Source organism: Crocodylus siamensis, chromosome 12 (assembly GCF_052110815.1).
Source record: "Crocodylus siamensis isolate JL-2025a chromosome 12, ASM5211081v1, whole genome shotgun sequence".
NCBI lineage: Eukaryota > Metazoa > Chordata > Crocodylia > Crocodylidae > Crocodylus > Crocodylus siamensis.
This window is the reverse complement of record NC_143406.1, coordinates 41,391,532-41,462,285: the sequence shown is the minus strand read 5'-3', so window position 1 is coordinate 41,462,285 and position 70,754 is coordinate 41,391,532. Positions and strand designations below refer to the sequence as shown.

General features: G+C 49.0%; 1 protein-coding gene across 1 annotated transcript; it reads left to right on the top strand.

Moving 5' to 3' along the window:
• The first annotated feature begins 12,163 nt into the window (after positions 1–12,163).
• Positions 12,164–49,994, top strand: MICALL2 (MICAL like 2). Its single transcript, XM_090024208.1, has 17 exons — positions 12,164–12,359; positions 23,237–23,285; positions 28,641–28,782; positions 32,725–32,915; positions 33,613–33,734; positions 34,350–34,997; positions 35,258–35,484; positions 36,625–36,700; positions 37,105–37,232; positions 41,705–41,854; positions 44,832–44,887; positions 45,530–45,653; positions 46,260–46,350; positions 46,800–46,873; positions 47,292–47,406; positions 48,247–48,293; positions 48,382–49,994. Exons 1-17 carry the CDS (start codon positions 12,217–12,219, stop codon positions 48,477–48,479), a joined length of 2,481 nt encoding a protein of 826 aa, XP_089880334.1. The 5' UTR covers positions 12,164–12,216; the 3' UTR covers positions 48,480–49,994.
• Positions 49,995–70,754: the final 20,760 nt, after the last annotated feature.

Here is a 70,754-nt window from a genome sequence, read left to right as displayed (position 1 = left end):
CCAACTTTCATGAATTTGTTGTGAGGTTTATAATATTGTATGCCTTGCTTAAAGTTCCCACTCCCAGAGTTGTGTAATAATATCAGAATTGTCATCTCTTTGTTTGCAAATCTTGGGATGTTTGATGTTCTTTGGAAATCCTCAGTTCCTGGAATCATGATTCTCATGAAGCAACTTGCATTAAAAAAGTAAGTTGCTAGCCCTCAGGGTTATGGGGAAAAGCCTGAAAACAAACCCTACAGGCAGATAAAATGCTCTCAAATAGATTTTGCCTCCCAAAGCATGTGATTTTTCTTGTCTGGTAGCAGTGCAAGGAAATACCATAGTATCATAGTGCTTAGGGTTGGAAGGGACCTAAACAGCTCATCAAGTCTGACCTCCTGCCCCAGGCAGGAATGGGTGCTGGGGTCATATCACCCCAGCCACATATCTGTCCAGCCTCCTCTTGAAGACCCCCAAGGTAGGAGAGAGCACCACCTCCCTTGGGAGCCCAATCCAGAGCCTGGCAGCCCTGACTGTAAAGTAGTGTCTCCTGATATCCAGCCTGAATCTGCTCTCTAGCAATTTAAGGCCGTTATCCCTAGTAACCCCGGGTGGTGTCTGGGGGAACAGAGCCTCCCCCAATTCCCACTGGTCCCCCCGGTGAGTTGGTAAACCACCACCAGACCCCCTCTCAGCCTTCTCTTGTGGAGCTCAATAGGTTCAGGCCCTTCAGCCTGTCTTCATAGGGCCTGCCCTGCTGCCCCTTGACCATGCGAGTAGCCCTCCTCTGCACCCTCTCCGTGCTAGCCACATCCCTCTCAAAGTGCGGCGCCCAGAACTGGGCGCAGTCCTCCAGCTGCGGCCTGACCAGTGCCGCACAGAGGGGGAGGATCGCCTCCCTGGACCTGCTCGTGATGCATCTGTAGATGTGCAACAATACCCCACCTACCAAACAGCCCTTTGGGACTGGCAGTTCTGGCACGGTGTACACTGTAGGATAGCTGTACTGCTTGTGTTTCTTGGCTTTGTGCAGTGTGATTTTTTTTTTTCTTTTCTTTTTTTTTGGGTGTGTCTTTGAGCGCTGTGTGCGAGCATGACTTCTGTGTGCGCTTGTGTACTGTGTGTGTTCTCCCTTGTGTTTGCACACTGCGTATGTAGTAGGTAGATAGATGTTGGATCAAGTGGCTCTTGCACACATCCATGTTTCTCCCTGTGGTGAAGTTTGGCTGTTTCACATGGTTCTGAAGCTCTTGGACTTTGGCCTTGGCCTGACTGCTCAGGGGAATGGCTGCCTGAGGTGCCAAAGCTTTTGCAGCGCCTTGGAGAGGCTTCAGTGTGTGAGCTACAGGGGAAGCAATGGTGTTGAACCCATGGCCAAGGAGTGACTAACTCACCAGCTCTGACTGTGCACTCATGACTCAGTAGCAGCTGCCTCGGTGGCATATGGGGAACAAGAACAGAGGAGACCTTCCCTGTCTCATCGACGTGCTGTCCATGATGCATGCGGCATCCTCTGTGGAAATGTGAGGAGGGAGAAGATCAACACTGCTCTTGAAAAGGGAGTCAGTGTTTGAAGGCAACAGTGTTCTCATGCTAACCCTATGGAAGAGACTCCTGGTTTCCACGTGCCAAATTAAGGGGTGGGTGAACCCCTTTTTCACTTCCTTCCCCTCCTTCTTCTGGGCATGTGCATATCTACATCAAGAAATCTGTTTCCAGTGTTTCCATGCAACAAGGCTACAGTATTACTTCCCTGGACTTCAGCTGCTGCTAATGTAATCTGAGTCCTGTCCGACTGGGTTTAACTCCTATGTAAGGATATCCCAGTTTAACAAGGGGTGGCTAGTGCTTTAGCAGCCATCTCTTTACTGTTGGCTAGAATTGTACAGCTTCTTGATAGTACTGAGTATATCAAAACCAGCCCAAGACGCCTCCATAGTTCCTGAGCCTTCAGACAGTAACATTTTCCTACGAGCACTGTGTCTGAAAGTGCAAACATGAGGATGGATGGGAAAAAAGAATTAATTTGGCTGTAAAGAGGCTAAATACAAAGGTTTATTTTTTTCCCCTTTTGCTTAAAAGATCATTAAAAAACTCATTCTGCTTCTTCTCTCCCGCTGCTTTTGTCTCCCCTTTATTCTCACCCTGCTCCCGTGAATGACTTCTCTAATGGAAAAGGAGATTGGGCAAAAGAACCTCAAGACCCCCAGCAACAATTAAAAATTTCATTAAAATACAATAGGCCAGTTATTGCTGGGTAATTATTAAGCCATAGTAATTGCTAATTGTCTTATTAGCATTGAGCAATTATGCAAATAATGGAAAACGTACCATAAAAGTAATAAAATTACCATTTTTTACACCAATAAAGAGATTTTAAATCTAAAGTGATGAAGATTTTGTTCTCCAGGGTTTATTGGAAATGCCTTTGGAGTGGAGAGAGAACCTTGAATGATGCTATCCACAAAGTGAAACATGGGAAAGGGAGCAAAATGAATTTGTGCTCTTGTAACCAACCACAGAACCCCGACTGGCATCTGGACTGCTCCCTCTTCTCGTTGCAATGGGACTACCAGGTGAATGGCAAGCTCCTTGTAGTCTTTAGGTGCTGTCTTTCACTTTGGAAGATCCAGCAGTTAGACTGCTTGCCTAAGACTGGAAAGACCAAGCCTCGCATCACTGCGCTATCATAGATTTCCTGTAACCTCACTATGAAAAACGACTCATATTCTTAATCCAGCATTTCTAACTTGAGGCAGTCTGTAGTTTTCACAGAAGTTAACAACTAATATTAAAAATCTCATCCTCAATCCTTATAGGTATCTAGGATTTTAGACTTACCCTGGCAGGGGAAGTACCATGACCACCAAGGTGCTTTTCCTGCTGGCGGAGGAAAACCACTGTTTTGGCAGTGGGGTAGTACCCTGACCGAGGTAATGCATAGGTAGTCTCCCACTTTCACTTCCAGTGGAAGATCTTGGCTATACACTGACTTTATGGAAATGGGAGATTCCTCCCTAGCTTGCTTCTGCATCCATACAGCTGAGGGTAAGTGAAATTTTAGTGCATCTGAACCCCAAGCCTCCAGGCTTGGGCCTGCACATAGGATGCCTGCCAAAGGGTTTGAAAGCATCTGAAGCCCCAGGCAGGGGTGGAGGATTTTTGCCGGTAGTAGGGCTGCATATGGTTCTTGAATTACTCATGGATTTGGAAACAATTTGGTTTGACTTGAGATGTGAAACATTTTCCTTAAAAAAAAAAAATAAATAAATCCTAGATTTTTTTTTTTTTGAGTCCTGCGTTAGGAACACACCAAAAAAGGCCTAGCTTCTAATTATAGCACCACTTCTGCCATGCTATAGCAGTTCAAATGGTCTTTGTTTTCCCAAGGTAGAAAAGGAAGAGAGTAGAAAACTCCATCCCCAACATCATCGGGACGGTGAGACTTAATGTGTTAGTGCTCCATAAGCTTTGGCAACTCTGAATCCTATGCGGCAGCTGAGTATTATTGCTAATCACTAACAAGCATTAGCAGTTTCTCAGGCTTATAAGCTCTGCTCTGTTGATAACAAGGCAGGAAAATTCAGGGAAAGGTAAACCGGTGTCAGGGCAAACATAAAGCAGGGAAGGGCCTGCTTCCATGGAGATGCCGCGATAAACAGAGGTCAACTCACCCCACCTAAGGGAAGCAGAAAGCAGCCTGGGCTGTCTGGCAAACCCTAGCTTCACTTTCACTTTTAGGGATCAGCAGCAGAGATACCATCTTCTGAGCCTTGAACGCACTCAGCTGGAGTTAGACTAGAGCAGGGGTCAGCAACGTTTTAGGGCCAAAAACACCCACGACCTCGACTTGCAAGATGTTGGTGTGCCAGGGGCAGACAGTAGGGGAGCCATGAGCGGCCCAATTCTCGCTATGGCAGTACAGCCCCGACCCCTTCCCTGCCATCCAGCCCAAGGCACAAGTGTCAAGCAAAACGCCTTCGAGTGCCACACTCTGGGACCCGTGCCAGGGGTTGCCTTCCCCTGGGCTAGAGGATGAAGGCTTGTCCTTGCACTGCGGGCAGGCACCCCTGCAAGAGTCTACAAATGCCTCCAACTGTGAGGCTCTTGGCTACACAATTGATGGCGATGGGGGATTGCTTTCAGACTTTCCCTCTAACTTGCTCCTTCGGCCTTTTGGCTAGGGCAGGGGTGGGCAATTATTTTGGGCAGAGGGCCACTTACAGAGTTTTGGCGAACCATCGAGGGCCGCATGACAGGCAGCCCAGGGGAGATTTAATATTAATTTTCTAAAATTTTTAGGGGCCCCGCAGGCCGGACAGAATGGCTTGGCGGGCTGCATCTGGCCCCCAGGCCACATTCTGCCCACCCCTGGGCTAGAGGCAAGTGAGACTAGGGGTCATCTAAACTCCAGGACCTCTGGACTTGGGGCTTGCATGTAGGATGCCTGAGATGGATTTGGGAGTATCTGAAGCCCCAGGCTGCTGAATCGGGGAGGTAGGATACTTGCTGGTGGTAGTGCCACACAGGCTTGAACAACTGAGTTCTGCTCAGTCGAATATTTGGAATTTAAACTTGGAACTGATTTGGCCCTGGAAACTGAATTTAGTCATAATTAAAAAAAGATCCTGAATGCTAATGCCTAAGATATTATTATTATTATTACTATTTTTTTACAACAGTGCAAAGTTCCCCACCTATTTATTCCAGTCAAAGAGGTGCCCTCTGCCCTGAGCTTCCACTGGGTCTTGTCACCTTTTAAAATAAATTGTCTTCCTGGCAGGCCATTGCACTGAATCATAATCCTGTATAATCCAGTGACAACTCTTGGATCCTTTAGTGCCTTGCTTTCCTGCCTTGCAGGACACAGGGTATTTGGGGCTCTCCTAGCCTTTGAGAATGAGGATGGTCTTACCCTGTCCTGACCTTGCTACAACAGTCTGCAATCTCTTCCATTTCTGAGGAAAGGAGGCATGCACTGTAAGGAATGGGGATAGATCAAGCTCATTTCCCCATAGGGAAGATCTAAGGGAGATCTGAGTTGAGGAGAAGAGAGACACCCACCCATTTTGAGATGCATTTCTTTCCTCCTGGCAGGGTTGGTGAAACCATTAGGCAAACAAGGCGGGCGCCAAAATTTGGGGGGGTGCCAAAATTACACGCAAAACAAAATAACAGGAGCATCATTCTAAATAACAGCCCTGGCCGGCTACGGTTCAACCTAGGTCTAAGACCTTTGGTTTTGTAAGGGGAGAAAGACCTCTGAAAAGATCTTGGAGGAAAGATCCCGAGAATCGCGACTCCTACCTTTTCCTCTATATTGGAAGTGGTGGGGGTGCCGAGGTACATGGTTCACCAGGGGGTGCCAATTACCCTTGGACTGGCCCTGCCTCCTGGTTATCACTTTGTTCACTAGGCGGACATCGCATCAGTGATGTTTGATGGTCACAAGTCCATGGCTGGGCAGAAATGAATGTGTATTGTCAAGCCTCCCTGATGCACCCAGTATGAGTATTGCAAGCCTACTCTGTCTCTGCCACTTTGTATTTCGCTTTCAGCTTCTTCAACAGCAGTTCATGTTTGAACTTGAATTTTATTTTAACTTTCAATACTTTGCAGGTAAAACTGCCAACAGGCTCAACATATGTCCGTAGGGACTAACTGGATAGTATATTTGCAAGCGTTGACATGGGGTATATGTGTCTATGGAAGTCTTCTGCCTTTGCTGTCTCTGACTCATGCCTTGACACTTCTGCGGAGTCAGCCTGTGAGGCAGAACTGACGCAGCATGACACAGAGAAGACCTGTACAAACATTTTTTTTTCTTTCTCGGTTTGCTTCCTTTAATCTAAATCATGTAATTTAAATGGAAAGTAATGTTCTATGTGCAGGAAAACTCTCCCCAAGTTAGCAGATGCAAGCTGCACATACCAGTTGTGGGTCTATAATAAAACTTCCCTACTTTACATTCCAAGTCATTTTGCAGCACAAGTACCAAAAGAGTTCTCTGTCTAGGAGGTAACATCTCTTACCTGTTTGTTGCATTATGCACTTCAAAGTTCACTGCTCTTGAGGGGTAGCCAGACAATACAATCACTAACTCCAAGTGTCCAAACAACAGGGAGTCATCCCCTGCCTCCCCTACAAGCCAGATCACTAGATTAACCAAAAAAGTTTTGCTTTATTTGCCTTGCACTTTAAATCTTTCAGATGCTCTCAGGTCACATGTCCGAGCATTCCTCTGACAGTGAGGGCTGAAAGTTTTGGATCTGTCTCTAGTGAAGCAGGAGCAGCGGCTGCAGGGCAATGCAGACACACCCACAGTAACTTTGAATTCGCTTTGAAGAGCTAATCCCTGGGCATTGGGTGAGACATGTAGCCAAAGAGCAGGCTGCCAAACCCATCTGACTAGCAGGGCATACTCGGGCAGCTATTTCAAACTGAGCACTTTGGTGCAGAAGTGTACCTGCTTCTGGTACTTGCCTGGTGTAGCGTCTACACTGCAGTCGCAGGGTGGCTCAGAGGGACTCTTGCTTTGTCCCCCACCAATGAAAGCCGAGATTCCCATGTAATCAGCAGATCCCAGAGCCAGAGTTTTAAATAAAGCCCCACCAGACACTACAAGACTTATGATAAATGCAGGAGACCTGTCAACACTAGAGATGCAGTGTATGGAAGTGCAGGATGCGTGTAAGTAGTAGCAGAGCTGACCCCTGTAGCAGCGGTGTCCAGGCAAGGCTTGTTTGGGACATGCTCACTATGCTCTTGCCATCTACAATGCTAATCAAAAAAGATGAGGAATATTTTAGGGAAAATCCAAGCTAGAAATGCTTCCAAGTCCTCCAAGCTGCTTACATGCAGGCATTGGGAGAAGTTGAACACAGGCAGGCTTTTACTGTGCTCATATAATGTCCTTTTCTATGTGTGCATGTATGAAAACTCTTGTATGTGTGCTTGCCTGACACCACAGACCTTTGTAGCAAGAAGCAGCTAAGTTTACAAGGGCATGAAGCAAAGAACATCCATACTCCATAAGGAGTGGAAGAGGATTTAGAGCAAGGCAGTCCTAAGGACATAACTGAGATAGCAAGCTAATAATGGCATTACTCTTGGTTCAGTAACATCTACCATTTAAAAAGAAAAAGATCAGTATGGGATGTGAACCCAATGCCTGCGATGTACCAGTGGATGTGTTCTGAGGCTAAATTTTGCTCAGTGTGACCAGCAAGGAGACAAGTAGTGGAGTCTCCATCTCTTGATGTCCTCTGTATTAGACGATTTCTGGTAGGTATGGTTTAGTCGAAAACAAGTTAACTGGTCTCAGTGCAGTGAGAGCTGTAATGCAATGGCTTGTCATCAACAGAAAGCCAGGCTATATAATCTGGCAGTCCTATCTGATCTCTGAAGCTAGTGAATCTATGCCCCTTGCCATACAGCAGTATTCCTGCTCACAAGTCCCCGAGATAGATAAGGGATGAGACATGTTGATTCACTTGGGTATGGGTAGGCAGCTACCTTAAAGGACAAACTATCAGGTTAAAAATAATGTATTTTTTATAAATCAAATGTCCTTCCCAGGGCTACTAATAATGTCCCATTTGAGTCATTACATTTTAAAGGTCAACTAAAGAAAATGTGTAGAATTTAAACGAAGCCGCTCTTTCTCACCATTTGTACTGCTTACATTTTGCATAAATTCTACCCAGCATCAGGTTTTGTTCATAGTACAGTAGTATTTAGATTGCAAATGCTCCATGGGCATGCTTATCTCCAAACAGAGACTCTTTCCACTGAATTTAAAATACAAATCCTGTGAGTACAGTTGTTGCCTGATTATTTCCTCATTTTTCCAGAACCTAGCATTGTAATCTACCTGCAGATAGAGAATTGAGTGTGCACCCTTTGGTCCTGAGTAATTAGACTGTGGTCTCTAACAAAGTCTGCAAGATATAAAGATGTCATGAAAGTTTGATCTGAGAATGGATGGGCTAATCAAGATTTGATATAGACTCTGCTCTTTGTTTTGGAAGTTTCTAACACTAGCCCAGAAACTTCATTTTTTGCCATGTACCTTTTCAATGGGGTGAAACCATCCTCACTTCATACAACATTTCTTTTGCTTGACCTCATCACCAGCCAATTCATTACCAGGGTAATCTGAACAGAAACAGATTTTTATATTCTCCTTTCCTGAGTGCACCCAGCACTAAAAAGCTGTCTGATATAGTATAATATTTCTTATCTGCACCACCCTTCTATTTATTGCTATAGTTGTACACCAACATATGCTAAGGCCTTATTACAAGGGATTCCTATAAATGGCATAAAGGATTAATAATGTATTTATAACACAACTTTGTTTTAGTATAATATGATCTATAAATGTGTAATAAATGTTTTATGATGTTTTTGTAGCCCATTATAAATGATAGATGGGAGACTATAGATGCCACATCAAATATTTATACTGCATTGTGTGCATCATTATGCTGTTACGGTTCATGAAACCATTAATAATAAAGTGAATGGAGATGTAAAAGTTGCCGACATGCCCAGCAAGCCATTTATAATGAAATGTATAATCCTTACCATAAAGTAAATACATTGGCCCGTGATTGTTGATGAAATGAAAATACGTTGTGAATTATTTGTAAGGTATTTATATATTAATGTATATTATCCATATCATGTCACAGCAATGTCATTAATATATTATATTATATGTATTATTAATTCTTTAGACCTAATTTATAGGCAGCTCTTAAAAAAAAACAAAAATCCCTAGCATTACCTTGTGTCCTTTGCTGCTTTGTCAGCTCTACAAGTACATTTATGGTGAGTTGTTTGTCTAAATTGATAGTGTAGAACATCATTAATGGTCTCTGTCCCTTCTGTTTACCCTATTGCTGCTCACCGGGGTAGATCCTCAGCTGACAATGTGCTTCACTGCACCTGACCCAGTCAGTAAGTGCTGCTCCCATGGGGAAAAAACAGCCTAAAATTCATATGTAAGTAGCCCATAGTGAAATTCATTTTCTTGCTGGACTTGACACTGGGGAGCTCAGACCTGTGGGCTGGCTTCTTTCAGCAGCAGCTTTGCTCTGATTTACTGGCATCTGTACTTCAGTGCAGCAGTGTCTGGGAAGCAGTCTGCCCACTTGAGCTACCATTTTAACCTTTTCATTTCTTTTAAGCTCCCTCACCCAGATCCAGACTGTGTATATGAATTTAACTAGTGCTTATTCCACTGAGTGAAAGTGTGAGAGGAGCAATGCTTTAAGTGTGGCTGGAGCCCTGCCTTGCTGTTGGACTGCTCCCTGTTTATCTGCACCAGCGCAAAGCCGCTTTTAAGAGTCACTTTCTATCCACTTTGCATTGGTGTAGATGCCACACAAAATCCAGGGTAACTGTTTTGGGCCCTGTAGCTGCACATTGCTATTGCAGTCAAGCCACCGAGTCCATATCCCCTAAGTCAGTGGTTCTCCACTTCTTTAGGCTCAAGCAGCCCTCAAGAAATGCCAGCTTTTAGTTTTAATTTGTTTTTTGACTACAGAAAAATAATAAAGCATGTTTTCTGCTGCAAAGAACTCACAAAGACCACAGCAGGGCAGAATGTTTTTGACACTGTGGATTCCTCTGACATGTCTGGGTTTATCTTGTGAACCATGTTTATGTACCTAACAGTGCTAACATTGTGTGGCACCCTGCAGCACCCTTGAAAGGATCTCAAGGCACCCTATGGATCTGCAACCTCCTGGTTGAGAATCACTGTCCTAAGTCCAATTGTTCAGTACACTGGAAGCCAGGAACTTCCCAGCTGTAATCAAAATCACTTTTGTGTCCTACTGCCTCTTCCAATTTTTCACGGAAATCCTGCATCTGCTAGCACTGCCTACAGCTCTGGCTTTATGGGGCTGAGTATCCAACCTGCAGGCTGGGTTTGGGTTGGGTATCCAAACTGCAGGTTGGGTCCCTTCCAGCCCCGCTTCTCCATGACGCTACGATTTCAAGTTAGGAGCTGATCTGGGGCCGAGCAGTTCCCAAGCTAGGGGCCATCTGCTTGAGGCTCCTCTTTAACACACCACTGGCCACTTCTTGCATTGGGGCTGAGTAGAGTTAAATAAAATACAGGGCAGGAAAGTCAGGGCTGGAAGTATCACACCTAGGGTGTCTCTGGGGACATTTATTTTATTTGGAGAAGCATGAGAAAAGCCAAAGTAAGCTCTTCCAAAGGATACACTGTTTTTGGGGGGATATTATCAACCAGGCAACAGGACCAGGAGCAGCTACACAAGCAGGGAATACAGAGACATGCTCACTACGGGGTGGTCAGGTCTCCGGGCTCTCAGAATCCTCCTGGTCGGAGGCTAACTCCAGACTTTGCCTCCACAAAGCCCCCCTGCCTTTGTGCGGGGGCATTTTATACAGTTCAGGCTCAACCCTCTGCTCCTGCCCATTCCTCTGAGATGAGGCTCTCTTGGCCAGATCAGCAGGGAGCCAGGAAGTCGAGTCATGGCCTGGGACCACTGTTCTTTTCTAGGGTGGCTTGAGTAGCAGGGGTACGATCCCTGGCCTGCACATCTCTGCTGCCCTGAGCCTGTCCCTCCCCATCTGCTGCCCCTAGAATCACAGAGAAGTCAGGCTAGAAGGGACCCCCAGAGGTCATTTAGTCCAGTGTTTCTCAATCCAGGGGTTGTGACCCAAAATTGGGTCTCAAGAATATTTGAAAGTGTCCCTAGCATGTCCCAGAAGAACACAGGAAAGCATGGGTTTTCCCTGGCAGGGGGCTATGGGTCGGGACTGGCCATTGATCTTTACCAATGGGTTCCAGTACAGGCAGTCCTCGGACTTTTGACACAATTGGTTCCTAAAAACTGCATTTTAAGTCAAAACGTTGCAACTCAGAACCGATTTTCTCATAGGAAACAATTATTATAAATGGGGAGTTGGTTCCTGAACCAAGGCCCCATACCCTATTTTCACCAAAAATAACCCAGAATTTTGTACTCAGTCAACTGTAGATGAGTAATATAGCTACATTAATGTATTTATATTGTAAATAGCAATCATATTGATTTGGAAAGACTTTTTTGAGGTGACTTGTCTGGACTTTTTTGAAGGGCTCTTGGCTGGAGTTTCCTCAGGAGTCCTGGCTGCAGGTTTTCTGGAGTCTTGTCTGCTTTCTTAAAGAAAGTGTCCAAGGCAGTTTGGACAGATGTTCTCCAGGGAGACGGGTGGCACAGCAAACATATTTGCTGGCGTGGCATCAGATCAAGTGTCATAAAGTCGAAACTGATGCCAGAAAGTTGAAATGGTGCCAATTTATCAAGGTTGTAGGCATTGGCAACGTGTAGCAGGTGCACGTGCACCCTGAGATTGGTGGTGCACCCCGACGTCACTTGGAGGTGCTCAGCACTTGCCCCCCAGCACTGTCAGCGGCATCTCCAGGTGGTTACCAGTTGCCGCCTGCTGCCACCGATGCTGCCAGCGGTCGCCACCCCCACCCTCTGGGGGCACGCGTCGTTCATGGTTGTAAGTGCGAAACGTTGAAACGTTGCAACTCGAAGCGTTGCAAGTCGAGGGCTGCCCGTGCAAAAAAGAAGGGTGAGCACCACTCTTTAGTCCAAGCCTCTCCTGGAGGCAGGACCATCCCTCTCCAAGCACCCCGGAGCATCGTTTCTCAGCCTGCGGTGTGCGTACCCCTGCGGGTACGTGGGTGCCCCAACACTTTCTCTCTCACCCGCTTTCCCTCTCAAAACTATGGCAAAGAAGTTGGCGCGCCGCACGGGGTTCAACCCTCCTATCTGGGGCCAGCGTCGCCTCTTGCCTTTGCACCCCCGGCGGGAAAGGTGGCAACCCCTCCGCGCTCCGGATCAGACATCTGTCGTGTCACGGCCTTGCAGACACAGCCCTTCTTCCAACACATGGCACACATTAGTCTGCAAATATAAAACCCCCTGGAGACCGGGATACTTGCTAACGTTTTCAGGAGTTAGGGGGCACTTGCTACTTAGGTTATGAAACACTGCCCCGGAGAGCAGTCACCTCAGGCTGCTCCCGGCCGGCACGCGGGAAGCACGAGCGCCACCCCGGCTCGCCTCCTCGTTGCCACGGTGACCGCGGGGCGGCGCGGACGGCGGGGGCGGGGGCGGGGCGGGGCCTGCGGCGGGGCGGCGCCGGAGTCGCGCCGGAGTCGGAGCGGCGCGGTGCGGCGCGGCGCCGGGGGGCACGAGCATGGCAGCCATCAAGAACCTGCAGCTGTGGTGCAAGCAGCAGTGCGAGGGCTACCGGGACGTGAGCATCACCAACATGACCACCTCGTTCCGCGACGGGCTGGCCTTCTGCGCCATCCTGCACCGCCACCGGCCCGAGCTGCTGTGAGTACCGGCCCCGGGGGATGGCGGAGGGCGGTCCTGCAGCCCCGGAGAGGCTCCCTGGCTTCGCTGCCTGCTTTCTTCCCCAGCCGCAGTCAAGCGGTCTGTAAACCCGGGTTTCGGCTCCAGCCGGGGCTGAGCGCAGCAGCTCGGGCAGCACCCGGCGGCGTGTGGCACCGGGCAGGGTGCTGGGCTGGATGCCCCGCTTGGTCGTGAGCCGGGTCCGGAGCGCCGTGCCAGCGCACAGCTGAAAACCTCCCAGCAAATGGCTTCTCTCTTCCCATTTGCACGTTTATTTTTCTTTTATTCCTCTCTCCTCTTGCTCTGGTTGGGAAAGGCTGTGGCTGAGCTGTAAACACTTAAAACCGCGGCCCTTCTGTTGCAAAACCAGTTTAAACACCGGCCCGGGAATGTTTCCTTCTTCGGCAGTTAATGTTTGCTTAGGCTCTGCTTTCCATGCTGAGCCAAACGGCAAGTCCGTCACTTATTAGCCGGGAAGTAGATGCTGGTTCAAGAAAACACAACTTTAAAAACAGCCCTGGGATTTTCCAGGCAGGCTTCTCCTCTCCCGGGGAAGTTTTATAGGAGCTGCTTTGGAGAGAGCCTGTGTGACCTCTCCTCCTCCCCATGGAGACGGGGAGAGTGTCTGCTTTCAGAGGAGCTCTTTGTTAAGGCAGGAGGGGCCCGGACAGCATTTTAGCAGCACCTGGACGGCTGCAAATTGCTTGTTTCCACATTTAGAGCCTGGTCCTATGAGACACGGTACTGTCCGCTCCCCGTGCCTTCGTTGTGCGCAGAAGCTCGTTTCCTGAAGGCTGGAGTTGCTTAACACCTTGTCCCAAGAACTTTTTAGAGGGACACGTCTCTCTTGCGTGGCAGGACCCATCAGGGCCGGACACAGGCATGGGTGACCTGGGTGGCCGCCCCGGGGCCCAGACAGAAAGGGGGCCCAAAAATGAAACGAAGCGCAACAACAAAAAATCATTATCTCTGGCAAATTGGGGCCCAATACTTAAAGTTGGCCCTGGAGCCACCAGGAGTCCCTGCTGCCCATGCTGTGGTGTTCTGGGTGCTTTTTTACTTTGGAGCTGGTAGGAGAAGAGGGAGAATGAAGTGAGGTGGCACAGAGAAGGTTTCCCTGCAATATTGATTTGGGCCTTGAGCAGGGACGTATTCACCTGGTGGAGGACAGGCTTTGTGTTGTATGATTCTGGCTTCCCGCAGGTCCTTCAGCTCTGCCTCCCTTGCTCTCTGCCGGCTAGGTTTTGCTTGTGGAGATCTCTCCTACAGGTGTGTTCTTCCTTATGAAAATCCTGCCCGCCTTTGAGGCGCGCTGGGCCCTGGAGGGCGCGCTGTGCCGGGTGGAGGATGGCCGTCTCAAATACGCGCTCTGATGTCATGACCGGTCTGGGCGACCGGGCTGGCTCGGGGTTGAACTGCGACTTCCAGCTCTGCCGCGTCCTGGGCCCTCGCCAGGCTGCCTTTTTGCTCTCTTTTGGGTGGAAGTTGAAGGCTTTGGGACGTGTATGAGGGGATGGAGCAGGGTCTGAATCGGTTAGGACTGTGTGGCCGGCACGCCAACCGCGTAGCATGTGAGACACGACGTGAAATGCAGCGAAGGTGTCTGTCACGGTGTGATGTGTGGGTGGTTTGGTTGGCCCGGGGGTTTTGCTTTTGGCCCGGGATTTGGGGTGCGTGGGACGCACTTTTGCGGACGGGCTGTGGCTCGGATCTCTTTGTAATACTTGGGTGGGCATGAATTCCCTTGCCCAATTTGGGTTCTGGATCCGAGGACAAAGAGACTTGTCCGATCTCGTTTTTGGGTTGGTAGTAAGTTGTTGGTGCTTTCGCTTGCAAGCGGCCACCATTGTTGTACCCCTGAACCCCTGAATAAAGTATTTAAAAAATCAAATCCTTATGAAAATCCAAAGAAGCAACCACTGTCTCTTCCCCCGCCATATATTTCTGTGAACTGTGCTGGGAAGTAGCCCCAGCTGTAGCATAAGTAACAGCCCACTCTCCTGCTCCCTTTTCTGAAGTTTACTCTTTTCTCTTTTCTTTGATCAGGTGCCCTGGTGTAACCCTATGCATTTCCAGCCATATTTCCTTATTTGCTGTCTTAGAGGCTCTCTGCATGACTCCCAAGGTTTCCTTTCCTTTCTATTATTTGGAGTCAGTAAGATGGGAAACGTGGGGAGAAGGGTTTATTTGAACAGCAAACGCTCACAAAAAACCGTGCCAAGTCCTGGCTGGCTTTGCACGTCCCACCATTACAAACCTGGATGCTCAGGGATTACAGGCAGGGGCTCAGCTCTGAAAAGTCCTGCCGGGTGGTGTATAAGTCTTAGGCTATCTGCCTAGAGCAGTGGGCAGATGCATTTTAAATATTCTTCTTCATTAGAGCTACTTGGAAAATGTTCCTTGGGATTTCTCTGTGTTTTTGCTAAACTGCTGTTCAGCAACTTCTGGAAGCTTTTTGCCTAGCTGCGACCAACCCTATTTCAGATATGGACCTCCTCAGACAGATGAGCACAGGGCTGTAAATGATAAGACTTTCAGCTCTGATCGTGTTGCTTGTGTGAATTTGAGCAGAGAAACGCAATGAAGCAGGGCACAGTGCTGCTGGAAGGAAGTCATGCCTTTTGACAGGTGGCAGTTGTGATTGTAGGTGGTCACAGGTACCTCTGAGTTAATGGCCCGGGTATTCCTTCACATTCTCAGTAAAACAGAGTTTGTAAAGTCCACTCGAGCATGCTGGACCGTTTCTCAGGTGAATTGCTAGCAGGGAGGTGGGTTGTGCATAGTTTCATAGTTGGTCGGGTCAGAAGGGACCTGAGCAGATAATTGAGTCTGACCCCCTGCCATGGCAGGAAAGAGTACTGGGGTCACACGACCCCAGCAAGGTGTCCATCTAACCTCCTCTTCAAGACCCCCAGGGTAGGAGCCTGCACCACTTCCCTTGGAAGTTGGTTCCAGATCCTAGCCACCCTGACCGTGAAGTCGCGCCTCCTAACGTCTAGTCTGAATCTACCCTCTGCCAGCTTGTGACCTTTATTCCTGGTCATGCTCGGGGGAACAGGGATCCCCCAGTGCCTGCTGGTCCCCTCAGACTAGTTTGTAACAGGCCACTAGATCCCCCTCAGCCTTCTCTTGTGGAGGCTGAACAGGCTCAGGTCCCGCCGCCTCTCCTCATAGGGCCTGCCCTGCTGCCCCCGGATCATGTGAGTGGCCTCTGGACCCTCTCCATGCTGTCCACATCCCTCCTGCAGTGCGACACCCAGAACTGGGCGCAGTCCTCCAACTGCGGCCTGACCAGTGCCGCATAGAGGGGGAGGATCACCTCCTTGGACCTGCTTGAGATGCGTCTGTGGATGCATGACAAGGTGCGGTTGGCCTTCCTGACTGCGTCCCCACACTGCCGGCCCATGTTCATCTTGGAGTCAATGATGACGCCCAGATCCTTTTCTGCCTCTGCCCCAATGAGAAGGGAGTTCCCCAGCCTGTAGGTATGCTGCTGGTTCTTCCTCCCAGGTGCAGCACCTTGCACTTGTTGGTGATGAATCCCATCCTGTTCTCATCCGCCCACCCTGTCACCTGTCTAGGTCCGATTGCAGCCTATTCCTCCCTTCTAGTGTGCCCACATCCCCCCACATCTTAGTGTTGTCTGCGAATTTGAACAGGCATCCAAGTCACTGGTGAAGATGTTGAACAGCGCGGGCCCGAGGACCGAGCCCTGGGGGACCCCACTGCCCACGTCCCTCCAGGTCGAATAAGACCCGTCCACCACCACGCTCTGGGTGCGGCCCTCCAGCCAGTTGGTGACCCATCTGACTGTGTGAGTGTCAACACCACAGCCCCCAGTTTCTTAATGAGAACAGGGTGAGAGACGGTGTCGAAGGCCTTCCGAAAGTCCAGAAAGACTACGTCCGCTGCTACCCCTGCGTCTAAGGATTTGGTGACCTGGTTGTAGAAGGCCACCCGGTTGGTCTGACGGGACCTGCCGCTAATGAACCCGTGTTGGTTGCCCCTAAGCATAATCTCCTCTGCCGGCCCCTCGTAGACATGTGTCAGAATAATTTTCTCAAAAAGCTTGCCCAGGATCGAGGTAAGACTGACTGGCCTATAGTTCCCCAGGTCCTCCTTCCTCTCTTTTTTTGAAGATGGGAACCACACTGGCCCTCTTCCAGTCCTCTGGCACCACACCAGAGCACCACGAGTGCTCGTACAGCCGTGCCAGGGGTCCCGCAATGGCCTCAGCTAATTCCCTCAGCACTCGGGGGTGGACATCGTTCGGAACAGCTGATTTTAAACACATCCAGTCCCTCCAGAAGTTCCCCGAGGAGATCCTCCCTGGCCTGGGTGCGCCTCCCCTGGGGCCTGAGGGGGGGCGGGGGGGGGGCTGATCCGGTCCCTGTTCAGGAAAATGGAGGCAAAGAAATTGTTAAATAGGTTATCTTTGTCATCTGGTGTGATGACCAGATTTCCCAGCATGTCTTGCAGAGGCCCCACGTTACCCGGTACCTTCTTTTTGCTCCCTATGTATTTAAAAAAGGACTTCTTGTTGTCCTTGATCCGGGTGGCTAGTCCCAGTTCCACCTCCACCGAGACATGCATTTGTGTCGTTCATCACGGGGGGCCTGAAGTAATTTCTCCTGCTGTTTCTGGGAAAGATCCTAGTAGGAGATTTAAGGGCAAGGCTTTGGAAGTAAAACTAGAGTGGGATAATTGGTATTTGGAGAGCGCTGTATGCTTGCGACAGAGCTTGCTTGTGCACACAGACCGCTTACAGAGCAGCAGCAGCAGCAGGGAGAATGTTGTAACGCTGGGTTTTTCTCTCCCGACCTAGGCAGGTGACATCTCCGGACTGGTGGGATATGCAGGAAAGGGTGCTGCTTGCTTCAGGACACTTCAGCAGGCGGCAAACCTTTGTGTTAATCTGTTTCTATTCTGGGGTCTGGAGTCTGGTATCTTTCTCTCTCTCTTTTTTTTTTAAAACTCTTCCTGTTTCCTGCCAGAGAGCATATGGCGAATAGGATAACTTTTGAAGTAGCTGATGTCAGTTCTGTGTTATCAGAGCCCGTGGCAGGCTGCTTATGGTCAGAACTGCGTTTCCCAGTCGCTCCAGGACTCTAGGGCAGATTGGACTTTGATAAAAAAAGTAATACAGGGCTGAACAAACAGGAAAATTCAGTTTCCTTTCATCCCAACAAAGGAACACTTCTTGTCATCCCCCAACATGCCCTTTCACAGCATCTCAGAGATGCTTGAGTTCATTGATGGCTGAGGAACAAAGCCAGAGTATTAAGTGATTGCTTGTCAGAGAAAGGGAACTTTCCTTGTTGGTATGATATCTAAGATACGAGCTGTGGTGTTTGTAACCTTGGCATCGACCACTGAAGGCAATGCCATTGGCCACATTGGGGGTTTCTGACAGTCTATCCCAAAAAGTAAATCAGAAAACCAAGGAACTGAGCTCTCTCTTTAGCTCTATTAGCTCCAGATGTTGTGGAGAAGTTTTGCTGGCAAGGTTTTGATTAAGCTCTTTCTTCCCCTCCCTCTCCCTTTCAGCCTGTGGATATTGTTCTTTCCCAGGTTGTGAAATGGCATGACTTCCCCTGTGTGGGAATTTTGAATGGGTCTGAAATCCTTTGAACACTAGAGGCTGAGTAGCATTAGGTGACTGGAACTGAGGATCTCTTGAGTGTTGCCTGCACTTCTTCAGGAAAGGTTTGCACGGTTATCATCGGCTAGTGAGATCAGGCAAACCTGGGCAGCAGGGCGGGGTCTGTACGTAGATCCTGCAGATAGGAGTGGAGTGGGTAGCGCTGCAGGACAGACACAGGTGACTGTAACTGGGGACTCCGGACTTTGGTGTGCGGGTCGGCCCGGGGGTAACTACCCTGGAGTTTGAGAACCACGGTGAGTTTGCTTAGCAGTACACAGAGCCAGACTATTTGCTTTTACTTGCCCAGCCTGTCTGAACAACCTGCTTGCCAGCACTGAAATCAATAAGCCGTAGCACTCCCAGACACCAACTCCCTTTGGGCTGGGTCAAGAAAGGAGTGAAGCACAGCAGCTCTGAACATCGCAGTGCCTCCTGGGCATCTGGGCCCAAGCAGAGCACAGAGCCTAGAGTTTGGTGACCAGGCTCCTTGCACGCGTGTGGGGTGCAAGGTGCAGCACACACGATTGTGCTGTGTGGAGCTGCCAAGAGCTAGTGATAGAGAAACTCCGAGAATGGGGTGGGTCTGAAATCCTGCCCTGCTGAGTCTTCAATGCCTTCCTTCACTAGTGATTCCTACCTTAAGCCCTCCCTGTTTGGGAAGTGCCTGTGACTTTTCCTTCAACTAGTGAGCAGGGCTCACTCTTTTCTTTTAAAACAGTGAAGAGTCCCTCTGCTTTCATGATAGCCTCGTGGTTAGTGCACTTAGGATGCGGAAGACTTACACGTTTTGTACTCCTCTCTGCCCGAGAGGACTCGCACAGGTATCCCAAGTGCCTGACGTCAGGGTGTCCAAAGGTGCGGGCAGTCGTTCTCGACCCTTTCTATTGAGGCTGATTCTACCTAGAAGAGTTGAAGATGTGTTGCCCTGAGAAGGGGAGTAAGAGTGAGAAGGACTGGAGCCTCTTTGTTACCTCGGGCACCTGCGAGAGGGAAGGCCTGGGTTGCAGTCCTGGCTCCAAGGGCTGTTCCTGTATTTTGCATCCTTCTCCATAACTGAGCAGGCTTCAACAGGAGGGGCTGGGGGTGGCACCATCCCATCACATGCAGGTGGAAGAGGCATTGGCAGCCACTGTATTTTTTGCGGATTGAGGAACGCCTCCCAAGTAGAGTCCACAGGGGAGAGATGGGGATGCCCCATTCATGGATCCCGACGGGACTTTTGTGTGAAGTAGGAGTCGAGCTGTGCAGTGCAATCAAGACCGTGGGCTTCTGGGTATGTGGAGACCTGAGACTTCAGGTATTTGGGGAACTTTTAAGCTCAAATCTGGAGCTCTCTGGGGACTTTCAGTGCCTGCAGGGTTTGGCAGGAATCATATGGGGGGGTTTTCTGGATCACAGTTATGGATTTAGGCAGAACTTGGATATCTCAGTCCCTTTCTATATCTGACCTTTTGTCCTCTGCAGGCTGGAGGATGGGCGTGGGCTGCAGTTCAGGGGTGTGCAAATTGCGCTTCACCTGCCTCTGTAGGGGACTCGCCCTAGGCTTTTCAGAGGCCTGAGGCAAAGTAAAGCTTTGCAGAAAGTGTGCAGCTCCTCTTTCGTCTGCAATTACATGGTCTTGAGCTGGCCTGTGTGTGACTTTGTGGTTGAGAGTTTGGGAAGGTTGTGGGCTGGTGGGCGTGCACAAGCCGCTTGTCTGCAGTGGCATAAGGCTGAAGCTGCCGCTGGTGGAACAGGCTGGGCTTATATCTGCAGGCCTGCGCAAGGGTTGTGCTGCTATAGGCACATGGCTCCACAGAGCACGACCTGCTGCTCCTAGGGAACAAGGTAGAAAGACGCGCAAAGCTGAGCCACTTAAGGTCATCCTGACCTTCCCCACGGGCAGCTTCTGCCCTTGGCCGCGGCGAGCAGCTGTGGGATCGTGCTGCGTCGGTAGATCCGCTGGCTGAGTTGAAGGAGCAGCCGGGAGTCTTCCTAAGGAAACACCTGTGCTGGGGAGGGACTCTGAGACGGGACGAGCTGCAGCCCCGTGGAGGCGGCAGGGCTGTGGCAGCAGATTGCTCATGCGGCGCAGGGGCACAGGCTGCCTCTCTGCTCAGGGAAGAGCTTGTGCCCTCAGGAAAAGCTGTGGGTACAGGCTCCCATACAAACTCCTTTTCGTTCTCTTTTGCCATCCCAGGATTTCCTGAAGGGCCGGACAAATGTTTCTCCACCCTCCCCATTAACAGAGTTGCCTGTGTCTCTTCAGTGGAGAAATCTCAGGCTCTGATTTAGTTTTCCCATTGTTTTAACTTTGCTTCCTGAGGATTATGGTTCTATTGATCCAGAGGACAATTGCTATAACGGACTAAAAAGAGCATTAGCAAGTCAGCTCCCTGAGGAAATATTATATGTCATCTAATTCGTGTGACTAGCTGATGAGGGATCTGTTCTGCAATAGGGAGACGAACAACTGTGGGGGGTCTTAAGGTGGAAACAGCAGCCAACCTGACTGTACAGGTTCTGTTCAGAGAGAAATGAAGGAGATTTCTTAAATGCCCCTCATTAGAGAGACCTGAACTTTTACCTCTTGCTTCCATCCCAAATTTGATTCATCTACTCTTAGTGTCACAGTATCCAAAAATGCAAGGGATTGAAGCAGTGGGGACAAAGCATAGCTGAGACTGAAATTTAATTTATTTAGCACTATTTTAAACCTCTGGCACTGGTAATTTCTGTGCACGCCCCACAGCTGTGCCTAGACAGGTTGAACGATACAGAGCAAAGCCTGGATTTGTCCCAGTGCTGCAGTGCCTTTCCATCGCCAGTCCAGCCTACCTGGACTCCCTGCAAAAAGACCTTATGCTTAAGCTGCTACTGTTTGCTTTTTTCTCAGTGTCCTCAAAAACCTATGTTGTGTGTCCTTAAAAACAGAGACCAGAGTTGGAAAACAACTGTTAGGTCATCTTGTCCAAAGCCTGCGAGGCCCAGACTTTTCCCTGCATTGTATTCTTAAATGATTCAAGTGATAAGTCTCCCCTTGAGGGATTAATCTGGTCTGACAGATTCTGCTGTTAGGGAAAGTTTCCCTTTAGTGTTTAACCTAAATTTATCCATGCGGCTCTTTGATTGTGAGTAGCAAACAGCCTGCAGGGAAGGGAGAGCTAGCTCTTCATGCTGGCATCTTGCATGGTATAGAACTGCCCATGCATGCAGGGTGTTAAAGTTGTACCCATGGGCCACCCATGTTCTTTGTCCCAGGGACATGAATGGTAGGCGGATGTACAGTAGTCCTATAGTGCTGCTGTAGCTGTAATGGTCCAGGGAATATGCAAGAAACAAGATGCATTTGGTAATATCTTTTATTGGACAAACTCAGTAATAGGGAGAGATGTTGGACAAGCTTTTAGGCACTAAAATACCCTTTCTTGATAATAGGAAGATGGTTTTGTTTGGTTTGTCTGGGATGAAGCAGGATGATTTTAATGAGTGTCATGATGTGTTGAGACTCCTTATCATTATTTTCATTATTCCTGCCTCAAGACAATGGTTTAAAAGGAAAGCCCCAAGTCAGGAGTCCATTTGGACAAGGAGAGAGGGGAATGGCTTTGTAAGTCTTGCCTGATTTTATAGTTGGGATTTCTTCATTGGTTCTCACTCCATTCAGCTTACCAGTTCCCATGGGTGATTGCTCAGCTGTGCCATGGAAATAGGCATTCTTGATCTAGACGTGTTGAGCAGAGATATGGTGACAGTTTGCGGCACTGATGAAAGGAAATGATTTCAAAGAAAATGTAGTTGGATCATTTTGAAACCTGAAACAAATGATTGGCTGTTTTCAAACCCCTGTTCACCGAAGGATGAATCTTCCTGCCTTTTTGGAACGTGGCCATTGCTTTTCACTTATTAATAAACCTCTCTTATTTGGTGCTTAACGACCTGCATTCTGTATTAAGTAAATAAGAAACACAGCTTATCCCTTATTTTCAGTGAAGTTTGTGCAAAGGATCTTGTGTTGTGGGGCAAACTTGTATATTCGTACCATGAATTGGGAGTAAGCTTTATCCTGGATTTCTCATATGGTTGTGCTTTGTTCCCTTGAAGTTAGATGAAAAATGGATGGTGGTTTTTTTGGGTTTTTTTAAAAGGAGGCTGCTTAAGAGCTTGAGGAAATCCAAGCAATTGGTTTATAACTCTGCAAAAAAAAAATCACACAAATATTTCTTCTTTTTACCCTCCTGATTAATTCATGTGTCCTCTCTGCTGTAAACATTTTGCTTTAGTTCTGCAACCCCGTAATGTCCTAGTGGCAGTGCGTAAGGACTACAGTGGATGCCAAGGAGCATACTGAATAGGGAATAGGTCATCCTAGAGATATCCGATTCAGTGCTCTGCCTCTACAGCATCCATTTCTGCCACTGTTAGAGACAGCATACTGGGCTAGATAGACCACTGGTCTGACACGATATGGCACTTCTTATATTTGTAAGCAACTGGTTACAAAACTGGAATCAGATAGGTTAGTGTCTGCGTCTGGGCTGAGTGGCCTCATTGGTGGATGTGAATGAGATCTCCAGATTGACTGATGCTTTTTTAGTCTAAGTGGACCGACTTGGACCAGCTGCTTCTATGATGTACGTGACTCCTGTGGTCTCAAGAAGTTCATGAGATTTGCAACCATTTGAGCAAAGCCTTGAAGAAGGGAGCACCACAGCCGGGCCTCCTCTGATGTAGGAAGTCGTTCAGGGACTGGCAAGTCTGAGGGAGGGACCGGGTCCTATGTGCCATTGTTTGGGGAAGTGCTGTTCCTGGCAGATGCTGTGATCTGTCTGGCCTCAGGTGTCTGGTGAAATGGGGAAGGAGCCAGGGCTCTATGAAGGGATGAAGGAAGTCTTCACCTCTCTCTCTTGCCGCAGAACCCTTGGCTTTATGCAGGGGCTTGGCATAGCCCCCTCTGCACGCCTGAGGGTAAGGAAGCAGGCACTGGATGGCAGGGTGAGCCAGAAATGTTCTCGCAGATGGCTGTGCTGGCAGGTTCCACCGAACACCGCTGGCCTTATGAGAGTTCCCTGTTGCAGGTCCTTGTCCATCTGGAATCGTGGATAAAACCTGCTGGGGTTCATCCCCCAGGCCACCTCCCAGTGAATCGGACTCCAAGGGGCGTGGGAAGCTGGCATTGAGGCAGGACACTCTAGATCACCAAAATAATAAAAGATCTCCTTTTTCTGTGTTGCAGAAACTTCAACTCCCTCAGCAAAGAGAATGTCTATGAGAACAACAAGTTGGTAAGTGGCATTAACCCTTTTATGCCTGTTATTACCCCTGACCTGCTCTGTCCCGGACTGTTTTGCCCTGTAGCATGGTGTGCTCTGAATGCTTACCCATGCATAGATCAGATTCCAGTTAACTAGCAAACCTGACACATGAACTACATTGAGCATGATGTGCTTCCAACCCCTTTGGCTCATTCTGTATGCATCTAATTTGCTGTTTGAAAGTGGTTGCTAAAGTGATCTGGCTATTTTAAAGTACCCGGCAGCCATTTAGGTTTCTTTACTGGTTGTGTATTGATACCCGTGTGTGGGAACTAGGTTTTTTAGGGGAGCCACTGCATTGCTCCCCATTGCTCCCCTGCATTGTGTCTGGCTTATGCGGAGCAGAGTGCTCTGCCAGCCCTCCATTAACAATGAAAATGGGGAACAGCTTGTGCAGTGCAACATACTATGAATTGCTCCATCCTCAGTGGTTCCTTTTGCAGGGGGAAGCTTTCCTATGCTGCTTGCCAAGATCCTTGGATGAAAGTCATTTAAAAAATGCCACATTTCATTCAGCTCCCTGCATCTGACATGGCCACAGCCACAACTGTAACCAGAAGAAGAGCCTTGAATGTGGTGTTGAGAACAAGGCCGGCCCGGTGGTTTAATGGCAGTGTGCATTGATGCTCCATGAATCCACATCTTTTAGGGCTGTGCTCCTGGGATTGCCACTGTATAATGGGGTGGGGTTGGGGTAGAGGGGAAGAAGGAGGCAGGACAATAATCCTGTAACCCCAGCCTGGCCCTGGCAGTGAGTTGGCTTCAGGTAGAAAGTAGCTGTGATATGTCAGGGCCTTCAGAGATGGTGGAGATCACCAGGTGAGGGCAGGAGAATGGGAGCTATCCCAGAAAAATAAAGGGATGACTGAGTTCTTCCTTGCTGCTGGCTATTTAGTAGGAATACTGCTACAAGGAATCCTCCTCCTGTCCCCTCTGAGTTGACTTGCTCCTGCTCCATGCCTCAAAGAGGCTTTGTGGGGATGGTGGCCCTCTTGTCCCCAAGGTGTCTGTAGGGCAGATGTTGACTTGCTTGTTGGGGTCAGAACAAGGATTCTGCCTGCCTGGGAGGGGAGGCTCCAGAGACCAAGGCAAAAAGGCTGGAGGTTGAGGGAGAGGCTTTAATATCCTGACCATGTGTTTCTTGGAGACCAGAGTAGGGTTTGAGAGAGGTAGCAGGAACCATCTGAGACTCTCTGTACCCTGAGCCCTGAACAATTATGAGCCGCTGAGAGGCAGTGGGGTCCTGGGGCCTCTGGCTTTCACAAATGTGCTACTTCAGGATGGCTCTGCAGCTTCCGTTGTCCCTCCAGGGAGGGCTGGATCTCAGGCCACCCACCCACTCCCTGCGCTGGAGTCAGGAGCCAAGCGTGGGATGAGCGATTGAAGAAAGGAATTTTCCCTTCCTTCCCCAGAAAAAGAGAGGATGAAGGTTCAGCTGTTGCTGCCTGGCACCAGCCCATGCTGCCTATCGGCCCCTTGGAGTGAGCTGGGATAGGAACAAACCCGCAGCTTGTTCTCTTCAGAGTTTAAGGAGCCTGAGTCCTTTTAACCACTTGCTGGCTGTCACAAGCTCTGCATCTGGAAGTGCAGCAGTGCTTTCCTGGTTGCTGTGTAGGGCCAGTAACTCTGTCCCTATGTTCTCACCCACCTTTCTTTTAGACCCTCCCCCATGTGCTATGAACAGGGTGTGAGCACAAGGGGTGTTGTGCATGGGAGGGACGGAGCAAGAGAGTGTGAAAGCCATGGTGTGAAGGGAGGGAGAGTGTGGCTGGCTGATGAGGCATAGCCAAGCCTCTGGCTGGGAGCAAAAATGACAGAGGCTGGGGGATATTTTTGTTTTTAATTCAGATTTTTTTTGTTTTTAATTTGGATTTTAGGCATTGCATTGTGTCCCTCTCCACCCTCCTCTTGGTGCAGAAAAGAAAGAGGCAGCCTTTTTGCCTCTATTTTGAGGATAGATGTGAAGGGCCGTAATACTAGATTGGGGTGGGCAATTATTTCAGGTGGAGGGCCACCTACTGAGTTTCGGCAAGCCACAGAGGGCCGCATGACAGGCAGCCAGGGGCAGATAAATACTAATTTTCTAAAATTGTTAGGGGCCCTGTGGGCCAGATAGAATGGCCTGGTGGGCCACATCTTGCCCACCCTTGCACTAGATTGTAGAAAGAAAAACTAGAGGAGACTTGTTAAGAGTGGGCTGATATATTTGGAGAATATCCAGTCTGCAGCAGCTCTCGACAGGGCACTGTCAGCACTCGGGGATTGCATGAGATGGGAAATCGCGGTCCTTTCATTTCACCATCTTAGCCCTCCTCTTTCTGTGACCCCCTCGCTCTCCCTTTCTGTTTCTTTTATCCCCATTCACACCTTGCTTATTGGGGGTGCCTGGGTGCTAGCCTCTGCTTCACAGAGGCACCTGGGACAGCTGCAACTCCACAGTTTACATTCACATCAGGATGCCTGTATGCCAGGGCCCTGGGCAGTTGTGGGTGGGTTGTCTGCCCAAAGGGCTCTGTCTTGGGAAGGATGCTTTGAAGCACTGGAGAGCTATTAACTTCTGTGTGTGGCTGATCTTTCTCATTTTGTGGGGTAGCTTTGCTGTCTGTCTGTCTTGTGAAACGAACTGTAGAAGCCATCACAGTTGGTTCTGTTAATGGAAGCGCTTCTGTGTACTCCATACCATCTCCCTCTCGCTTCCGGGATGTATCCATCTTTCTCTCTTCCTTAGTGTTGGTTTCCTCATCATCTTCTCTTTCATCTGTCCTCTTTCTTCCTTCACTGGTTAGCTGTCACTGTCACTGGTTTTGCTGCTGTTGGTTACCTGTGCTAGGTAGATGACCTAAGGTAGGCTTAATTGATTCAGGCTCTCCCCTCCAGTGCAGACTAACTGAAACAGGGATGCATAAGCAGTGGCTGACTTCATCAGAAAGTAAGCTGCTGCTTACAAAAGCTTATGCACCTCTGATTTGGATTAATTCATAAGGTGCAAATGTGTTGTGCCTTCTGCATGACTTCAGACGAACACGGTTAACTACCTGTCTCTCTCCTCCAATGACATTTTTAACATGCCCCCTGTGATAACAGGGCTCCAAGTAGCCTTTTATCCCTGTCTCCCTACGCTGCCTGCCTGACTTTTTCTGCTTGTGTTCTTGGATTTTGTGACTGTTCATGGGACAGGGAAGGGTGTAATTTTTTTGCAGAGCATTTTCATCTGCTATTGTTCAGCTTCTGCTGCTCAAAAACGTCTTTTTCAGGGGCTTTATTGCTCAACTGGAAAAATCCATTCCAGGCTGAAACTTGCCATATAAGGTTTTGAGCTGAGGAAGGATTTTTTTGTTCATCCAAGCCAAAAAAAAAAAGGGTGGGGGGGCTGCTTTTGTCCCTGGAACTTGGAAAGGGAGGAGAAGGGAGACTGAAGACATGTATTTGTTTGTGCTTTCCTTTGCTCCTTTTGGGAGACAGACAGGGGTAATGCATGTAGCACCAGACAGAGACTTGGGAGACCTAGGCTCTGTGCCCAGCTCTGTCATTGGCCTGGCAAGTTATATTACCTCCCGCTTTGTGAAATTCGAATATTGGCACTTATTTCCCTAGTAAAAGTCCTTGAACTCTCCTGGTAAAAACAGTGCAAGAGAAGTAGGTGTTGGTGGTTGTTTAACCCCCACTTGTCTCCATTAATGGCCACTGCAGTGCAGACCTTGGTACTAAGATGGAGAAACTTCCATGGGCTGCAGAGAACGATGGCAGTGAGAAAGTCAAAGGCCCAGTTTCTAGGGAGCACAATAGTATTCCTGTAACACTTGGATTTATTTCTCATAAACCCAGTTGCATCTGTACCTTCTTTTGTATGCCACAAGCATGCAACTGCCTGCTGGGAAAGTCTGGGCAGTTCTCCTATATCCCAGCAGGGCACAGGGCCTCTGCAGCCCATGGCCAGAGAGCATTCCTTCAAGCCTACGGAGAATACCCTGAATCCAAGGAGAAGATGGGAGCGCTCAATACAGCCGGGGCTAATGCGGGGGCCATCCAAGCTGTACATTGACATCACTTCTACCTGGTTGCAAGAAGAGCCATGTGCCAGGCTGGGCTGCGGGCCAGGGTGACGCTGCCACGGCTAATTGGCTGGAAGCCTGTTCTACATCTGTATAGTTAAGAGTGTTCTTGGAGAGACCCAGTGGAAAAAATGGTAATTCTAATACTGAAGCATAGTGGCTGTTTGTTTCTTCTAAACAGGGGTCACTGGCTTATACATCAGGCCCATTATATTCTTGTGTCCAAGCTGAGGCAAGAAGGGCTCCAACAGAATTAGCGTCTTTAGCACTTTCACTCTTGTTCTCTGCTGTCTCCTTCCCACGTCTGTGTTCTCTGGAGTGCTGCTATCTCATTGACACACTGGTATTTTGAAGGCGAAACAGTTCCTGGGAAACCAGGGAGGAGGAGGGGTGGGGAAGGACCTTGGCAAAAGCCAAGTGAATCTGAGAGTCAGAGTGGCCCTAGGCAGATTACTCTCTTCCTTACTCTAATAAAGTCTCCTCTTCAGTCTTGGAAGAAAGTAGCTCCTTGCTGCTTACCTTGCCTTTGTCCAGTGGCAGCAGTGCCTAGGGTAGCCCTGGGAAGAACTTTTGTCCTAAATGTCTTGTATGTTTGACAGTCCAGAAGTGGCTGGTATTACTTACAACCGCGTGATCTGAACATAGACTGGGGAGCCAGCAAAACATGATGCTTATTCTGCCTCTAAAACTGGCTCCTCCTGTGGCCTTGGACATGTGGCTTCGTTTTATAGCCTGGCGTTTTCCCGCTATCAGATAGGGGATCACATGCCCTTTGCCGGAGGTGCAATGGTTGTAAAATGCTTTGGAAGTTAAAGGCCTAGTAAGCCAAGTCCAGCCACCTACCACCTTACTGCCACTGGGACTATCCCAGGTAGGCTGGAAATGGCCAAGCCATGCTTGGAAACCTGGGCTGCCATGTCTTTTTCTCCTGGGCCTCTTGTCCATGCGCAACCGCAAACGGAGACAGACGGGAGGAAGAGCAGGGGAAACCCAGGTGAGTTCTGATGAAGCAAGTTAAGACCAGCTTGGCAGGCAGGATTTTTGGCTTTCTGCCCGTCTCCGTTTCATGGCTGGAAGCCATGACTCAGCTGGCTCCTGTAACAGCCACGTGATATAGGAGTTAAGCTAGTGCAGCTGTTCCTTGGTAGAGTTCTCTTCCAGGAGGGCCCTATTTGCTCTGGTGCTGCTTTGTCTTGAGTTGGTTTCTCCTGACATAGAGCGTCTCCATTGACTGTGCTGGGACAGACCCTTGCTCCCTGTGTTCCCACTGCAGGCATTTCAAGTGGCTGAAGAGCAGCTGGGGATCCCTGCCTTGCTGGACGCTGAGGATATGGTAGCACTGAAGGTGCCCGACAGGCTGAGCATCCTCACATACGTCTCCCAGTATTATAACTATTTCCATGGACGATCGCCTAGTGAGTACCTGCTCCCCCTACTTTGCTGGGTCTTCTGGACCCCCTTGTGCTTACATCCACTCCCAGAAATCTGGAGAGGGAAAGCTGTCAGCCATCCAGCAGATCAGGTGGACAAACAAAGACAATCTTTTTGCCTTTGTACATGCACCATCCATGCAGAAACAGGAACTAAGGAGAGGTGAGTCTGTTCTGATGCGCGGACTGAGTGTTCACTAGTCCTCAGACTGACTTCTGTGAAGGGAAGCTAGGGACTCTCAGGGTGCAAAATCTGTCTTTGGGCTAAGGAAGGCATAGGTAAACCAGGCCCTGGCAGGTGTCCATCTTCTCTCTACATAGCTGGGGAAGGACTGAGGCAGTAGGGTTTTCAGCACTGGTTCAGTGTAATGGAAGCACATATGGTGGTTTCTGGATTAGGGAACTGGACAGTGGGGAGGGAATGAACCAGCACCAGGTGGGAGGGATGAGCGTGTATATGAGTAGGTGTGTAGAGTTGTGTGACAGGGCCAATGTGGCAGTGGGAGAGGAGGGGTGAGAATTAAGAGGAAAGGTAGAAAGTAGTGAGCATACAGGGGAAGGGACTATGCCTTGTGTTGGCTCAGGAGGGACAGTAGTTTTACTAAGAGGCTAGATGAGGTCTAGTCAGGTGCCTGATAAATCCATCTTACGCACACGCCATGATCCAGAGGATTTACAGTTGCCCACCAAATGATGGAGGAGCGTAGGATGGTTTGGATAGGGATGATCCTGCTTCAGGCAAGAGGTTGGGCTAGATGACTTCCAGAGCTCCCTTCCAGCCCTACTTCTTTATGACTCTCTGGGAGAGAGCGCTGTCACTGGCTCCATTGCTTCCTCTATCACCTGCCCCAGGTTTAAAACCCACTGAATTTGGGCAGTGCCCACGGGCAGGTGAGGGAAGAGGCAGGGTCTGAACTCTACACTTCAGTTTAGGCTTTGTGGCTTGAACCTTTCTCTCTAATTCTAAAAGTTCAGTATTTTTGACCCTCGCTTTTTACATCTCCATTGTTTCCATTGAGCTCTAAAATCCATCTCTCTGGCATGTGGGTTTAAAAAACAAACCCTGTACACCTAGCAGGGGTGGGAGGCTGGAGAGATGTAGTGCAAGCACCAGGACCTTGGTTATTGCACAAGTTCAGAGCTTTACTTACAAAGGGACAACAACTTACTGACTTAAAGGAAGGCCTTATCTACTCCAGGAGTGCTTTGCTGCCTAGTAGTACTGGCAGACAGTGCTGGCTAAGTGCTTTGTGGATGCAACTGTGTTAGCACAGTTGTGCTTCGTACCAGTATAAAAAGCCTCATCCTTCCCAAGCCAAGCAAGCTTTACTAGCGAAAGGATAGGCTTGCCAATATACCTATACTGATACTAGCAGTTTCTGTTCATCCCTGCCACAGCAGTGCCACACTTAATACTCATGACCTTGAAGCTATGCTGCCAGAAGCCTGTGGTATAGATGTAGCCAAAGTTATACTGCTGGAAACACATTTGTACCAGTATAACTGCATCTACAGTAGGGCTGTTACTGATATGCCTGCACTGGTAAAAAATTTGCTGCCTAAATTGACATAACCAAGGCAGTTAAACAGAAGTCCATTCTCTCCTGTAGTGACTGTAAGTTCAGCTGATATGATTCTGTTTCCGTGGGGCTCACAGCCCATCTCGTTAAGTGCCTCCAGAATACAGTTATAGTAAAACCAAAGTGTGAAACCAGGCCTAAGGGCTACAGAGAACATTATACTCAAGTAACGGAGAGTATGTTCGATGGCATTTATCAGGAGCGCTGTTCTCTACCTTGTTTAAAACTAGTAAAAATGAAATAATGCAATAAACAAAATTCCTGTTTTTCCTCGAGGGACATGCCTGACTTGGTAGAGGTTGTGCACCAGCTGTAGAGGACAGATCAGAATCAGAAATACCCAGTAGTTCGGGGTGGGCCGTGGAGGCAAAAGCTTCCCCCCCCGCCGTTGCTTGTTTTTAAAATACTTTTCAAGGAGCAGAGTGTTCTTGCCCTTCTCTTCACTTCCCACCCTCACTTTAATTTTTTTTTTTTGGCTTGTCTTTGTTTTCATTTTTCATCGTGGATTCAGACAAATATGCTGTGATGTGTTTGAGCGGCATGGTGGGAATCATGCCAGTTTGGGGGTCTTTGCTCCCATTCTTGGAGGGACTGGCCTTACCACATCATTAAAACGCCACATTTTTTTTCCTCCCCAGTGTCCTACAGAATGAGAAAGCTGGGGTGGGTGTACGTATCCAGAACCGCAGGCTGGGGAATGTGCCCTCTGACTAGGAGCAGGCGCCACGTTCCACGGACTGTGACCCTTTGCCTTCTGCATCCTGTTTATTACATAGGCTCCAATGAAGTTTTGCAAGCTTGAGACGAGGGACCAGTTGATGTTTATTGAGGTCACGCGCTGACATTAGAGCAGGATCCCTCCTTTCCCTGTCCTGGGTTTTGGAAACTCATTAGGCAGAATCAGTGCAAAGTGAGCGTGTAGTTGGAGTCTAGACCTTTTGCTGTGTTGGGTGTCACCTGCAATGCTGTCCCTGTGGTAAAATGTCATTTGCTGTTTGGTAGGATAGCTGCCCGGGTTTCCTTTAGAAGAGGCTGCTTTTGTCTGGCTCTGAGATTTGGGCTTTTTCTCTCCTATTATTCTCTTACCCCTTTCTCTTTCTGAAGGAGAAGGGATCTCATCATTCACTGGGCTGTTTAAAATGGAAACTGTGGCTAGGGAATAGTTCATTGCCAAGCCACACTCTGGCCCTGAAGGAATCTGGTTCCGTATGGGGGCAAGGCATGAAGAAACTTTATCACTTGTGGAGATATAGGGCTGGAAGGGACCTCTGGAGGTCATTTAGACCAGGGCCTGCTTGAGGAAGGATCATCCCTAGCCAAACCATCCCGTACAAATGCTTGTCTACCCTGTCCCTAAGACTCTACGAGCAACCTTCTCGCAGCGGCTTAAAGGGCGAGATACCCTCACCCTAGGCCTGCCACTCAGGACCCTGGTGCTATCCTACACTAGAAAGCTGACTTTTTAGTGAGTCTCTCCCTGCCCCTCCTGAGGGCAGAGGCAGTTGTTCTCTAGCCCTATCTAGACTTTTGGCCATGATTCACGATTCCCTTCCCTCTCCTTGCACTTGTCTCAGTGTTTAGGGGGTCTTTTTCTCACACTGCACAGAAGAGAGAAAGAGACTTGTTCTCCTGTGTGCTGTGTGGGCCCAGGCCTTTGCCTGAAAGGTGGCCAGCCTGTGGCACATATACCACGAGTGGCATAGGCAGCCTTTGTGTGCGGTCTGTGGCAGATCAGAGAGGGAGCAGAGAGCAAAGCAGCAGATATGTAGTCTGCAGAAGAGAAGACAGCGGGGCAGGATGGGGTATAGTTTCTTTCTCCTTAGACTCTACCATGATGTCTCGAAGTCTCATGTTTTCCTTTCTCAAGGATCACTTTGTTTTTCCACCTGCTTATGGGGAAGCCTATTGGCTTTATGAGGACTTTGTAGGAAATGAGGTATTTACATGGCATCTCAGAAGGGTTGCTGTGCCATGGACTTCCTGTGGGCAGGTCAATTAGCCAATTAGCCTTAGTTTCTCATCTGTAAAATGGGGATTAGAGCACCTCCCTCCTGTTCAAATGCCTTCACTTGCCAACTATGAGGCATTTGGATACTGTAGTATGAAGTGCTGAGTATCATTGTCTTGCCCAGGCTGTACAACTAGCGATCTGAAGGGAGGTGGTCTTCTATCTCCCCCTAAGGAGTTTGCCCAGGAGTTGGTCCTTCAAAAAAAAGACTCCATATTTGCCTAGTGCCTGACAGGGCCCTGTTCAGGACCTTTGGTCATTACTGTAATATTATTATCTTTCACACCGGTGGTTGGGTCTATGTTCTATCGAATAGTTTTCCTCTCTCCTTCCTGCCAGTCGGTGGCCTGTCTGGAATCAAGCGGCCCTCTTCTGAAATCAGTGGGGACCCGGCTGGGAAAAAAGTTATCTCCGAACCTGTTAAGCCAGCTCCTGCAAAGCCATCACGAGCCTATCCACCACCTACTCCCAAGACAGGACCAGCAGTGCCAGGACAGGATCTGCCAAAGGAAAATCCTCCTGTGACAGCGGTAAGAAAACATTACTCTTTAACCTTTCTGGAGGAGTCGGAGACTCATCATAGTATGAGGGTTTCCATTAGCTGAGGGTGGTATCTTGACTATCTCTGTATAAGCCCCTGGCTCTCCCATCCGGGGATTAAACCTGGGGCTATATTTATTGTAGGTGGACTCCACACCCAAGGTGACTGCTTTTTGGCTGCTGTTCACAGGCAGTTCAGTCCTACGGCGGTTGGACTAGACATCTCATTGATTGCTGATGGACTATACCAGCTGGCTTTTTAGTTGAGGCTCCTTACACTGATTTAGATTGTTGGTGGTTGGGATTTCTCCAGGAAATATTCAGTTCATCCAAACCCAACCCTTTGCTGCCTTGACCCCTATATTTCTGGTCAGGAGAGAGAACGTAGCCCTCACCATTCCAGAATAGCCAATAATCCGGCAGGAAATCAGGCACCAGTCCCTGTCCTGCCAGATTGAAATTGGGACTTGAAGTCCTGTACTGAGCACCCATCCACCAATCTGTTGGTAGTTCTGAGGGCAAGTTCATCTTGGTCTCTCCAGCTGAAGCTGCCCCACTCTAGAAATTCAGCATGTCCCAGATCAGGAACTTGCTCTCCCACCTCCCAGGCATCTTTCTAACACTGCTGTTGTGTACATTGAATACTGTTGGCCACCACTTCTCAGTTTTCCCCTTTCCTCTATGCAGAAAAGGGTCCTGGCAGAGAGCAGTAATGTGCGTAGCAGCAGCTGTGCCATCTGTGGGGACCATGTGCACCTAGTGCAGCGATACCTGGTTGATGGGAAGCTCTATCACAGGAACTGCTTCAGGTATGGCTCTGGCGGGGGATGGAGAGGTTCATTCCTGCTGGGGGGTCAGCATGGCCCCTCTTTGGGCAGGAAGGAGCACAGCACTTGCTGTGCAATCCTTTCTCTTATCCAGCAGCCTGTTAACCTAGGGGCTTTGCTGTGTTTTACCTGCAGTGAACTTTTGGAGACTAGGAAGGCAGTTTCCAGGATGGTAAAAAGGCTCCTCAGATCAGACTTGGTGGGGTAGGCCTGATTTGTAGTGTTAGAAACCATATGCCTCTGTGGAAGCCCCTTTCCTGGTTCACTTGTTACTGGTACCATCAGGCTTCTCATGGTCTTGTGGTACAAATGTCCATACCTCAGGGAAGCTCACGGCACTGGCTCATCGCCATCAGCACCTTTCATGACACAGGCTGTGATCTAAATAGTTCACTCTTTGGTGTTTACATGGAGAATGCTTCATTGTGCATGAAGGAGAGTTGCATGCATTTCCTCACTGAACAGATAGTATGGCCTTTACAAGTACCCCATGTCCCTTTCTCCCCTGTGTTGGCTCTGGAGTTGTCCCTGCAGGCTCTTGCTGAGTTCACCTGACCTGGGGAATGTTTCCTAACACTTCCTTGCAACTGCCCATAGATGCAAACAGTGCTCGAACACGCTCCTCTCTGGGGCCTACAAATCTGGGACAGAGCCTGGGACATACATCTGTACCAGCCACCAACAGCCAGCCAGAAGCACAGGGTACAATCCTGCCATTTCAGCCAGTGATGCCTCAGGAGCTTTCCAGAAAGCGGTGGCCTCCAAGAAGCCAGCACAGGCATCGGCCCAAACAAGCCAGGCAAGCAAAGACATTGCTTTCACCTCCGATTCTGCCAGTTCCACCAAGCCATTTGCTGGGAGCAGCTCTGGCTTTAGAAGTCTAAATGCTCCACAGTCACCTCCTGCTGGGAATAAACCAGATCAGCGTGAAAGTGCTGTATCACCTTCTTGGACGTCTGTTGCAGCCAAGACGCAGCAAGCCCGAGAGAAGTTCTTCCAGTCTGGTTTGGGTGACTCGGGGCCTTCGATTAGCAAAGCACCAGCTGCCAAAGACCAAGTTGTTAATTCACCTCCCTCTTCAGCAGGTGGCAAAGCTGCCTTTAGCAAAAACTTTTCTGATGTACCTGGAGGCAGCAGTGAGAAGGATAAAGCACGTAGTTTTCTCAGGCAGGCTCTCCCTGGATCTGATGCCTCTACGAACAGGCCTGGAGGGGTCACTACTGCTGGCTCCCAGGCCCCCAGCAGGTATGAACTTTCTTTTGCTCCTATCTCCTGGCTGGGATAGCGGGCCAATCCAGGAAATAATGGGGCATCAGTAGGAGAGGGATATCTTGCCAACCCCAGTAGCCTGGATTGTGCTTTTGTGGGTGGTGAGGGGAGGGGCATATGGGAAGATAAGCTTCTATTACCATGCTCTGGAGGGGCTGATTCAGGGGTTTGGGGTGAAAGTTAGTAGAACAGACTGTAACTCCTGTAAAGGCTCATTGGACTCCTCCTGTTTGCAGCGTGAAGCATTCTTCCACTGCCTCCCGCTGGCTGAGCCCTGATCCAAAAGTGCAGGGCAACAAAACGGGTCCCACAGGACTGAGATCGGCAGCAATCCCAGAGCCTGCGCCCAGGAGTCCTGCCAACAAGTTAGGAGGTGAGGCTGCTGCTCAGCCTGAAAGGAAAGGCTGGATGGGTAGCAAACCTGCAGACTTCGGTCGTAATCCAGATGGAAAGAGCACCAAAGGTAAGTGGCTTGTTCCCTTGCTGTTTGAGGTGGGTGTTCTGTTAGGATGCTTCACGTGCTTTGAGACTTGTTTCACAGTAGAGAACTTGCTCTGGGGCTCTGTTCTGAGGCCTAGACAAGTGATTCTCAACCAGGGTACCACAGCATGACATTTAGCTCTGGGAGTTCATAGCTTGCCCTATTGCAGCCCGTGGAGCATTTGACACCCAGCCGCTGAGAAGTTGGACAGCCCTGGCCCAGACTATAAGGGTGTTGCTTGCACTTCTACCCTGCAGCAATCACCAGCACACAGTCGGTCTCCAGAGCTTTGGGATCTTTGGCTCAGAATGGATCCATCTGTCCCTGTAAAGGAGTATCCGTGTGATATTCCTTCCAGTCCAGGCCTTAATAGACTCTCATTCAGGAGCTGAGATCAGAAATGTGGTAGCTGCCATACTAATGCTGCTATATGGTGATGGGAGACAACTCGGGGAAATCTTGAGGCGACTTGGGGATCCGGAAGGTGGTATATTCTGTCCTCCAAATCAGTAATGAACTAACACTCAGCACGATGCCTTAAGCAAGGTGATGCTGAAGGTGCCATCCTCTAGGTGAGATGTGAAATTGATGTCTTGACCGCTTATGATTGCATGCATCTCCTTAAAAAGGAGCAGTGTTTAAGTCTGATGTCCTTGATAAACGTATGCTACCGGCCTGTGTTTTTTCCCTGCAGTTTCATCGGGATGTTCTCCACATTCTGCTCTAAGCTGCCTGTTTTTCCTTTTGCTGTGTGCTATTTACCAGCTGCCTCATAATCTCCAATGTGGATGTATTTCTGTAGTGGATGGGAGAGGTTTAAAAGTGTTTGGGGATCAGTTAGGATGAAAGAACCTTTTTGCCGTACAAGCTAGTTGTTATCTATGGGTCATGGGAAGTTGCCTTGAACAAAGGAGCACCAAGCTAATCTTAAACTACTTTGAGTAGTACTGGCCTCACTTCTCTAACATCAGATCAGCTCCCTCAGGGGTTATCTCCTCTTTGACATCCACAAGAAGCCTGAAGTTGCCTTACCCAGGATCTGCAGAGGGGTACATATGATTTGTATTGGATCAGCTGTTTGGGTCCATCCTAGACATATTCACTTTGTGTCTCTTCCAACAGGAATTGTGGACAACACTGAAGATAAATCTGAGAGCCCGGCAGACTGGAGAACCAGGTTGAAACCCGTGTTGAACAAGTGAGTGTAGCAGAGTGTAGTAGTGGCTTTCAGTGATGAGTTGAGTGAGGGTGTATCTGAGTGTGCAGCAGTACACAGCTGTGTTTGATCACCCTTGACCAGTTGTGTAGCCCCAGGGCTCGCATGTGTGAGTGAGCAGAAGTCTTAGTTACGCTTTTAGTTCTTAAATACTTTCTGTAAAAGATGAGGAGAAGCCACAAGAAGAGCTGGTCATGTCACACGGTAAGATTTGATGAAATTTGGCTATGAAAAACTAGTTCCTATATCAAGCCCAGGCTTTTGGCTTTTGCTTTTGAGGGCTATGGGGAAGGCGAATCTTTCTGAGGGAAGGTCACAAGTGGTAAAGTCCAGGCCAGAATCTGGCAGAGGAGCAGAGTCCTAAGTTCTACTGTATTTTCTTGCAGAGCCTCAGACCAGGGTGTCCATAAAAAGCCTACAGATACCTCCAACGTGTTCAACACAGCAGTAAGCCTAGCACAGAAGGAGACTAAGCCAGCTTCATCTGTTGTCTCACCAGCCAATCAGAATAATGGTAAGAAGGGTGTAGACACAGTACAGAAGGAACCTTACCCGTCACTTCTCCTGTGTAGTGCCATTTGTAGGTGTGAATCTGGGATACCAGAAGTATGATGGGAATATTCTCTGGACATCTGTCTCTCCCTGTGCTGTGGTCTAATGGGATCTGTTCTTTGAAGGGTCCAGTTTCCACTAGTGGAGCGGGAGGGGGGCGTAGTCTAGCCTCCTCTTGGGTTGAGAGGGCGAAAAGCATAATTCCACCTGCTTAATGCTAGAGGTGCACCGATACATCAGCCCCATATCAGATCAGCACCAATATAAGGAAAATTGACAGTACTGGCAATCAGCTTTTTTGGCTGACATTGCTGATAAATGCCCCAAGCATGCACACAGCCACAGCAGAGCACGCAGGCAGCCAGGAGCCCAGTACAGCAGCATGGAAAGCAGCTGGGTCTGGCTGTTGAATCTGTTGTGAGGGAAGGGGGTGCAGATCGAGGTTCCTGTGGTGAAGGAGGGAGTGGGTGTGGGGCAGGTGCTGCGCAACTAGGGTGGGCTGCAGGACAGAGCTGCAAAGGGCTCATCCAGGGGGCTCAGAAGGGGTGGTAGCTCCCATGGCTATGCGCACCCTGGGAGGACGTGGCGGGGGTGGGGCATGTGTGCCTGGATCTATGTGGGATGAGGGCAGGCTGGTGCTGTGGGCTGGAGGTGGCACTGGGCTCTTCCTGGTGGAGGCGATGGGCTGGGCTGTGCTCAGGGCAGGCGGTGGCAATGCTGGGAGGCAGGCTACAGTGAATTTTGGGGTGCCTGCAGTACCCCACCTGATAGCTTCCCCCTTAGCGCCACTGCCACCTGCCCCAAGCACAGCTTGGCCCAGTCCCCTGCTGGGAAGAGCTCAGTGCTGCCCCGCCCCAGCCCACAGCAGCATCCTGTCCTTGCCCTGCATGCAGATCTGGGGTCATAACCCCCTATGTCCTCCCAGGTTGCATATAGCAGTGGGAGCTGGCCCCCACCCCAATCCCCTGGATGAGCTCCTCACGGCTCCATCCTGTGCTCTTCTCCAGCTGTGCAGCACCTGTCCCTGCCCCACTCCGTCCCTCACCGTGGGGGCCTTGATCTGGCCCTCCCCTCTCGTCCATTCCCCCACAACAGACTTACCAGCCAGACACTGCTCTTCAAGCTGCCTGACTGCATATCAGCAATTGGATTGGTATTGGCTGATTATGGCTCATTAAAAAGCAGCCATCGGTATCAGCCAAAAAGCCCTCTATTGGTGGACCTCTAAATAGCATAACTGTAGAACTGTCTAGTCCTTTATCGCCATCACACAGCTTTCCCCAGGTTTTGGTCCAGTGGCCTTTGTGTTATGTGGGATGTTTTCTCCAAATTTTCACAGGACTTTCCACCTTTTCCTGGAATCACTTGCAACTGCTTGTACACTGTCTCTAAAACCTGGGGAGAGTAATGCCCTGATGATCAGTGCTACAAGTGTGAGATGGCACATGGAGCTGGGAAGTGAAAGTTTCTTCAGTATGTCCTCTGGGGCCTGAAAGAGAACTGCAGTGGTAGAGCTGGAAATTCATCAAGGGTCTTCCCCATATGTTTTCTCTCTTCCTTCCCCTTTGCCCTATTTGGGCTTGAAAAAAGTGGAGCATGGCATGGATGAGCATGGGATGTGCAAGACAATCTAAGACTGTTAGGTGCGTGTGTACTGGTAAAAATAGCCTGGCTGCCACCAAAATGTTAGCCTCCCACCCACAGGGAATGGGGTCACTGGCAATAAATATTCTGTTACTGCTGTTATCTGAAACCAGAGTTTTGATCACAGGACAGCAGAACAGGCAAGAGGAGAAGTGTTGCATACTGCTGTGATTCATACCTTCCAACAAAAGCGTGTTCCCTTCACCAGGGGACTGACCTTCTCCCCCTGCACTTCCCGTGACAGGCTGTTTTCTGTTCCTGACTCTTATGTGACTTCTTTGATTTATTTTTTCCTCCTCTTACTCATGCGATACAATCATGAGGGTTGGCGTACAGACCTACTCTTCTTCCTCATGTAAACGGAAGCTGTTGATAAGTCTGTCACATTTTTTTTTTTTCAGAGAAAAGTTGGGATGGAGCAAAACAAGGAAGCTTTGCTACCAGTTGACACTCTGAGACTTAAGACTGTCTCAGGGTTTGCCTCTGAAAATTCCTGGCATATTCAGTTCTTTTCTTTTTAATTTTGATTTCTGGTTCATTTCACCATCCTTTTATACTCTTCTCTTTGTGTTTCCAAATTTCTTTTCCTCCTTATTAAAAATTTGTTCTCTGACGTGGCAGTCTGTTTCAAGACCAGAATCCTTTTCTACAGCTCTTGCCATGTTGTGGTGACATGTCTGTCTGCATTCAACTGCAGGCAGGTCTTGTCATGTGCACTAAACACTGTAGAATTGGACTTGGTTTGATATATACCTCAAGGTTGAGGAATAAACAGTGTACAAACGAAGAATGCCTATAGATGTGCTCTGATGCGTTCTAATGGGAACGTATTGGAGCAGACTCGATTCATCTAATTAGAAAGCTCCAGCATGCTGCAGCTTCTCATGTATTCAGTTTTCTTCATTTCAAAATGGCAGCAGGAGCGCTTTAACTAAAGATCATTGAATGAGCTTTAGTTAAAGTGTCCTTGATGCCATTTTGAAACGTGGGATGCTGAATGCATGAGACGCTGCAGGTGTTTTAGTTAGAGCAGCTCCTGAGAGCCGCTCTAACTAAAACGTGTCTCCCTCTAACCTCCTGTAGAACGTGTCTAGGCACTCAAAGTGTAAATTGCCCTAAGTATTTGGTGGGGCTTAGAGAACAGGGTTGCAAGGAAAACCATCAATGTTTGAAATTTTTCAGCAAAAAAGGGAGAGACTTGTGCATATGTTCAGTTCAAACACCCCTTGATAGTAGGAGGAATTCAGGTTTATGTCCTTCCTCAAGTCTTACTCTACCTGAAGTTTCTCTGTGTGGGTGCAGAAGGTAGTGGAAGAGCTTTCTATTTCCAGAAAGGTCTGGTTGCACTTTTTGCTGTAGGTTTCTGTCTCTGAAGGTTGAGGTGATTATTGGAGGAGTGGCCATTTTAATAGGGAGGAATAGGCTGAAAATCAGAAGGTAATCTGATCATGAAATGATCACCAGGAAAGGGTGAGACTAGCAAAATAATGGACTTCAAGAGGAGGCTTGACATTTACCTGGCTGGGGTCATCTGAGCCCAGTTTTCTCTCCTGCCCATGGCAGGGGGTCGGACTAGAAGATCTACAAGGTCCCTTTTGACCCTACGTCTATGAATCTATGACTTCAGCAAACTCAGGGAAGAAGGTAGGATCTCTTTCAAAGAGTCCAAGGAATAAAGGAATGCAGGATTGCAAATGGTGAAAGAAGCTCTCCCAATGCAGACAAAAGAAAGTAAAAGGCCAACGTGGCTGCATCAGGAGCCCTTTAGGGACTTGAATATCAAAATAGATTCTTATAAGAAGGGCAAACAAAGACATCAGACTAGGGATGAGTATAGAGGAATAGCACAGACAGATGGGGTTATCCCTATAGGGGGGCTGAGTGCAAAGAGTTTTAATTAGCCAGGGACATAAAAGGCAACACGAAAAGGTTTGCCTGATACATTAGAAGTAAAGGGAGACTAAGGAAAGTATGTGTCCGTTACTTAAAGGGGAGGGAGAGCAAATAAAGAGTGGCTAGTAGAGGACTGAAACTATTAGTGACTATTTTGCTTCAGTCTTCACTAAAAAGGATTAACTGTGACCAGATAAGACTTAATTAATTTTAAGAATGGAATAACATTGCAGGCCAGAATAGGGTGAGAGAGAAGGGGTTAGGAACATTTTGAGAAGTTAGATGTATTCAAGTCATCGGGGCCTGATGAAATTCACCCTGGTGTTTGTAAGAAGATCCCTGATGTAGCTGCCAAGCCACAGGTGATTTATCTCCTGCATGCAGGATAGGGAAGTCCCGGAAGACTGGAGAAGGGCAAACCTAGCACCTGCCCTTAAAGGGAATGAGGGGAAAGGAAAGAGGATATGGGAAACGTACAGTCTAGGCAGTCTACCTCCATTCTAGGAAGGCACTAGAAAAAAGTTATTAGGGCAATCCACTTTAAGCACCTAATGGATAGATGACATAAATGTATAGAACATAGTTACAAAGCAAATGCTAAGTGTGCAGGGCATGGAGGCGCAGTGATGGCACTGCTTGGGAATAATCCAGCTATTTAACAGAAGTTTGATCACAGAACCCCTTCTATCATGGGAGCTAGATTGATATTTGTGCCAGGTATGTCTAGCTGTTGGGCAGGGTGTACCCAGTGTTGCTGTGGGTCTGAGAACAGGTGTAGCACTAGTAGCAAAGGTGGCGGTTGAAGGTGTCTGGCTGTGCTGGGTGAGAGGGGCTGTTTTGCAGGACAAAGGTTGAAGGCGGGTGCGGTTCTCACCCTTTCCATGCTTTCCAACTTAGCTCCATCTGCTGCACTGCCTCAGAAGAAGAAGCTGTACCCTAGCCAGGAGCTCTCTACCAGCTGGCAAACACCCAAGCAAAAATGGGAAGAGCCTGTCACCCCTGCCAAGGAGGAGGAGTCGGGCCACTCCAAGAGGGTCATGGCTCCAGGTAAGGTTCTGGCTCTAGCATCTGAAAGCCTCTGTCTCCTGCTCTCTCTTTGGGCAGCCTGGCAGCAGTGCTTGCTGGCAAGATACCAGTTTCTGGCAGTGTCCAGAGATCTGTTACCAATCCTGCCTCTGTGGCCTTGTCTTGAAAAAGAGCTGTGTGTTCAGTGCTTGCTAGTTGGACACAGTCTCACTAAGAGCCAGCTAGAGACTGTGCCTGGTTGTTGCAGGTGGAGTAGGGGCGTCTGCTCTGGAGGAAGGGTATAAAATGGGGCTTACCTGGGTTTAGCCTTCACCTGAGAAGGGGAAGGACCCCCAGCTTGGCCATGACCCAGATGATGCCCCCAGTCCTCTGCTGAGTGCGAGCGTGAACCCATCCAAAACCAGACAAAAAGGGCACAGAACTAACACGGTGGTGACTGCTATTGCACTATTGGCTTTGTTCTGGTGTTCTTCCCCCCTGGCTGGCTGTCTCAACTACTAGGGCTGGGAGCACATACTACTGTGTTTTCACAGCACCTAGAACAGCAGGGTCCAATGTCTGGCTGGTTGTTAGGCACTACTACAGTTGCATGGTTAAAAGCAGATGGGAAAATCCTTCAGCAGCAGTTAGCTGGACACCTGGCTGCCCCTTGAGATTTTCTGAAACAACGAATATACAATTTCCCTGGATACTGAGATTTTAACCTGCTAATTAGTCCCATGTTAACGCTCCTGTTTTCTACGAGTAAAATAGCCACTACCCACAGCAGTTGTTTCCACATACATGGGTCTTGTCTTGCTTCATTTTCTAGGAGATGGTCTGATGTGGATACAAAAGCTCTCATTTATAACTGAGTGACCAGTCTGAGAGACTGTATAACACAGACCAGTCTGCATGTCTGTGCTGCAGCCAGTTTCCTTATTGGCTTTTCAAATCAGGCTGATCGACCTTTCTCTCAGTACTGTGACCCACCATGTTCATCTACCATTGCTGTGTACTGGATTAGGGACAGAGGGCCTTCTATAGGGCTAAGTAAAAGGCTTTTTTTTTTTTTTAGTTTCCCAGTAACTTGGGACAGAGAGGGTATTTTTAAACATCCAGTTACCTGGATTGCTTCTCTAACCCTCTGGAAAGATTAATAAAGATACTGATTCTGTGGTTGGGTTTGAGGTATACTGGTTTACTTCAATGCCTCAGTGTTTTCTATAAAGTTTGAGCAAGCAGCTAGGAGTTAAGATCCTATAGTTCTGTTTCAGTCCTTCCTACTGTCTGTGGACAGTGATTTTGCTGCTGTTTCTCCGCCTGAGTCTGAGTTTCTCTCTTGTATGGAGAGAGAGCCTTTCACAAGAATCGGACTGAGTGAAGGTGCATGGAGGTCGTGGGACAGAAAGGGCTCTACATATACAGCAGCAGTCTCTGTCTAAGCTCACAGAAGGCTTTGTCTGCCTCTGACCCAGCATTGCACTGGCTGCGTCCTCCAAACTTCTTGGTCTGTCCATAGTCACTGATGGTTTTGATGGGGCTTCCACCTTAAAGGGACTCAACTCAGAGCTTGCGCAAGGGCTGGGCCCAGTGTTGAGACCTGTCCTTGAGCTCTTCCCTGATGACCTGGGAACTGCATCTTCAGTAATGAACTATGTGACTGCCAAGGAGTATAAGGTGGCTGCCCATGGGTTATGCACTGTGCCTCTTATCTCCCCTGTTCATGCACAAACTAATCTTGGACCATTCCTTTCCCATGCTGTTTTGTAAATGTGTTTTTGCCCACTGCATCTGATGCTTATTGGGGTAACTATGTTGTCCCACTCTTGTAATGTCCAAGTGCCTCACTTTCCATATTATGTCCATCCTTAATACCCTTGGGCAGTAAAGCCATGCCAATTGTCCTCATTTTACACATGGGGAAACTGAGGCATAGAGGGTTTATGTTTGTTACCTTTTGCCCCATAGGAAACATTTGGCACAGAGGGACTTAAACCTGGGTCTCTGAATTACCAGCCTTCCCTCATTTGTTGTATAAGCATTAGTCTGTGAGCCTTTTTTAAAGTCTAGTAATATTGTTAAAGTTTACTTTGTGTGAAAGAGAGGGAGCAGAGGCCAGTATTTCTGACTCCGGCAGACTGCTGGTGGTAGCTGTTTTTTTGGAGGGTTACAGAGGCAGATGGAGAACCTGTGGGTATGAGACTTTTTTTTCTTTGAACCCAGACCTTGCACAGTGTTCCCATGCTGCATTTCTCTAAATTCCCAGCAGGTCTGTGTTGCTTTAGATCGCTGTCACCAAATGTCCTGGTTTTGATGGTATGGAACAAGAGGTGATATGATCTCCCTGCTTTCTCTGTTCTACTAGATCTGTCCTACAATCATGGGGAAGCAGGTCTGGATGCTCAGGGAACCTAGATTTCCCCACTTATGGAGAGGCACCCTGAGGCTCCCCAGGGGCACCTCTTTGAAAGCAGGCAGGTGCTCTGGGGGCTTGAGGAGCCCTCAAGGTGGCTGGAGAGTGGGAGCAGCTCAGGCTGCTTGTACTCTCCTGCCACAAAACTAATAGATGCCTGCCACAATAAAGTGACAGAGTCCGTTACTACCTTTTGTCATGCCACTGGTTTTCGTTTGATATAGTGCAAAAAGGGTAGCAACATCCGTTGGCTCACAGTTTGTGCCATCCTAAAAAACGATTCATTGTGGCTAAAACGAGACATCGGATGACGTCTGTTTGCACCCTGAGTGTTGCAAAGCAGGCAGAGACTGTCCTACAATTTGGGATGTGACAAACTGAGAATGAAGCGAAGGGGTTGTGGGCACGACTGCAGAGTAATGCACAGTAGGAAGGAGGGTGGAAGAGGTTTCCTGTGGTGTACTGCACTAATTGAAGTGCGCATGTTGCTGCTGCCCTCTGTTGGAGGGAATTAGAACAGCTCCAGTTCTAATCTGGGATTAGCTAGTCACCAGCGAGCTGCCTGCTGAGATGCTATAAAGTTGCTCTTTTTTTTCTTTCTAGTTAAACTCTCTGTTCCTCAAAGCTTCCCTGAAAATGAGCCAGTATCTCCAACAAAGGTAGGGAGGTGGAGGCAGCCTGGCCTGCATTTTGTCAACAAAAAGAATTGGTATCTTAATCTTATTCTTCAGAAATTAAGCCCCACCGTGAAGTCTATATGCAACTCCCTCTTCATCACTGATATCATCTAAAGGAGTTAATTTGCCAGGGTGGAGGGGGAGCAGAAGAGGGCTGTGGGGATTACAGGGTCGGGGTATGGACGGAGTTATGGCTTGGGGGAGAAGCAGTATTCTCTGTACGCTGCGGAAAGGTGGAAGTTGGAACGCAGATCACAGCCCTGAAATCAGGAGCAGGGCTCACCTTCAGACCTTCCCTAAGAAACATATCACGGGAGCTGCCCTAGCCTGTTACCCCCTTGCTATGGCCAAGGTCTTCTACCACACACTGTGTCTCCTAAAGGCTACAGGAGGGGACTGCATCAAAAGGGTAGATGGCTAGCGAGGGCCCTGCCAGTGTCCAGTACAGCCCATTCTGTGGAGAATCGCCTTGTCTTCTCTCACCTTGGAGGCCCCGTGAGAGAGGACATATTCCAGCCTGTCTCCCTCTAGTTTCTCAGTGCCACAGAGACCCTGTCCCTTGGGAGTGGCCCATGGGAGCAGCTAGCATTTTTTTCTAGCCTCTGTGACTTTTTTGTCCCTCAGCTCCATCCAGACTACATCCCAGAAGAGGAAATCCAGGAGAAGGTGCGAGATATTGAGAAGCAGTTGGATGAGCTGGAGCAACAAGGAGTTGATCTGGAGAAACAGCTGCGCGGCTGTGAAGGAGGTAAAGGAGGCCTTAGACTGGAGTCGGGACAGGCAAGACTTAATTCTCCCAGTCTGTCTCATCTGCATACATATTTGTCTTCTGTCCTGGGAGCGTGCACTGAATGTGAGATTCAAGGTATAGTGTGGGAGCCAGGTAAAATGCTGGGAAGATGGACTTCCCACTGATTCTGTCTGTCTCTGTACACCTGGTCCCTGCATATCATTGCTAAGTTGCCAGTTGGCTGAGGCTTAGGACTCAAAGGCTGCTTCTAAGATGTCTTTGGGACTCCAAGATTCCCTCTTGTGGGCCTTGCTCAAGACTGGCTTTGATGTGGAAAAGCTCAGACTAGCGTAGAGGGACAGATTGCACTGAAGGTGAGTTGGACAGCCTAAGATGGAGACACTCAGCCAGCTTTCCTGCAGCCGTCCGTGATGCACACTCCATATCCTGAGTAACAAGAGCTACATGTTGGGCATCCAGTCCATGTCCAAATATTTAAAACTTCTTGTGCCTAGAGTAGGTGAATCTGTGCTGCCCTTCATGCACCATCACTGCAGAGGGTTTGGACTTGGTGTAGCAAACACAGCAGTGAGGGGATATAGTAGTGTTTAATTTTGTATGCAGATGAATCCGAGGATGCCCTCATGGTGGACTGGTTCAAACTGATCCATGAAAAGCAGCTGCTGCTGAGACTGGAGTCGGAGCTGATGTACAAGTGAGTACAACCAGAAATCTATCCATGCATCCATCTGTCCTCTCCTACCTCTGAGCAATAAGCTGAGTCCTGACTGCTTCCCTTACAGGTGGGGATAGAGGGGGAGACACTGGGGTAAGGCAGGTTTGAAGAAGTCCTGTGCGTCATCAGCACCTTGGAATGTATCAGCTGATGGGGTTTCACCTCCGTAGCCTAGACAAGGGAAGGGCAGTCCAATGCCATTTTGGGTGCTGTGAGGAGGAGGTCGCTTAGTGGTTGTCTTGGATAACAGCCCCTGTTGCTGTTTGTGTAGGTGGCATATGGGCAGCCCAGAAAACCCCTAATATTGGCTGGCTTGCCCTGACTCTCTCTAGAATCCCCCTGTGCCATTTGCAGAGCATCCCTTGCCTGCTCCGAAGTGACACAGGAATCCCCTGGTTTGACCTTGTTGCCTCTCTGGGCTTTTGCAGAATGAAGCAGCAGAAGCTGGAGGAGAAGCAGTGGAATACGGAGAATGAGCTGCGGTGTCTGATGAGCAAACCTGGTTAGTAGCCAGCCCAGCACGTACACTGTCCGTGCGGTGAGGTGCTTTGTCCAGGCTCTGGGCAAGCAGAAACTTCAGGCTCTGCATTCATGATCTGTCTGGTGCAGCTCTATGGGGCTTTTAGCCCATTGTGGACTCCTGTTTTCTGCTGGACTGGAGACCTCTGGGTCTCTGTGTGGATTTTCACCTGCATCCAGTCCAGTCTGCAGTTTGATAGGGGAGGAGACCCATGCCTGGGAGGGGTGGGGGGCGGGGAAATGGGGGTGGGTGAGGGAAGGGAAATGTTTGCGAGAAGTGTATTGTTCATGGGAAGCAGGCGTGTGTATGGCCTGCAGCTCAGAGCCAGGTATCAGGCATGAGGCAGAGCCAAGTAAGTGTAGAGCTTGCTGGTGTGAACTGGTCCCCTTGTGTTGCACAGAGGATCTGAAGTCGCCCTGGGAGAAGGCACGAGAAGAGGAGCTGCTGGAGTCATACGTGAGGATTGTCAACGACAGAAACGATATTGTGGATTGCCTGGATGAGGACAGGATCAGGTATGGGACTTCGGGAGATGAGGGAGTGATGAGAACCTGCAGGGTGCTGCTGCCCTCCCCTCTGCCAAACAGTTCTGGTATGGGAAGGCTGGCTCGGGTCTCAGTTAAGCCCCTTCTCCTCCCTCAGTCGCTGATGTACTGACGTTTTCCTTTGCCCCCAGTCAGGACAATGGCACGAGGGCAAGGGGCAGGGGAACTCTCTCCACTGGTGCATTCGAGTTGTAGGAGCTTTCTGCACAGTAAACCTACCATCTCCATCTGTCCGGTCCTCATACCAGAAGCCATGTAGCTTTAACTGGGGGGGGAGCAGCCAGGTGGCACGGTCCCTCAGCAGAGCTGCTTAGGTTGCCTGACATGCCTCGTGGATGCAGCTTCACTGCTTCTAGCTGGGGAGACCCACCTGGAGCCTCTCAGGGTCCTGAGGGCATTGCTGCTAGGATGGGAAGCTCTTGGGTCTTTTCTACAGTGTAGTGGCATGCTTGGCACCTCTCTCTGCTCCCCCTCCATTGAGAACCGGAGACCCCTGACCCTGTCGTTTTCACAGGCTCCTTTTGGCTGCTTTTTTACTTCTGGGTTTAACATTCCCTGGTAGACCCCTTTTGAAGCTGAATGTAGGAGGGAAGCCCAAGTGACTTTTGTCTCCGTGGCACAGCCTGTGAGGGTCACTGGCTCTGTTGGGCTTGGGCATGGCAGAGGGACATTGGAGGAGGAGGTGCCTTGGTGGAGCGCTCTTCTCACAGGTGTCACCCCTACCCCGAGGGGGACAGAGCAGAGGGGCAGGCCCTTGAGTTCCCCTAAGGAGCATTGGGTGCTGACTAACACAGGCCTCTTCCCTCACAGAGAGCAAGAGGAGGATCAGGTGTTGGCAGACATGATCCAGAAGCTGGGTAAGTGCTCTCGTTTTTGGGAGCCCCATGGGTCTGGGTCCCATTGAAGACAAGGAACTCATGTCCTGTGGTGTCTTCTCACCCACAGATGGGCCTCGCGATGGCCAGGGGATGGACAAGAGGAAAAACAGGTTCCGATGGTCCAAGATTTGGAAGCAGAAAAATAAGAACAGGGCTAAGGAGTGAAATCTCTTGTACAGCCGTGCTGATGGCAGCGACGCCTGAAGGATGTCCCTCCCTCCCTGCTTCTTCCTGCTGTTGAACAGAACCACACAAAAAGGCTCCTTTGTCTTGTGATGTGTATGAAGGGCATGAGGCCCAATGGGGCCCCCTTGCCTCTCATAAGGGGGACTGATGAGATACTGGTGCTACCCACCAGCTGAGAGCTGCATCCTCCTCCTGAGGATTGGCGCTTTATTCTCTTGTTCATCAGTATGACTGCAACCCCACCCCTCAGGATAGCACTGTCCCTAGTTCCCCCTGTCTCCTCAGCCAGACAAAGCTGTGCTTGGGAAATGTCCTTCCTTCTTCCCAGCATCCCCTTTGGGAAGGTTGGGAAGGGCTTGAGAGGCTTCAGAGCCATGAGTTCCCTCATTGCACCAGGTCTGGGGACTTCTCATTATAACCCTGTTGCTGAGAGGAGCTGTGGGTCCTAGCACAAAGGACAAATGAAGACCTAGGACCACGGCACCAACTCGCTTATATCAGGAGAGGGTAAGGGATAGAAAGAACTTAGCTGCGTTTGGAGGGAGAGATGCTTTCCTTTTGATATTTAGCTGCATGATGGTCTCCAAACCTCCATTCAGAAGCTGCTGCTGGGTTTTTCTCTAGGTCAGCTCTCCCCATGATGGGAGATCCTTTCCCCCCACCTCTTTTCTAGTGGGATATACCAGCTTCCTCTCTGTTGGGGTTATCAGGCAGAGCTTTCATTGCCTCTGGTACGTCATTTTGAAGGTGTCAGTAGACCCTTCTAAAACCGTCAGCCCACATGCAGTATGGGGATTCACTGCTCTCCCCAGCCGTACCCCTTGGTGAGGTAAATACTTCCAATGAACAGCCAAATGCCTCATCATGTCAGTGAGTCCAGTATGTTCAGGGATGGGATGGGGAAGTCATATCCTGGGCTGAGGGATCTCAGGGAAAAAACTTCTCTTTTGTCCTCTCCTTTGCACAGTCTGAAAATGATTGTGCCCATGCATATCAGCCTGCAGCCTCTCCTGCCCACCATACTGTGTCTGAAGGGGAGGAAGGTAAAGACTAGGAACAGCGGTTGCAAATCTGCATCCTTCTGGGCTTTGCAAGATGTGAAATCATCCTGCATTTATTCTCCCTCCAGCACAGGGGTTGTCTTTAGGATCCTGCGGGCTGCTGTTCTCTAATGCGATAGCGTTTCCTACAGGCAGTTGGTCTCTGCCTTATTCACATCATAGAAAGAAAGCTGCAGCCGGATACCTGCTCCAAACAGGTGGTGCAGGATGGTGTCATGCCATCCTTCTCCACCAGGTGGCAGCAGGGTTCTCTGGCCAAATCGGTTTGCCCAGGGCAGCCAAGGCTGACTTGCTCAGGAAGTTTATAAAGCACTAAAGCCCTTTCCCTACTACCATGTGCGCTGCCTGCCCAGTCAGCAGGGACATGTTGGGTTCACTTTTTTTGTATTTGGAAATGTTTATATTCAATAAAAAAAAAAAAATACTTGCAGAAGTAAAACACGGTGCCTCCTGTGAGATGGCTTTGTGGCACCGAAGGGCACGCGGCCTCAGCAGCAGCATGCGGGACTGGACAGCCAGTGACGACAGACTTTGGGTCCCTGTCCAGGTCCAGGTCCAGGTCCAGAGTCAGTCTGTCAGCAGGAACCAAAAGGGAAATGTAAGGCCCTGTCCTGTCTGTTGGAAAAAGGATTTCCCTACCCAAGCCGTGACTCTGTTTCTCCTTTCACGGGTTCTAAGATCCCTTTTAAATATGCATGAGTCCAGCAGAGAGCTGTTTGGGGATGGGGAGTGCCCACAGAATACTGTCTATCAGGAATTCACCTTGATCCGAGTGGCTGCGTTCCCTGTGTGACTCTTCGTTGTTCAGGGACACACAGACACGCACACCCAAGGTATCTGTGCACTTGCTAGCGTGGAACTGTACTAGCTCCTCCTTTTAGAGTGGAAGTGCATCTTTTTTGGCCTGTCCCTGCCCTTTGCCTAGGAGGACGTGAGCATGTCTTCCTGCCTTCCTGGATTTTATTTGCAAACCAAAGTCAACCCCTCCTATCTCCAAACTGGAAGCTACCCTGGATTGATTTCATGCTGGTTCATGCATCACCCTCAAACAGAGGCACTGCACTATCACACTTTGGCTGGGAATTTCAGTGTGAGGAAGAGGCAGTCTTGGATTGCTCTTGCTCTTGTCACAGGCTTGCAGTGACTGGACTGTGTGGGGTCCTGTCATTTGAAACGCATGCATAGGATGTAGATCTAACTAGTGTAACACTAGTCCCCTTCTAGATGTGTCTGGTTCTGCTGTACCCTGTGATCTCACAGAAGCAAAGATTAAATGTACCTGGAGGGTCTGCTGACCATAGGTGCCAACACATTTAGTCAAGTGGAAGGCACAGCATCTTAGAGCAGTAAAGCTGCTTTGTTCAGTCTGAGTGCATTGATACACTAAATATTAGGGTAGAAGGATGGTCCTGGGACTAGGAGACTCAGACTAGTTAGCAGTATGGCATATCTCAAGATCACTTACAGCTGTGACTTTTTTTTGAGTACGTGCTGGTCCTGACTATCACCAACCAAACAGGCAAGGAGAAAATATGGTTGTGCATAGCCTTGCAGCTGCAAAAAATTGGGCACATACTTGCCTTTGTGTGTGAGCCGTGTTACTATCTGCAGTCCCTGGTAGTTGATTCACAGTGCCTAATGTTAAGCATGTGTTTTCAGGATCGAGGCCTGTGAAAGCAAGTGGAAGGGAAGAGGTTTGTATCTTGCTCTGCTGAAGGACAGAAGCACCTCAGTTGATGGATGGGAATCATTTGTTCAACAACCACTGAGCTATAGTTATTGTTCAGCTTTTAAACATGTTGAAGGTAGAAAGCATTAGCCCTGCTACAGTCCTGGAAAAGTTTAACTCTACAGAGGCCTGCCAGTTTCAATATTGCAAGAATACTACAGCCTTTTCTCTTTTCTGAGAATGTATACCAATTGTCTTGGATATCCCTTGCACTTCTTTGAAGTTAGGACTAACTTACAGTCTTTTGGGTTCCCTGCAACTGGTGTCATCTTGTCATGCACTTTTCCGGACCCTGAGTATTTTAGGCTGGGACTTTCAAAAGAGTGGAGGGAATTAGTCACCCAGGTCTTACTGCCTTGCAGTGGGACTTGGATAAAACAGGCCTTCACCACCAGCTGCTGCACAGTTGATTGGCATCCTTCTTGCTGTTAATCTTCTGCCACAGTAGAAATGGAGCCCAGATCATAAAGAGACCTGAACTAAACCTCCCCAGAGGCAGTGCAGCATCACCTACTAAATGAAAGCTTTTGAGTTAGTGCTGAAACGTTTTGGTCTTGAGGTCTCTGGTTTGTATGATTAAAGCCAAAATATTCAGCAGAAAGCAGATGCATTGTGCAGCAAAATGTGTAGTTGAAAACCCAGTTTTCCCTCAAAAACAGTTTCAAAAGATCATTTGCCCACCCTTAGTGTTGGAGTACCAATTATCCAGGGGTCACAGGTGACTGCTTCTTGGGCACTAGGGTGGAATTAGCACTAGGTTGGCCAAGGTATGAGCAATGGAGCAGGAGTTGAGTGCCAGGTGTAGGTAGTGTCATGGGTGCAAGAGCTTGTGCTGAGCATTGGGGCACCATCATCACGGGGATGTTGATTCTAGGGTTGCGATAATGCTGCAAGTGCATGTAATATAACAGATCAGGTCACTCTTCTGGATTGGACACTCTCTAGGAATAAATAGAGAGTCCAGATACGATGGGTCACTCTTCTTGCAAATGCTCAGAGCTGGTTGCAGACTCTGGTTATAGTAATACTCTATCCATGCTCCTCCATGACCTTAGTGTCAAAGGATAGACACTTAAGGGCTTGTCTGAGTAGGGCAGGAGAGAATGGACCCTTCTGTTTTTCCACTGCAGCACAATGTAGTGGTAGGGGCTGAGAACAGAGGGAACTCCCCCTTCTACCAAGTGGTAACTACAAATGGCAGTAAAGAATCTGTATAGGATTCCAGACTGTTTAATAGTTTCAAAGCCTGATTTCTGTAGGCCTGCTGGCACATGTCCATTCCAGTCTATTGGCTTTCCCTGTCACTAGCAACAGGGTTTCAGCAGAAGCATTCGGTTGGCTGAGATACAACTCTGTGCTAATGTTATCCTAGGCCATTCTTCCCTTTACAAATCCCCCTGATGGACATGAATAATCTCTGGTCATAGGGATTTAGTTTCAGCTCCTGAACTTGGAGCCAGTGCAAGCTGTGTGCTATCACCTCTGGAGGACCTGCTTCTCATTGCATCCTGTGTTGGGGTGGCTGATGCCAATGCTTGTTGCAACATTACCTCCTGGGTACTGGGTATTAGGCTGCATGAGGCAAAGTCCTGTGACTGTAGTGGGTGTGCTGGCCAGAGAGAAGAGGTGGTGTATATAGCCATTATGGCTAGGGACAGAAGTTGCATATAAACCGGTTTAAGTGATCAGAAACTAGAAGTTCAGTGCACATAAACCAGTTTCAAAATGGCGGAAACTGGTTTAAGATAAATCTGGTTGAATATAGCATCAGACTTAACTGACTTAGGTCAAACCAGTTTGAGAAACTTCTGTCCCAGACCCCTTCTTGGTTCAAGTTAAATCAGATGCCCCAGCATCCCAGCATGCTTTGCAGCCCTGGGCTTGGCTCTGCTTTCTGCTCCAGAGAGCGGAGCTGGCTCCACCCCTCTGCTCCCTAGCTGGAGCAGTGAGGGCTAGCTCATTGGCATCACTGGCTGGCTTGCTGTCCCCTCCAAGCAACCCCTGCTGGGATGTGGGGCTAGGGAAGGGGAGGGTTAATCTTCCTTTCCCTTGAATACAAAGCTGTCCTGCCCTGGTTGCTTAGTGCTGACTGTGACCATGGACTACCAATCCCAGAGGCACCTGGAAGCAGGAAGAGGAAGTGATGAGCAACCCTGCAAAGTCTTACTGCTGTTAGTCTGGGCTGCAAATCCCAGAGACCTTGGGGGCATCAGGAAAAGGAAGGGAACACACAGCCCATGCTGGCTACATGCCGGACAGCTGTGCTTCAGCGCCACCCCAGCTTCTGGCTTGAGCCACTGTAGGCATGTGGATGCATTTTCTGAAACAAAAGTGAATGTCTCTTCATGTGCTTTTTGGGTCAACCTTTGCAGCTTAGACTATCCTGCAAAGTCTGAATCAATTTGGCCTTCAGCTTTTTTACTTTCTATGCTTAGCCTATCAGTCCTGTTTTTTGTCACCAAGAAGCAAACTGTCATTCTCAGTTGACCCCTGGTGATTGGCTGAAGGATATAATAGAAAAATTACACACAGGTCTTCAGGTATTATATATCTTAGAAACCCTTGAGAAAGAGGAGTCCCTACTGTGGGAGGAGCTCTTTTGCTGGGTCTGATCTTTCATTCCACAGACTGCAGAGGTGGTGATTGGCCTTTTTCATAGATTTCATAGACATTTCATAGACATCAGGGCTGGAAGGGACCTCGGGAGATCATCGAGTCCAGCCCCCCGCCCAAAGGGCAGGAAGTCAGCTGGGGTCATAGGATCCCAACAAGATAAGCATCCAATTTACTCTTGAAGGTGTTCAATGTAGGTGCTTGAACCACCTCCGCTGGCAGGCTGTTCCAGACCTTGGGGGCTCGGACAGTAAAGAAATTCTTCCTTATGTCCATTTTATTGATCTCCACTTCTCCTCTACCCTCGGCCTTCAAGTTTTGGTATCCCAGAGGAGGAGACAGTGTCCCTTCTGTGGCTGCCCTGCCATTGCCTGGCCTGTGCATCGCATCAGAGCTGCAGTAATGGAAGGCTTATGGGGATGTTGAGAAGACCTGGCTGTCAGCTGCTCAGCTGAAGGTTTTGTTTTGCCTTTGTCAAATATTTTGCATGGGATTCTTTGATTTTCACAGCTCTTCATGGAGGAAAGGGGGAGGACTTAGGGTCCTTGCTCTGGTGAACCATCTTGGAAAGGTTTGAAATTAAGAGTCTTCATGGTCCCAGTGAGAACCGGGATGTAGCTGTGTCTGCAGGAGTAGAGCTTACATTTTGTGTGCTGCGTTGAACAAGGCTCCCGTCTCCTGGTGCGTGTCCCATATGCTTCTGCTACTCTCAAAATAACTTCATCCTCCAAAGTTGAGGGGAAAACTAACAGAACTAGGGACTCAGCTAGGCAGGACCCCTCAACATTTACCAGACGGGCCCACTTGAATGCTTCTGCTTTCACACGAAAAAACAAGAGGTGAAAATGTTGTGTTGTTTGTAATACTGCAGCAAGTAGGAGCCCCAGGCAGGAACCAGGACCCTGCTGTGCCAGGCGCTGTACAGGCCTAGAACAAAAAAGGCAGTCCTGGCCCAAAGAGCATCAGTCTAAGATAACAGATGGATATGGACAGATGGGGAACTGATTCCTTCTGCCTCTGCCTTGAACTCGGGACTTGCAGAGATTTGCATTTCCTCTGCTCTGATAAAGGAAGGGGTGAGATCCAGCCCACAGAAAACCAAACTGCTGGCTAAGGTGAAAAACGGGAACAGCTTTATTCCAGTTGGCTGCTTAGGCTGAGAAAATTGCAGGGGCTGAACCCGGCTTGCCTTTCTGACAGCAGCAGTTCTGTTGTCTGCAATGAAACTGTGTGAGGGAATAAAGCAAAGCAGGATTTGGCTGCAGGATGCCAGGGGAAAGGCCGGAGTGCAGAATTCCTACCATCCCATGACTCCCTACCCACTATTATTCCTTGAATAATTAGTAACTCAAAGCCCGCTCCTGCAGGCTGCTGCAAAGGAAGTTACCTATGAAAAACATTAGAAGAGGCATTTCTTAGACTCTCTTAGTCCGTGAAATCATCAGACTGCCTTGAACTCAGGTGGTGGCTTGAAAGGGATAGAGGGATGTGAGTTTGAAAGAATTGAGAGTGTGCGTGGGGGTGCATGTGTGTGTTGCACATTGCTTGAGAGAGTGTGAAAATAGGGCTGTGCAAAATTTTGATGGGTGTTTCGTTTCGAAGCTGTTTCAAAGTGTTTCGAGCTCGAAACGGTGAAATCGAAATGAAACAAAAGTCTTTGAAACGGCTTTGAAAAGAAACAAGGGCACTCAAAACGTTTCGAAAGTTTTGAAGCCGGGCTTACTTGGCTTCGGCGCCAGTCCCAGGTGGCAGCAGAGCCGGGGTCCGCCTGCACCCCCGGGAGGATTCTGGCACAGCTCCCAGCCCTCCTGGGGGTGCGGGCAGGCCCCCAGATCTGCGCGCCGGATGACAGCATGCTGTTGCTGCCAGTTGGGACCAGCGGCAGCTCCAGTCTTCCTGGCGCTCAGCACGGGCTGGTCCCAGCTGGCAGCAGCAGCCTCCTGTCACCTGGCGCATGGACTGGGGGCCTGCCTGTACCCCTGGGAGGGCTGTGGGGCTCTGCTGGACTTCTTCTGGGGGTGCGGGCCCCTGATCTGCCTGCCGGACGACAGGAGGCTGCACTGGGCACAGCCTGAACCCAGTGCTGGAAAGATTGGTGTTGCCACTGGCCCCAGGTAGCAGCAGCCTCCTGTGATCTGGCAGGCAGACCGGGTGCCTGCACCAAATCCGAATACATCTTTAAAAAATTTTTTTTACTATGATAATAAACAATAACAAATGAACAACAAGTATAAACCTTACAAAGAAAAGCATAAAAAAATCACAATCTATACATGTTACAATGCATTGGTAGCCAATATGCTGCTAGCAAACTTCCCCGGCACTGATGCTCCTCGTATTCTGGATCTGGTGAGCAGCAGGCCGAATGCACCTTCTCTGGAGCTGCTGGATGGGTCCAACGCGCTTGTGCCGCTCCTTCCCCCCCAGCCGGTGCTCGGAGCCGGACACGCACAGTGGTGTTTTGTGGTGCCTGGTAGCTGTGTCCCTGGGTCCCTGTATTTGGTTAGTGGTACATGGCAGGAATTCAGGTGGAAAGGGGCAGGGCTCGCCTCCCACACCATCCCAACACGGCTCAGAGTTGGAGCCCTCGCTTTGCTACAGTCTGTCTCTCTCCTCTGCAGGTTTCTTTAATTACAATCTTGGAGGTAATTTCTGATGGATCATTAATGGTCCCGAGTAAACAAGGGGAAAGCTCCAAATTATTTGCCATAAGCACAAAGGAAAATTGACTTTCATCATCCCCTGCTCTTCCAGTGAAGGTGCAGATCGAGCCGCAGGAAGGCAGGGCAGTGGCTGGGTGCTGTCCAGCACGCTGAGCTGGTTCGAGAGGGAGGATCACACTCAGCTCCCTACTTAACCCTCCTGTTCGACCAAGGAGCCAGGGCTTGTAGCACTGGGGTCCTCTCCTTTTATTTTGGTGACTGGGGCCTGTCACGTGTAGGAGAGAGCCTCATGTCCCTGGCCCGTGGGCAGTGCCTTCACTGGGATCCCCCATGCTCTTCATGGGGCTTCATCTGTAGTGTCTGATTATACACACACGCACGTGCAAGCCATCTGCAAGGGCAGGGACAAACCCACTGGGCTGAGCTATGGCAGGCACCAACTGACCATGAGCTTTTGGAAGATAAATGTGCGTGTTCAGTGATGGGAAAGTGCAAAGCCATTGTCGATGGGGGAAGCAGGGCACCAGGATGGAGAGGCTGTCCTCCTTCAGTCGTATCCTCATGACCCCCGGAGAGACTATCTGTATCCAGGCGGCTGCTGCAGAAGCTCTGGGGGTCTCTTTAGCAGGAGCAAAAAATGCCCAATCCTTTCAATATGGAGGTGGAGTCTTCCCGGGGGAGGGTTGTGGACAGACTGCGGCCCAGCACGGGGTCGAGGCAAAAGGGGCAAGTTAAGGGGGCCGCCTGGGGGCTAAGGACAAGTTGCCACCCCTGAGGCGAGCGCCTCCTTTAGCATCCCCTCTCCTCCGGCATGACACACGGCATGTGCGCAGCTCCCCGCTCTCCCCCTTGCAGACCCCCGCCGCCTCCGGGCTGGGCTCCAACACAGTGGCAGGGGCATACGTGGCAGGCAGCGAGCTAGCGGAGGCTATTTATATTCACGTTGCAGCTCCTTCTAGCCGTGACTCTGTTATCTGCCATGCATGAATATTATTTGAATACAAAGTTTGTCGTGACTATTCTTCCAAGCGAGACGAAGGATTTGCCATTGGATTGGGAGCCCTCCCTCCGGCTGTCAGTCAGGCCGAGTTTCCTTTTCCTGTCTCTTTGGAAACAGCAGCCCTAGCAAGGTGAGACAGTGGACACTTTTTCTCTTGTTAATATCCATGCCTAATCTCCTCTCAGAGGGGCCCTTTGTCCTATACTGTAGCCAAGATGAGTAATTCAGGGAGAGATGAGACGCTATAATTGGTTTGTGACAAATTAAAACATATTTCCTTCAGAGCTGAGAGCAGGACTGTGGTCTGGACCTGTCAAGCATCATGGGGGAGGGCGATTTTTGGAGTAAGCGCATTGCAAATTGGCTCCAGATATGCATTGGAGTCTGAAATTAAACTCTGGCGCGGTGAACGTCTCCTCAGTTGGGGTTTTTCTGCGGAGGGAAGAGAAGCCGGGGAGGGGGGCGGATGCTGCATCAATAAAGGGCAAAGGGAGGATGTTGCTTTGCCTTGTTCAGCATGGTCGCAGATCAAAGGCAGCTGCAGCTTGCGGTGCAGGGATGAGAGTTAGCGGGCCGGACATTGAGGTCCTTTGCACCCCAGCATGGAAGAAGCACGCTGAAAAGCTGGGGATCTACCTCCATCTTTACCCCTGCCCCCCCAACCCGCATCATCTACGCTCCAAATGCTTGTTCCTCCTGCATTTTGTGTGGGTTTCGTTAGGCTACACAGTGCTGTACAGTAGGGAAGGAAAGGTCCCTGCCCCATGGACCCTGCACCTCAGCTCTATGGAGATGTCCTTAACTCAATGCAAAGCACAGGCCAGCAGCTGCCATGCCAAGAAGCGGAGAAGGTAGAGAGCAGGACAGGCATGAGCCTGGCTTTCATGTGATCCTCGCCTCGAGGATCTTACATTGCTGGTTGGATTGAGGGATAGCAAGGTGAGGTGAGGAGCACAGGCCCTGAGGTTTTGTGAGGAACCTTAGTGAGAGAGGTTTCACTGTCCGAAGCTGATCTGGAAAGAGCTGGGATGCAGCTGGGGGAAGAGAACGATGCTGAGACGTGTTCGCGTGAAGGAGAAGGGAGAGGAAGCGATGTATGGAGGTGCTCGTGCCCTGCAGTGCTACAATGCCAAAAGATAGTCCTTCCAGTTCTCCAGCCGAGTTTTGAACCCCAAGAGGACTGGACAGTTGGAGCAGCACCTCCACTTCTTGGCGGTGATCAACACTTTTGGGGGTCACCACCAGCTATGTGAAATGTCTATGCCAGGGAGCAGTAGTGATCTGGGCATCCCCAGAGTCCTCCTTTGGTGCTGGGCATTTCTCATCTGGTGAGGTATGGTTGTTGGAGCTGAAACGCTTCCTCCCTTGAAACAAAGCTCAGTTCTGGCTTCACTCGTCTTTTGTGTTTTGTCTGGAGAACGACGCAGCAAAGAGGGGAACGGATTAAGCACAGAGTGACTCCAGCGTGCCGTGTTTGGGATGTTGGCTGTGTGGAGCATTGAGGCAAGGGTCAGTCTGTAACTTTTAAAAATATTCTTTCCCGACCATTACACCCCCTGTGGGGTCCTCCCTTGCCCCTTCTAGCTTCCTGGCAGCATTAAAAACGTCTTATTCCAGGACAACACAGATGCCAGCGACCCTCCTCTTACAACCAGGGCTTTGGGGATCTGCATTGAAACAGAAGGATGTGCCCAGCCAAGAATATTTAAAGAATCAGGAGGAACTGAAGGAATTTCACAAGGGGGGAAAAAAATCTGAATTTTTTAATGGGATGGTGAATGGGGTGGTGATTCTCACCAACGGAGTCTTGAGATTGTTTCCAGGGGGGCCCCAGGGTGCTGTACCATATTAGCACTGTTAGGCCAGCAAATATGATCACAAGATAGACCCAGAGATGCCAAATAGGAATACATAGCATTACAAATATTCTGACCTGTCGTGATCTTTGAGTTCTTTGCACCAGAAAAAAATTGCTCTGTTTTCTCTAGTTGAAAAAATGAATGAAAAGTAAGAGCTGCCATTTTCCAACGGATGCCGTGGGTCTAGAAAGGTTGAGAGCCACTGCTCCAGCATGTGCTTGATTCAATTTCCATTTTAGGGTTCACCTTTAATGTCACCCTCCTGTGGAGAGCACACTTCCAACAGTTAGAAAAACCCTCGCTGGTCTTTGAGCAACAGTGCTGTTGGCGTTCAGATACCGAGGTGATGGAAACAGAATAAATACTTGATATTTTTTTTCCCCTTGTTTTGACAAAATCATGAGTAGAGCTGGTTACTTGTTAGGTTTTTTTTAACCATAAAGCTTAGCTGATGATAAGCTTTGGTGGAAGAAGTTACTAGGCCACTTTCATGTCAGATGTGTCTGCCTTTGCTTCAGCAAAGCCACTCGAGGAACAGTTGTTCACAGAACGGTTCTGTAATGTCTCCACTTCTGACAGGTGAAACTGGTTAGGTGAGTCCCGGCGCTGCAGAACGCAGGGACTACGGCGCAGGGGGCCTGCAAGGCAGGTATCAAAGCTAACACGTGAAATGTGTGAGTGTGATGTTGGTCTGGAGCTAAAACGATAAGAGTCCTATCTAGGGAATAACTTAATTAACTGGTCTTGATCAAAGAACCATGTGAATTTAATAGCCCAGTTTCCAAAGTGAAATGATGAAGAAGAAAAAAATACTTGATGGAATTATCAATTTTCTTGTCCAAGGAGCTTTGAAGTTGTGCGAAGAAGGGACAGCCTTTTGTTCCATTTCGGACAATTGCTTCCCTCCCCAAAATGAACGGAGAGAGGAGGAGCTAGAGCTCTTTTTCAAACACTCAGGTAGCCAGGGGCATGGCTTGGAGGGATGTCAAGGCTAACTGTCTCAGCTCTGCCAAGTGAACCATCTCAGGGTTGTAACTAGGAGCAACCAGCTCGCTCCCGTTTTTTTGGTGTTCAGCAAGATGTCTCAGTTTTCTTTTAGCTTCTGTTTTATTCATTGCGGAGTCTGAGATCAGAAGTAGTCAAAGCGGCAAAGTGTGTAGGTCCCTGGAAAGCTGAGGTTTTGGTATCAACAGCACTGCTTACCTAGCTTTGCACTGAAGAGCACTGCTGCCTTCACACGGGAAAAGCTGGGGTTGCTGCGAGGGAAGGATGACACCACGTGAACAAGAGGTTTTGGAGACTTTAAAGTAGGAATGTCTACCCTGTGTGTTTTTTATTTGGCTATATCTTTATCCATTATACCATTTGGTCTCTGCCTACAGCACGAAGCTGCATGGCTGAAGCTGAGTGTACAGCATGAGCCTCATGGATTAAGTTGAAAAAGAAGCGTTTCGGCTGCCCAAACTCAGCCATTTTTTTCTGGTGTCTCCAAAATTTCTTCTTGATGGTGATCATCAGCTGTGGACTCAGGATTTATCTCAATTTACCTGTAACCACTGGTTAGAGATAAATGGGACCCTTTCCAGCATGGTAGAAGCAAAGGCCATGTCCCCTGGTAACAAATCGCTCGGGATAAAGAAGCCAAACAGAATTCTTCCTCCTGCGTGACTGACGGACGGGCTGTTTTCTTGATTGGAAAGTAGTACCTATGGCACGAGGAAGGAGGAAGGTTATGGATTTCATTCTGCCTAACGGACCATCACATTGCCACTTAAATATCTCAATGCCATTTGTACTCGTTGTCACCAAGGATGTCACCTGCGAAATGTCACTGAGTTAGGGGAGAGAAATGTCCTTTGTTCAGAGCCAACCTTTTCCCACAGGCCAAGGGGTAAACCACTCAATCCATAGACTGTCAGAAACAATATTATGCCCTAGATATTTTATTTAGTGTATAATTGTTTTTAGAGAAAATTACTAGAACAAGAAGAAAACAAACAGTCATAAATTGGAGCTCTGGTCGTTAACCTGCACTGTCTATGAACTAAAGTGGATTTCCAGCTTTGGACCCACACTTCGTATCTGTCTAATGGCCCACGCCAAAACTCTCGCTCAAGCACAACCTTTGCGACACCGAACTTTTCTGAGTGTGGGGTTTATAAATACAAATTCAAACTTCTCTACCCATCTGGGAACTAAAAGATTTCGCTTCCAGATTCTTTGGCTCAGGATTTTTAGTTAGGCCCATCTGAGAGCTGGTCTTAAGTACAAAGGCTTTTCTGGTTTAGCTAACTCAGCAAAACCACTAAGGGGTGAGACAGAGCTTGAGCTGGCAAAAGGAGCCTTCCAAACAGTGTAATGCAGGGGTGGGCAAAATGTGGCCTGGGGGCCAGATGTGGCCCACCAGGCCATTCTCTCTGGCCCACGGGCCCCCTAAAAAATTAGAAAATTAATATTTATCTGCCCTGGGCTGCCTGTCATGCGGCCCTTGATGGCTTGCCAAAACTCATTAAGTGTCCCTCTGCCCAAAATAATTGCCCACCCCTGCTAATGCACTCCAGAAAAAACTACTATTGCTGGTATAAGTTGTGTTCATGCGGGACTGTGTCAGCATAAGTTTGTCAGTCAGTTGGTCAGTCAAGGATGATATTCCCTCCCATCCCCTAACTGGCAAGCTTCTGATGCCCAGACTTTGTAGTATAGTTGTGGTCAAGATGGATATATGTGTTGTCAGCCAAAGAACTCCCTAACTGAAAGTTATGGTATTTCCAGCTGCTAACTGAAGCAGGAATTCAACCTGTTTATATAGCTAACCCACCTCCTTGTCAGGAAACAACCGGTATACATCAAGGTAAGCCCAGACCTATTCAAGCTTGTCCATTTTGTAACTGTCTTATAGTTTTTAGCAAAGACTTTATATTATTTTCTCTTTTTGTGTAACTGCCGCGCGGCACTCTCACATTTATGTAACCTTGAAGTAGACTGTTAATCAAAATGAACGCTTTGTACTTCTCTCCACTGGCATTAAGCTACACATGCGCATTCTGTAAATTTCATTTCTTATCTAAAAGTGTCATTTTTGCAGAAATGAAACTTATGTAGAAAATCTGCCTAGCAATAATTATGTAAAAGAAAATTATCCTATCTGTATACTATAGTTAGTGTCATAGAGGCAGTCCAACAAACATTTATAAAAGAGGCAAAAAAGCAGGAAGCAGCAGAGACGACAACTGGAAAACTCTGTGGGCCTGATCACCCCGCAGACCGGTTCTCAGCCTCCCCGCCTGGGCGTATCCCAGCGAAGATAAAGGCCTCAGAAATCCGACAACTGACAACGATTCACTGTGTTACAGTATTGCTTTGTGTTTCCCAATTATGAGCCGTTGACCAGTTCTGGGACTTAAGGAGCCGGCAGCCGCACCTAGCTTTGGACTAGTTCCACTGTTGGAACGCAAGGGCTGGCTCTGGAACCTCGTGAGCCAACGGACACCCTATAGAGTATCCCATTCATGAGCTGTTGACCAGTTCTGGGACTACGGAGCCGGCAGCTGCTGGCTCTGGAACCCCGTGAACCAACAGACCCCTTTAGTATCCGGCATACTGTAACTGAAGAAACATCGGAGACTCCGCTTCTCGACTGCCTCTCATGGTAGCTTAGACAGCATACCTACGCTCGCTATACTTGTATTTACTGCAACTTCGTTCCAACCGGCCTCCCCTCTTACTTGTAAGAGGGTGAGGCCAGGTGAGTGAATAAATCTTTTTATTTTACTCTATATCTACTCCGTAATAACTTTTATAACTAACATTCCATATCAATGAGCCGTTGACCAGTTCTGGGACTTAAGGAGTCGGCAGCCGCACCTAGCTTTGGACTTGTTCCACTGTTGGAACGCAAGGGCTGGCTCTGGAACCTCGTGAACCAACGGACACCCGATAGATTAAGAGACACTAACTACTTACTCTAAGTCGTCTACTTGTGCCAACTCGGCGAACCTCGAGGGCGGCTAAGAGCTACCTCAATTCCGCCCCACAAGCCGCGCGCTCGCACAACTCCGCAAAGCCCGCGGCTCCCCTAAGCGGTGCCGGAGCCGCTAGCCCGGCATTTCGCCACATGGCGTCACGAACAGGATCCCAAGTAGACGATCAGGCCATGCTAGTCTGCATGTGTCCCTGGCGACTGGGACACCGTTCACCCCCATTAACCTCTGATGATCTTTGGAATCATCTTGCTTATCATGCGGCAGGCGATAGCGACCCTAAGACTCAAATCTCTGGTCGCATTTGGGTGAACGAACCAGGAAGTAAAATTTGGACATGCTCACTAGCTGCTGCTGCTCTGGGGTGTGTAATGGCCGCCCCCAAAGTCATATTTTCCCCAACAAATGCAGGGGGAAACGGAGCCCTTGCAGGCATTCTCCCTTCTAAAGGAGATGCGTCGCCGGCCAGTGAAGAACAAGCCTCTATTCTAGGGCTCCTTCATAATGTCATAGGAAAGCACCCCCCCGGCCAAATTAACCCCCAGCGAATACCTGAAACTGGGAAGGCCTATGATAGTCTAGTCCGCTGCCGCCGCGAACTAGAAGCCGAGAGGGGAGCCAAGAAAAGACTCTTTAACAAAACAGAAATAATTCCCAGTAGAGTGACAGAAGTTTTGTTGCGACACTTCATAAATGCTGTAGGAGCTATAGGAGACTTAGAGTCGCAGCTCCACACTGCATGCCGCAATGCCACAGAACTAGCAGCCGCAAAGGCATCAAGCATGCTGACCAACCCAGAAGAGAGCCCTGAGTGCTTAAAGGAAGCGAAGTTACTTCCATGCCTTCCCCCAACTACTCCAACTGCTCCAGAATATACATTAACCGAATATAAGGAACCACCTCCGTATTCAGAGCCTAACCCTCCAGTTAACACTGCCGTAAAGCTCCTCTACCCCCCAGTCGTTGCTATTGTTCCGCCAGCAGCAGCCGCCGCTCCGCCAGCCGCAGTCATCGCTCCGCCAGCCGCCGCGCCGCCAGCCGCCGCTCCGCCAGCCGCCGTCGCCGCTCCGCCAGCCGCCGCCGTCGCACCGCCAGCCGCCGCCGCACCACTAGCCGCTGTCGTTACTACAGAACTTAACCCTTCTGCTACTACTACCATGCTAATATTGTCAATTTATCCACCATTACCATCGACAACTCCGCCATTAGCCGTCTTACCAGTTGCCACCCGAAAAACTACTTTACCAGCTGTTACTCGAAGAGCTGCCTTGCCTGTTACTACCCGGACTCGAAAAGTTATTACTGAAGAAGATGAAGAGGAGGATGACACACTTCCATTTTCTAGAGATGAAGGGGAGCAAGAGGAGAGCGAAAGGGGAGAAGGAGAAGAAAGTATAAAAGAAGAAAACGAGGGTGAGAGCAACCAACGACATACAGAAAATAACAAAACTAAGGGAAAGCGCGACCCCATGAAAACAGAACGTACAACCATCGTCTTCAGAACGCGCGACCGAAGCGAGTTACGAGAACTCTATTTAGATACACGAATTGGCCCAGATGAAACCCCCGCCATCTGGTTAGGCCGTCTCATAGTCGTACATGCTATGGAGACACTGGACAAGACAGAAGCGCGATTTTTAATGCAACAATCCCAGTGGAGTGGAGGAATCTGCGTGAATACCGAAATTCTAGATGTAGAAGACTTACCAGTGTTATCGCCGGCTGCCCTAGCTGTCGGGGCACTTCTCAACTGTCCCTATAGAATCCATGACGGACTCTCTACTCTACTTGAACAACCAAGAGCTTTGTCACTTATTTATGCCATGATAGGCTGCTCTTTCCTGCGATGGGATCCTAGAGAAAACCAAATTGGCAGCGCAGATTTCAAGACCACTATAGACAAGTGGCCACATAAGTACCTACCAGATCCTAGTAAAGTCCCAATTACCCTAGAGGGAGTAGAAGAAGCATACCAAGTTTATGGAGCCGGGTTTGGGCAAGCAGCTCGCCTAGTAATGATTACTGCTGTTGGCAAGCCTAGCAGTACTGTTCTTCATTTACAACGCCAACTAGACTCCCCTGCCAGTCAAACATTAAAACGATTTGCTCTACTCGCAGAACCGCAGTCTTTTTCACCCACCGGACTTGTATCTCAGTCGTCTTCTTCATTTCCCCCAGCAGCCCTTACAACTCAACCAGTATGGACACAGCCCTCGATTCAACAGCCAAATCATCCCTCCGCCTATAGTTTGCCCCAACAACCACCAGCCCAAGGACCACCTACTTGAACGTCATTAGAGCAAGCAAGATTTGGCTTCCTACCAGGGTCTACCGAAAAGAAACAGCTTCTATACCAAGGAACAATACAATCTGCAGGAACCTACCCAAACACTTATCACGTTAAAACTGACACGCCCAATAAGACATTATTAGCCCATCATAATTGGCTGAGTCGTCGTTCCGAGATAAAAGACTAGCTATTATTCTGTATATAACTTTTATACCCTGCCTTAATCAGTTTATTTTCTCTACAGGCAAGTGTATCGCATGGGACAGCCGTTCGGAAAACCTCCGTCACCTATCCTGTATACACGCCTTGACTCCGTAGAAACCACTCCTCCGAAGAAGTGGCTGTATTCCCTGCTAACGCGATACGTCGGCGAGCCTATTCATCGTTCCGTTAACACTACCCCTGCGCATCACTGTCGTAACCACTATACAACACCATCTGTCACGCCTAAAGATTCCCGTAAATGAACTATAGCTACAAGCTAATGCCCACCATGCTATGTCTATCATTAGTAACACACTCTGTTTACCTGTTCCTAGTTATTACACCTATCTAATGAGCTATGTTGCATTACAATTCCAAATGTTTCCATTCCACTTAACCAACAGGTTAATAGTATTCGCAAAATAGCTACCCGTGTCAACGGCATCGCTGGCGTTGGCAACAGTCTACTTTCTCAAGTCTTTAATGCACTAGGTTTTAATATTTCATCTTGGCTATCTAACCTACTTTCAGCACTCCTCTTAGTATTTGTACCTGTTATCATTTTCTTTTGTATTTGTTCTTGTGTTATGAAGTATATCCAAAATCGTATAAACTCTGTAAGTGCCTTTGTCTATACCAAACTTTCTAATGAACCTAACGAAGAAGAACTATTCACCATCAACCTGTTTTTAAATGAGACCACTACATAAATGTTTCACTGCCCCACGGCACGGGGGCATGTAACTGTCTTATAGTTTTTAGCAAAGACTTTATATTATTTTCTCTTTTTGTGTAACTGCCGCGCGGCACTCTCACATTTATGTAACCTTGAAGTAGACTGTTAATCAAAATGAACGCTTTGTACTTCTCTCCACTGGCATTAAGCTACACATGCGCATTCTGTAAATTTCATTTCTTATCTAAAAGTGTCATTTTTGCAGAAATGAAACTTATGTAGAAAATCTGCCTAGCAATAATTATGTAAAAGAAAATTATCCTATCTGTATACTATAGTTAGTGTCATAGAGGCAGTCCAACAAACATTTATAAAAGAGGCAAAAAAGCAGGAAGCAGCAGAGACGACAACTGGAAAACTCTGTGGGCCTGATCACCCCGCAGACCGGTTCTCAGCCTCCCCGCCTGGGCGTATCCCAGCGAAGATAAAGGCCTCAGAAATCCGACAACTGACAACGATTCACTGTGTTACAGTATTGCTTTGTGTTTCCCAATTATGAGCCGTTGACCAGTTCTGGGACTTAAGGAGCCGGCAGCCGCACCTAGCTTTGGACTAGTTCCACTGTTGGAACGCAAGGGCTGGCTCTGGAACCTCGTGAACCAACGGACACCCTATAGAGTATCCCATTCATGAGCTGTTGACCAGTTCTGGGACTACGGAGCCGGCAGCTGCTGCTTGTTCCATTTGTCCATTGACGGAAATGTCATTAATCAAGACGGCTGGCTAACTCTGTCCCCAACTTCTCAGCTGAGAGCTTATGAAATGTTCCTGAATGGTGGCTGGGAGACTCAACTCCTTGCTTAGCCACACACTGTTTTAATGGGCAGTAACAATGCAACTTTTCCGCGCTCTTCCCCTAACGTGTCTCCAGAACAGAACTCCAGGGGAAGTTCAGTTGATTTCATAGATTTCATAGAAATTAGGGCTGGAAGGGACCTCGGAAGATCATCGAGTCCAGCCCCCTGCCCAAAGGGCAGGAAGTCAGCTGGGGTCATAGGATCCCAGCAAGATAAGCATCCAATTTACTCTTGAAGGTGTTCAAGGTAGGTGCTTGAACCACCTCCGCTGGCAGACTGTTCCAGACCTTGGGGGCTCGGACAGTAAAGAAATTCTTCCTTATGTCCAGCCTGAAACGGTCTTGCAGGAGTTTGTGACCGTTCGACCTCGTCATCCCTTGGGGCGCTCTGGTGAACAAACGTTTCCCCAGATCCTGGTGGTCACCCCTGATAAACTTATAGGTGGCCATCAGATCACCCCTGAGCCTGCGCTTTTCCAGGCTAAAGAGCCCCATGGCTCAGCCTGTCGTTGTAAGATCTGTTTTCCTGACCTCTGATCATGCGTGTGGCTCTCCTCTGGACTCTCTCAAACTTCTCCACATCCTTTTTGAATTGTGGAGCCCAAAACTGGACGCAGTACTCCAGCTGCGGCCTCCCCAAGGCCGAGTACAAGGGGAGAATGATGTCCCGGGATTTGCTCGAGAAGCATCTATGGGTGCAAGCCAGTGTTTTGGTCGCTTTATTAGCCGCAGCATCGCATTGCAGGCTTATGTTCATCTTGTGGTCAATGATGACCCCCAAGTCTTTTTCTTCTGTAGTGCTAATCAACGTAGCACTGCTGAGCCTATAAGGGTGCTGCAGGTTTTTCCTCCCAAGGTGGAGAACCTTGCATTTTTTGGTGTTAAACACCATCAGGTTCTCGTCTGCCCATTTGCTGAGCTTGTCCAGGTCAGCCTGGATCACCCGCCTATCTTCTGGCATGGATGCTTTGCCCCAAAGTTTGGTGTCATCGCCGAACTTGGCCAGTCCACTCCTGACTCCAATGTCCACATCATTAATGAAGATGTTGAACAGGATGGGTCCCAGGACAGAGCCTTGAGGGACCCCACTGGTCACAGGGCACCACGATGAGTGACTGCCATCAATCACAACCCTCTGGGTCCAACCACGGAGCCAATTTCCCAGCCAGTGGATCGTGGTGGAGCCAAGGCCACAACTGGCCAGTTTGGCCAAGAGGTGATCATGGGATACCAGATCAAAAGCTTTTTTGAAGTCAAGATATATGACATCAATCTCTCCTCCCTCGTCCAGGTGATAGGTCACCCGGTCATAGAAGGAAATGAGATTGGTCAAACAAGACCTACCCGCAACAAACCCATGCTGGCTATCCCTTAGGATGTTAGCCTGGGCCAGTCCCTCACGGATGGCCTCCTTAATAAACTTTTCTAAGATCTTCCCCAGGATAGAAGTCAGGCTAATGGGCCTGTAGTTAGCCGGATCCACTCTCCTCCCTTTCTTGAAGATCGGCACCACATTGGCCTTCTTCCAGTCTTCGGACACTACACCAGAGCGCCAGGAGTTTTCAAAGATCTGTGCCAGGGGCTGGGCTATGACGCTCGCCAGCTCCTTGAGTAGCCTGGGGTGCAGATTGTCAGGGCCGGCTGACTTGAAGGTGTCCAGCGTCTCAAGGTGTTCCTTCACGAGGTCAGCATTTATGCAGGGTAGGGGATCCCCATCACCCGGATCTCCCTGTCCCATAGCATGTTCATGGCTGGGCCATGGTTGGACTCATGCATGAGATTTGCTCAAGAGAATATCTGCACCTGGTTGCACGGACTTTGCCAGATGCAAGGGCCCACCATTCGCAGAGGCTGCAGTATAGAGCTGATATTCCTCTTTCTGCCTGGAGCTGTACCGCTCCCTCCCCACCGGTAAGCATGCCCCAGCAAAGTCCTATCCTTTCCTCTTCCCCTGTATTAGCAAGATGGATTGTGAACGCGTGGTGTCCAACGGGGCCTGTGCGAGGTGACTGTGGAGCAGCGGGGAGCCCAACAACATCAAAAAACCCTTGGGGAAAGCAGAATTAATCCCTTCAGCAGCTGACCCCAGGGCTTCTGCTGCCAGTGACTGTGGATGAACATCAATTTGCTCAAAAAAATTAGGTAGCTCCTCCTCCTAGGTGGAGCCTCTGAAGCCAGCCAAGTCTTGGTCTAGCAGCTGGCAAGTCATGTGTTTTCTTTGCCACAGTATGAGGCAGTATTAAGAGACAGACACGTTTGGTTTCTGAGCAGCCCCTGGGATTTTCTTCCAGGGGATGTGGGTGCTACCAGCTCATAGGCAAAGCTGCATTTGGGCCACATGTTTGCTGAACACTGAGGGCAATTAGGGATCAAAAGAACTGGGGTGGCTTCTCACAGTCACATTTCCCCGCTGCCATTCTGGAGGTGATAATATAATTCATATCAGAAGAGTTAGTGGGCTGAAAATGAATTGGAGAAATCAATCCAGAGGGTATAAATGAATTAGCATGTAAATGAGGACACTTGCTCTACATAGTTTAATATTGCCTGCAGCTGTAAATAATTCCAGGGATGGAATCAAAAGCCTCAAACAACTTCATTTTTGTGCTCCTCCCCCATTCGGGAGCACCTGCAGCTACGACCGACGGCTGCGCCCCTCGCAGGAATGTTGCATTGCAGGGGGATTAAAGGAGGTTGTTTTGGGGTTTTTTTTTTCCTGATTGCACATTATTTACAAGGCTGCCTGCTTGCTGTTTCGTGCATTGACACGTTGTGCACATGCACACTGTGGCTGCAGCAGCTGGAATGGCTGGTAAAGGGGGGAAGGGCTCCGAGCAGCATTGGGTAGTGGGGGGGGGGGCGTGAAATACTTGCCCACATCCTAACCAGTGTGCAGGTGCTTGAGGTGGGGCAGGAGAGACTGCTTTTTTGCCCTGCCACCGCTTCAAAGGGAAAGGTGGTGGTTACCTACACAGCAAAGCATTAAGGCCTTGAATCAGCTCCCTATTGTAATTCGGCAAGGCACATAAGGACATCTTTTGGTCCTTGTGCTGAGCTGAGGCCAAAGAAAGGTGTGGGGAGCACAAAGAAGGGGTAATGCTTAGTGTCCCTGACAGACCTCAGGGGGCAAGAAGGGGGCAGAAGGGTCCTGTGTGCACATGTGCAGTAACTTGATAGGGACTACCCCTGGCAAGTGGGGCAGAGCAGGAGAGCAGCAGAAGGCAAGATGGTAAGAGAGCTTGAGGTTATCTCTAGTCCCAAGTGTTGGGAATGAGGCAGGAGTTGTATGAACCACACCACATCCAGCAAGATAGAGGAAGAAG

Coding starts and splice junctions, on each gene's coding strand:
- MICALL2 (XM_090024208.1), top strand. CDS start 12,217: ATGGCAGCCATCAAGAACCTGCAGCTGTGGTGCAAGCAGCAGTGCGAG. Junction 36,701..37,104: donor TTGAAACCCGTGTTGAACAA/GTGAGTGTAGCA, acceptor ATTTTCTTGCAG/AGCCTCAGACCAGGGTGTCC. Junction 46,351..46,799: donor GAGTCGGAGCTGATGTACAA/GTGAGTACAACC, acceptor GGGCTTTTGCAG/AATGAAGCAGCAGAAGCTGG.